Here is a 72,089-nt window from a genome sequence, read left to right as displayed (position 1 = left end):
AGCCAAAATTTTTGAATCGGTGTAGCAAAAAAACTGGCGTGCAGAGTGTCATCAGACACGGTCCCTTATTCAGCACTGTGTACGATATGTGAACATCACAAACGATTCATATAGCTTAACCCTTGTGTGATGAGTTTGAACATGCAAATTTTGGTTCGAATTTCCCTGGTTACAATGGTCATCGACGTCATTGCATAATTTGGGTACACAAAGGAGACTACAACACACCCACACTTCTTAAGCGAGCAAGTTCAGCAATTAAACAGAGCTAGCTGACCTAAACATTTCTCTAACAAATTAAAGATCGGTGCTCTTAATTAAACAAAACAAAGAGTACTACTACGACTGGTGCTCGTCGATCTCCGCTGCCTCCTCCATGTCCAGCTCGCGCCCGATGATCTCATGGGGAAGGGGCTCCATGGCATCCATCACACCATACTCGGCAAGCATCTCGCCATCCGCGTCCGCCATCTCTTTGGAAAAGGCCGTCACGAGCTGGGCGTGGGCGGCCGTGATCTGGGCTTGGACGGGCTCCGTCGTGGCAAGGTATGCCGGGGAGGAACGGACGGCTGCTTGAACGCTCTCGACGATTGCCAACTCTTCGGCCGTGGGTTGTCGACCGTTGTCAGAGAAGCTTCGTTTAATTTGTGCGGTCACCTCCTCAAGCTGGACGTGGGTGGCCTCGACATGGTCGCGGGCGGCATCCATCAGGGCTGAGGTCGCCACTACGGAATGGACAACTGTTGTGCCGCTCTCTCCAGTTGCTATCCCCGAGCCAGATGTTGCTGCTGCCACCTGAGAAGCAACAGTGGCCGTTTGGGTTGTCTTGGCCGCCCGGTTGCAGACTGCGGCCACGCTCACGAACCTTGTTAGCACGCGCCTGGCGGTTGCGGCCGCGCTCTCGCCGGAGTGGGCCACCGAAGCTGCCCTCACGAAGCGGGTCCACGTCCCCATCTTTCACCCGCAACGATTGAACAGTGAAATGATATTTGAGGAGCGAGCTAGTGTGCTTAACACACCGGCTGTGGACTGTAGCCGACGCACCTTCTCGCGTAAGCCATATGCGTACTATACTCCGACGGTGCTCCAAGACATTTTGTGCTGCATCTCACACGTTTGGTGATAATTAAATGTGTGCGATCTACTTGATTTTTTGTCTTGATTTGAATTACATAATGGGGTCACAGCGGCAAAGGAGGGTGTTTGAATTGCTAGAACTTTTATCTGCAACGAACATGCAACTATAGGTGTGTCGTCAAAAAATCAGAATTATTCAAGGTTCGTTTGGACATTTTTATACATTAACTTGGTTTTCTAGGCATTTCAGGTGCACAATTCAAAATTAAACTACATGCACATACTCCAGTGCACCAAAATGGGTTGTAAAATCATATATGTGCCCATGGGTTGATGCTTATGTCCCATGCAAGAAATGAGGATGAATTTCAAACACCACGGCACCATGGCTCTCGGGCAAACGTTGAGATACTTGCTTTTGTAATTCTCGTAAATCCAAAACTCGTCTGAAATTCATGAACCGTGGCATGCTATCATGGAATGGCATCAACATGATGGGGTAAAAAATATTGTCCCATTTGGGGTAGGTTATGGTATAAGCTTCTCACAAGAAGCCCCATGGTTCCGGTAGGGAAACCTGTCACCTTTGTGGATGAAACGATATCCGTTGCCTCTTGCTTTCAAAAAATTTCTAGTGTCAACGTAAAACAACAAGAGTGTTGTGTCATTTTTGGGATTTTTCGTGGTTCACTAGGACATTTTGATACATTAACTGAGTTTTCTATGCATTTATGTGCATAATTCAAATTTGAACTACATGCACATGCTCCAGTGCATATAAACGGTTGAAAAATCAAATGTGTGTCCTTGGTTGCAAGCTTAGGTCTCATGCAAGAAATGGGAATGAATGTCAAACACCTTTCCACCGTCGCTCGGCCGCTAACATTGAGATACATGGTTTTAAAATTCTAGTAAATCGAAAACTCGTCTGAAATTCATGAAACTTGACATGATATCATGGAACGGCATCAACATGTCATGGTAAAAATATTGTCCCATTTGGGGCAGGATTGGGTATAAGCTTCTCATAAACCATAGCTTCTCACAACCAGCCTCATGGTTGCATTAGGGAACGTTTCACCTTTCTGGACGAAACGATATCCATTGGCTCTTCTTGATTTCAATTTTTTCTACTGTCAACATAGAACAACAGGAGTGTTGTGTTAAATTTTGGAATTTTTCGGGGTTCGTTTGGACATTTTTATACATTAACTGAGGTTTCTATGCATTTATGTGCATAATTCAAATTTGAATTATAGGCACATGCTCAAGTGCATATAAATTGGTTGAAATATCAAATATGTGTCCTTGGTTGCATGCTTAAGTCTCATGCAAGAAATGGGAATGAATATCGAACACCTTGCCATCGTCGCTCGGCTGCAAACATTGAGATACATGGTTTTTAAATTCTAGTAAATCCAAAACTCATCTGAAATTCATGAAACTTGGCATGCTATCATGGAGTGGCATCAACATGCCGTGGTAAAAAAATTGTCCCATTTAGGGCAGGTTTGGGTATAAGCTTCTCACAAACAAGCCTGGTGGTTTCGGTAGGGAACGTGCCACCTTTGGGGACGAAACGATATCCGTTGCCTCTTCTTGCTTTCCAATTTTTTCTAGTGTCAACATAGAACAACAGGAGTGTTGTGTGAAATTTTGGAATTTTTTGGGGTTTTTTTGGGCATTTGTATACATTAACTGGGTTTTCTAGGCATTTTATGTGCATAATTAAAATTTGAACTACATGCACATGCTCTAGTGCATATAAATTGGTTGAAAAATCAAATATGTGTCCTTGGGTGCATGCTTAGGTCCCATGCAAGAAATGGGAATGAATGTCAAGCACCTTGCCACCGTCGCTCAGCCGCAAACGTTGAGATACTTTGCTTTTAAATTCTAATAAATCCAAAACTCGTCTGGAATTCATGAAACTTAGCATGCTATCATTGAGCGGCATCAACATGTTGTGGTAAATTTTTTGTCCCACTTGGGGCAGGTTTGGGTATAAGCTTCTCGCAAACCAGAGCTTCTCACAACAAGTCTGATGGTTTTGGTAGGGAATGTGTCACCTTTGGGGACGAAACGATATTCGTTGCCTCTCTTGCTTTCAATTTGTTTCTAGTGTCAATATAGAACAACAGGAATATTGCGTCAATTTTTAGGATTTTTCGGGGTTCGCTATGACATTTTTATACATTAACTGGGTTTTCTAGGCATTTTATGTGCATAATCCAAATTTCAACTACATGCAGATGCTCCACCGAAGAAAAATGGGTTGAAAAATCAAATGTGTGTCCTTGGGTGCATGCTTAGATCCCATGCAAGAAATGGAAATGAATTTCAAACACCAGGGCACCGTTGATCGGCGGCAAAACATTGAGATACTTTGTTTTTAAATTCTAGTAAATCCAAAACTCATCTGAAATTCATGAAACTTGACATGCTATCATGGAATGGCACCCTACATGTTGTGGTATTTTTCGTGTCCATTTTGAGAGAAGACGCACTCGAATAACATCCAACAAAGGCATTTTCAAACAAAATAGCTGCCACTTTAACATCCCAAACGTTTTGTATAATTTAAATTGTGTGTGTTCTATTAACCATTCACGTGACGCAACGCCTCATTCTTTTAATGGCTAGGAGGTGCCGTGCGGACAGGTGCTTTGACTGAACGGGAGGCGTGCGAGCTGTACTCCAATGCGCAGGCTCACCGGAAAGCATGCAAGCTGTACACCGCGAGGCTCACTGGGAAGTGAGCCCTTTGACTTCCATGGCCGCCCGCCTTGCCTGCATCCTCTCCATTAATGGCGCCCAAGCCGCAGTTTAATATTGCATCCCGCAGACCTCCACCAATGCCATGGCGCAGAAGAATCATCTGCCACTAGTCTTCCAGTTGGGTTTAATACTGTATCTCGATCATATGAATATAAATTTGCAGCGTGCCTAAATTATAGATATGGTTTGAACAAACTTGTGTTTTTCTCTCTGAATGTACAGACTTATCAAATGATTTTCTTTAAATCAATGGTTTTTAAATATAAAACCTTCATCGCAAACATTTTAGATAGAACACCCATATGCAAACCGACAGCTTCCCCAGGAAGCTAAGGGAAAATGTGTCGAGCAGGATTTGTGCATCCCTTGATCGCAAACGTTTTTGATAAAACACCCGTATGTAAACCGACAGCTTCCCCAGTAAGCCAAGGGAAAATGTGCCAAGCAGGATTTGTGCAGCTCTTGATCACAAATGTTTTAGATAGAACACCCGTATGCAAAGTGAGAGATATGGTCTTCCCCAGTAAGGCAAGGGAAAATTCACCGCACGGGATTTGTGCATCTCTTCAATGCAAACGGTCCAGATTGAATACGGGATGCAAAGCAAGACTTTGGTGCTAAGCCAAGAGAAAATCTGGCAAGCAGGATTTGTACCTCCCTTCAATGCAAACGGTTTTTTCGGATGACCCGTGTGCAACCACGTACACACAATTTGGTAAGATTTGCATTTGTCAAGCTGGAAATATTGACATTTGTTGATCTGGTAATATTGCCATTTGTCAACCTTGTAACACTGCCATTTTTCAAAATATGCAGCTAAAAATCACTAGCACTATCTAATTTTTGCAACTAAAATTCGGTAATTAAGCATAGATTTCATTCATAGATTAAGCAGTCGTTCTTTATACAACAGTTCAACTCGACGGCTGAACCGACCAAACTTTTCCCCAATTATTGCCAACCACGTACTGAAGTAGCTAGTTCAAATATATATAGTAGCTAATTTTAAGTACGTTGTACTGTTCCACCACATCTAGCTTTGTACTACTTCCGGCAGCCTCTCCTCTGCCGAGCGCGCTCAGTAAGAGGCAGAGGAGGAGGAGCCTACCAACGAGCTGGACAACTGCAATACGGTGCCTGCCGCTGCTGCACCTTCATCGACGCTCACCTCGAACACCCTCTGCCGCTCTAGACGACCCCTCTCGAAGCGGTGGTTCTCCTCGTAGATCTCTTAATTCCTCACCTCTGTGGCGGCGTGTGCTGCGGCCATGGCGGCGGTAAGGCTCTTTGCATGCTCGACGAGGCGCTCCTCCTCCTCCCGCAAGAACTCGATGTAGCGTGCAAGGCCGCTGACGCATGTGCGGGCCTCCACCTTCGCCTCCCGCCTTTGGGCGGCGATGGCGGAGCGGGTGATGACCCCGGCGGTTGAAGGTGGGCTGGCGGCCACGGCGGCCGATGATGGGGTGGCGGCCGCGACTACCACCTCCCGCCTTTGAGCCGCAGTGGCGGAGCGGGTGATGGCCATGGTTGCCGGCAGTGGGGTGGCGGCCATGACGGCCACCTCCCGTGTTCGGGCCATGGCGGAGGAGAGGGCGATGACCCTGGCTTTCGACGGGGGTGTGGTGGCCACGACGGCAGATGGTGGGGTGGCGGCAATGGCGGCTGGCAACAACTGCTGACGGGCAGCGGCGACGGAGCGTGTGGTGGGTGTTCCGCGCACACCCAACAGGGACGCCACGCGCACTACACTACGTCGGGGACTGTGGCACCGCGGCGGTGTAGCCTCCCAGTTGAAGTTGTCCTCTGATAACGGCGGAGTGGCTGAGCGACTACGACGGACATGCGCCATTGGCGATTGTGGGAGAAGCAGACGGGATAAGCTACAGGGAGGGAGGGGAAAATGAGATGCAGGACTCGCCAGTCATGAAGGTTTATATAGTAGGCTGGTAAGCATTGGGATTTTGGGGGATTTCACCGAGTCGGGCAGGAAGCTTGCGCGGGAACCTGCGCGGTTGCGCGGGAACGGGCTCAGCACCGTTTGGCCAAAAGAACACCCTCACACGCTGATACGTCTTCAACGTATCTATAATTTGTGATTGTTCCATGCTATTATATTATCTGTTTTGGATGTTTAATGGACTTTAATATACCTTTTTATATTATTTTTGGGACTAACCTATTAACCGAAGGCCCAGTGCAAATTGCTATTTTTTGACTATTTCAGTGTTTCGTAGAAAAGCAATATCAAATGGAATCCAAACGGAATGAAACCTTTGCGAGGATCGGTTTTGGAACAAACGCAATCTAGGAGACTTGGAGTGGACGTCAAGGAAGCAGCGATGCGGCCAGGAGGCAGGGAGGCGCGCCCCAGGGGGGTGGGCGCGCCCCCCACACTCGTGGGCCCCTTGCAGCTCCACCGACCTACTTCTTTCGCCTATATATACTCTTATACCCTGAAACCTTCGGGGAGAGCCACGAAACCTATTTTCCACCGCCGCAACCTTCTATACCCGTGAGATCCCATCTTGGGGCCTTTTCCGGTGATCTGCCGGAGGGGGATTCGATCACGGAGGGCTTCTACATCAACACCATAGCCTCTCCGATGATGTGTGAGTAGTTTACCACAGACCTTCGGGTCCATAGTTATTAGCTAGATGGCTTCTTCTCTCTCTTTGGATCTCAATACAAAGTTCTCCTCGATCTTCTTGGAGATCTATTCGATGTAACTCTTTTTGCGGTGTGTTTGTCGAGATCCGATGAATTGTGGGTTTATGAACTTGACTATCTATGAATATTATTTGATTCTTCTCTGAATTCTTATATGCATGATTTGATATCTTTGCAAGTCTTTTCGAATTATCGGTTTAGTTTGGCCTACTAGATTGATCTTTCTTGCAATGTGAGAAGTGCTTAGCTTTGGGTTCAATCTTGCGGTGTCCTTTCCCAGTGACAGCAGGGGTAGCAAGGCACGTATTGTATTGTTGCCATCGAGGATAAAAAGATGGGGTTTATATCATATTGCTTGAGTTTATCCCTCTACATCATGTCATCTTGCCTAATGCGTTATTCCGTTCTTATGAACTTAATACTCTAGATGCATGCTGGATAGCGGTCGATATGTGGAGTAATAGTAGTAGATGCATAATCGTTTCGGTCTACTTGTCACGGACGTGATGCCTATATTCATGATCATTACCTTAGATATCATCATAATTATGCGCTTTTCTATCAATTGCTCGGCAGTAATTTGTTCACCCACCGTAATACATGCTATCTTGAGAGAAGCCACTAGTGAAACCTATGGCCCCCGGGTCTATTTTACATCATATTATTTTCCTATCAACTTGCTATTTCTGTCGCCATTTATTTTGCAATCTTTACTTTCCAATCTATACAACAAAAATACCAAAAATATTTATCTTATTATCTTTATCAGATCTCACTTTTGCAAGTGGCCATGAAGGGATTAACAACCCCCTTATCACGTTGGTTGCAAGGTTCTTGATTGTTTGTGCAGGTATGAGGGCTTTGCGTGTAGTCTCCTACTAGATTGATACCTTGGTTCTCAAAAACTGGGGGAAATACTTACGCTACTTTGTTGCATCACCCTTTCCTCTTCAAGGGAAAACCAATTCATGCTCAAGAGGTAGCAAGAAGGATTTCTGGCGCCGTTGCCGAGGAGATCTACGCACAAGTCAAGACATACCAAATACCCATCACAAACTCTTCTCCCTCGCATTACATTATTTGCCATTTGCCTCTCGTTTTCCTCTCCCCCACTTCACCTTTGCCGTTTTATTCGCCCTTTTTCGTTCGTCTCTTTTTGCTTGCTTCTTGTGTGCCCGTTCTTAGTGAGGTTTGTTGCCATTATGTCTAAAACTGGGGGGGTTATCATTGAAAGGATAATAGTAACAATGGGGGAAACCTTGATGCTTTTGATAATCCTCATGAAGAACCTACTATTCTACACACTAAAAAGTTTCGGATTGGTAGTGGTAATATTATTGGAAAATGAGTTATTCAAGATTTCTTTACTTGTGCCGGTGCTTTGCCCACTATGGGAGGGTCTATTCTTCATAGAACTAGTGGTCTTGCGGATGCTATATCTTTGCTCATAGTTGAACTTGAAAGACAATTTATGCATATGCATCCTTGCATACAAAGGATTTTCCTAGAATTTTCCAATATTGAGCATTCTTCTGTTAAACATGCAGCTACTATCTTTTTGGCACATGAGTTCAGATTTATTATGAAAGAGGCCAAGGAAATTTTTGCGCATTATAGGGTGGATGCTGGCCGTCCACCCATAGAAGCTATCCTTTTTAACCAGGAAGATATAATGCGTTTACAATCTTTTGATCATGTTGCTTATAATGAAAATCTTAGAAAGAAGGTTCCTACTGATGTTCTAGTGGATAGAATCTCTGAATTTAATGATAATTTTGCTATTCAGAATAATGGGTTAGGATTTCCTCTTGAACAAAGTCTCATGACTTTTTTCCAAAAGAATGCTTATAATGATGAATTGGTTGTGCAATATGAGGGGCCAAAGGAGGAACCAATACCTCCCGAGCTTGATCTTGGGGACTTTTGTCCCATTAAATTTAGCCCTTTTGATTACTTTTTCCTGCCGCAAAGAAAGCTTGCTGCTGAACGTAGGGAGTATGAGATGAGTTTTCGTGATTTGCCTTACCATTATGGTAATGCCTAGATCTATTCTTGTTTTTATGCCTAGCTAGGGGCGTTAAACGATAGCGCTTGTTGGGAGGCAACCCAATTTATTTTTGTTTATTCCTTTTTGTTTCTGTTTAGTAATAAATAATTCATCTAGCCTCTGTTTAAATGTGTATTTATGTTTTAATTAGTGTTTGTGCCAAGTAGAACCTTTGGGAAGACTTGGGTGAAGTCTTTATGATCTTGCTGTACAAAACAGAAACTTTAGCGCTCACGAGATTAGCTGCCATTTTTTACTGGAGAGTGCTTTTAGGTTGATTCTTTTTGCAGATGATTAATAGATAAATTCCTCACGCACACCAATTTATTTCAGAATTTTTGGAGTTACATAAGTATACGTTTGATAAAGATTACTACAGACTGTTTTGTTTTTGACCGATTCTGTTTTTCGTGTGTTGTTTGCTTATTTTAATGGATCTATGGCTAGTATTGGGGGATATGAACTATAGAGAAGTTGGAATACAGTAGGTTTAACACTAATATAAATAAATAAATAATGAGTTAATTACAGTACCTTAAAGTGGTGATTTGTTTTCTTATACTAACGGAGCTCATGAGATTTTCTGCTGAGTTTTGTGTTGTGAAGTTTTCAAGTTTTGGGTAAAGATTTGATGGATTATGCAATAAGGAGTGGCAACAGCCTAAGCTTGGGGATGCCCAAGTCACCCCAAGGTAAATTCAAGGACAACCAAAAGCCTAAGCTTGGGGATGCCCCGGAAGTCATACCCTCTTTCGTCTTCATCTATCGGTAACTTTACTTGAGGCTATATTTGTATTCACCACATGATATGTATTTTACTTGGAGCGTCTTGTATGATTTGAGTCTTTGCTTTTTAGTTTACCACAATCATCCTTGATGTACACATCTTTTGGAGAGAGACACATGAATCGAAATTTATTAGAATACTCTATGTATTTCACTTATATCTTTTGAGCTAGATAATTTTTCTATAGTGCTTCACTTATATCTTTTAGAGCACGGTGGTGGTTTTATTTTATAGAAATTATTGATCTCTCATGCTTCACTTATATTATTTTGGGAGTTATTTAGAACAACATGGTAATTTGCTTTGGCTATAAAATTAGTCCTAATATGATAGGCATCCAAGATGGGTATAATAAAAACTTTCATATAGAGTGTATTGAATACTATGAGAAGTTTGATACTTGATTATTGTTTTGAGATATGAAGATGGTAATATTAGAGTCATGCTAGTTGAGTAATTGTGAATTTGAGAAATACTTGTGTTAAAGTTTGCAAGTCCCGTAGCATGCACGTATGGTAACCGTTGTGTAACAAATTTGAAACATGAGTTGTTCTTTGATTGTCATCCTTATGAGTGGCGGTCGGGGACGAGCGATGGTCTTTTCCTACCAATCTGTCCCCCTAGGAGCATGCGCGTAGTGCTTAGTTTTTGATGACTTGTAGATTTTTGCAATAAGTATGTGAGTTCTTTATGACTAATGTTGAGTCCATGGATTATACGCACTCTCACCTTTCCATCATTGCTAGCCTCTTCGGTACCGTGCATTGTCCTTTCTCACCTTAAGAGTTGGTGCAAACTTCGCTGGTGCATCCAAACCCCGTGATATGATACGCTCTATCACACATAAACCCCTTTATATCTTCCTCAAAACAGCCACCATACCTACCTATTATGGCATTTCCATAGCCATTCCGAGATATATTGCCATGCAACTTTCCACTGTTCCGTTTATTATGACACGCTTCATCATTGTCATATTACCTTGCATGATCATGTAGTTGACATCGTATTTGTGGTAAAGCCACCATGCATAATTTTTCATACATGTCACTCTTGATTCATTGCCCATCTCGGTACACCGCCGGAGGCACTCATATAGAGTCATATTTTGTTCTAGTATCGAGTTGTAATCATTGACTTGTAAATAAATAGAAGTGTGATGATCATCATTAATAGAGCATTGTCCCGAAAAAAAAGGCCAAATAAAAAAAAGAGAAAGGCGAAAAAAGAGAGAAAGGCCAAAAAAAGAGAAAGGCCATATATATATATAAAGAAGGGACAATGCTACTATCTTTTTTCCACACTTGTGCTTCAAAGGAGCACCATGATCTTTATGATAGAGAGTCTCTTATTATGTCACTTTCATATACTAGTGAGAATTTTTCATTATAGAACTTGGCTTGTATATTTCAACAATGGGCTTCCTCAAATGCCCTAGGTCTTCGTGAGCAAGCAAGTTGGATGCACACCCACTTAGTTTTTTTTGTTGAGCTTTCATACATTTATAGCTCTAGTGCATCCGTTGCATGGCAATCCCTACTCCTTACATTGACATCAATTGATGGGCATCTCCATAGCCCGTTGATTAGCTGCGTCAATGTGAGACTTTCTCCTTTTTTGTCTTCTCCACACAACCCCCATCATTATATTCTATTCCACCCATAGTGCTATGTCCATGGCTCACGCTCATGTATTGCGTGAAAGTTGAAAAGGTTTGAGAAATACTAAAGTATGAAATAATTGTTTGGCTTGTCATCAGGGTTGTGCATGATGAGAGCATTTTGTGTGACGAAAATGAAGCATAGCCAAACTATATGATTTTATAGGGATAAACTTTCTTTGTCCATGTTATTTTGAGAAGACATAATTGCTTAGTTAGTATGCTTGAAGTATTATTATTTTTATGTCAATATTAAACTTTTGTCTTGAATCTTTCGGATCTGAACATTCATGCCACAATAAAGAGAATTACATTGAAAATTATGGTGGGTAGCATTCCACATCAAAAATTCTATTTTTATCATTTACCTACTCGAGGACGAGCAGAAATTAAGCTTGGGGATGCTTCATACGTCTTCAACGTATCTATAATTTGTGATTGTTCCATGCTATTATATTATCTGTTTTGGATGTTTAATGGACTTTAATATACCTTTTTATATTATTTTTGGGACTAACCTATTAACCGAAGGCCCAGTGCAAATTGCTTTTTTTGACTATTTCAGTGTTTCGTAGAAAAGCAATATCAAATGGAATCCAAACGGAATGAAACCTTTGCGAGGATCGGTTTTGGAACAAACGCAATCCAGGAGACTTGGAGTGGACGTCAAGGAAGCAGCGATGCGGCCAGGAGGCAGGGAGGCGCGCCCCAGGGGGGTGGGCGCGCCCCCCACACTCGTGGGCCCCTTGCAGCTCCACCGACCTACTTCTTTCGCCTATATATACTCTTATACCCTGAAACCTTCGGGGAGAGCCACGAAACCTATTTTCCACCGCCGCAACCTTCTATACCCGTGAGATCCCATCTTGGGGCCTTTTCCGGTGATCTGCCGGAGGGGGATTCGATCACGGAGGGCTTCTACATCAACACCATAGCCTCTCCGATGATGTGTGAGTAGTTTACCACAGACCTTCGGGTCCATAGTTATTAGCTAGATGGCTTCTTCTCTCTCTTTGGATCTCAATACAAAGTTCTCCTCGATCTTCTTGGAGATCTATTCGATGTAACTCTTTTTGCGGTGTGTTTGTCGAGATCCGATGAATTGTGGGTTTATGAACTTGACTATCTATGAATATTATTTGATTCTTCTCTGAATTCTTATATGCATGATTTGATATCTTTGCAAGTCTTTTCGAATTATCGGTTTAGTTTGGCCTACTAGATTGATCTTTCTTGCAATGTGAGAAGTGCTTAGCTTTGGGTTCAATCTTGCGGTGTCCTTTCCCAGTGACAGCAGGGGCAGCAAGGCACGTATTGTATTGTTGCCATCGAGGATAAAAAGATGGGGTTTATATCATATTGCTTGAGTTTATCCCTCTACATCATGTCATCTTGCCTAATGCGTTATTCCGTTCTTATGAACTTAATACTCTAGATGCATGCTGGATAGCGGTCGATGTGTGGAGTAATAGTAGTAGATGCAGAATCGTTTCGGTCTACTTGTCACAGACGTGATGCCTATATTCATGATCATTGCCTTAGCTATCATCATAATTATGCGCTTTTCTATCAATTGCTCGGCAGTAATTTGTTCACCCACCGTAATACATGCTATCTTGAGAGAAGCCACTAGTGAAACCTATGGCCCCCGGGTCTATTTTACATCATATTATTTTCCTATCAACTTGCTATTTCTGTCGCCATTTATTTTGCAATCTTTACTTTCCAATCTATACAACAAAAATACCAAAAATATTTATCTTATTATCTTTATCAGATCTCACTTTTGCAAGTGGCCGTGAAGGGATTGACAAACCCTTTATCGCGTTGGTTGCAAAGTTCTTGATTGTTTGTGCATGTACGAGGGATTTGTGTGTAGTCTCCTACTGGATTGATACCTTGGTTCTCAAAAACTGAGGGAAATACTTACGCTACTTTGCTGCATCACCCTTTCCTCTTCAAGGAAAAACCAACGCATGCTCAAGACGTAGCAAGAAGGATTTCTCACGCTGCTCAAGCTTGCGCTTGAAGCCGTCTGCGGAAGCGGGGTGACAAGACGTGCGAGAGGAGGACGAAAGGACACGTACACGTACGTCTAATAAAAAAGTTTGCAATTTAATTACCTACTACCCCATCCTGATTTATAAGTAGGATTTAACTAATAGAATACGAATGCATGTCGCCAAAGATTATATCATTGGATTCGTATTTGAACATAGTTTTCAATTCTATAATTTTAATAACATGCATTAACATTTTGTTGGTTAAATTTAAGGTCAAAATATGACACAGAATATAAAGGGGACTAATAGACCAAGACGGAGGCAGTAGCACACGGCCACTCTCTACGCAGCGACGCAACTGCCGGCCGGCTTGTAGACAACCATTCCCTGCATGTTCAACTGCTCTATGTGTGTGGTTGCTCACAGTTGAGGCGGGTGCGACGCGCTCTGCTCGCGTCCCGCCCAACTCGTGTTAGCAACAATCATAGACAGAGCAAATCACACGGCTCATTAGCAGCAATCACCTGTATTATTATTGGTGTTCGCACACATTTTTTTATTACGGACCTGTTTGCCACGTATCACACACATCTTGTTCGGTTGAACTGTTTCTGTTGTCTTGGCTCATCGCACACAGTTCATCTGAGTGAATTGTATGCCCTCCATCGCACACACGTTGATCTGGCTGACCATTTCTATTGTGTTGCCTAGCTGCACACAGTTCATCCTAGTGAACTGTATGCCGTATATCACACACACCCTCATCTGGCTGCCCGTTTCTATTGTTCTGTCTCATCGCAAACAGTTCTTCTGGATTAACCGTTTGCCACGCATCGCACATGCAACTCTAATCTGAACCGTGTTTGATGTCACCGCCATTGCAAACGTTTTGCATCTTTTTTGACGGTTTTATTACATCACCGTTTGTGATTAATGCACACAGTTTCGTCGAAGGGTCTCTGATTGGACTGTCGCGTTTGTACCAACCTGCAGTAGTGACCGCCTTGCCCGCCTCGTTGCCCTTCCTTGTAGGCGGCCGCCACCTCCGCCACCCGCTGGCGGTACCGCCAGCAGGCAAGACGGGTCTCACGGGCGAAGTGGTAGGACTCGAGCACTGCCTCCTACTCCGTCAAGTCCGTGTCAGGCGCGACCGCCCTACCGGCGGCGAGCCGCTCTTTCGCCTGCAGGTGCTCGTGGAGGAGGTGGTGGTTGTAGGCGGCATTGGCCTACGCCTCCCGAAGCTGCTGCTCCCGCACCATGTCCATGTAATGGGCACGGGCCTCGCCGATGTTCATGGTGCAGTGCATCAGCGAGGGTGGCACGGAGGACGAGGAGGGTGGCGCCAGCTCATCGTCGGTCGCATCCTCCATTGGGATGTCACGTCCTCCGGCTGCCTACCTGCCGGCCAGCTAGCCGGTAGCAATGGCGGCCACCTCCTTCTTCTGGTCCGGCGGCAGCCCGTCCTAGAGAGCTTTGGCCGGGGAGGAATCCATGGTGAGAGTGGTGCAGAGAGGGGTCGGATGCGGATGACTGCGGTTATGGTCGGGGCAGCGGTTTATATAGCAATGGCGAGCGGCGAAGGGACGGACGGGTGGCCATCGGAGGAGACGCCTCGGCAACCGCGTGCCATCAATGTGGGTGGCAGATGGACGGACAGGCGGCCATCGTATCGTTTGAACGCGCAACAGTCGTCTATACCGGGAACGGCGCGGGCGGCGGTCTCTCGACCGGCGCGCCGCTTCAATGTCGGCGCCCGTGAGCGGTCGTGCACTAAAGCGGTGCTGACCGTTTCGAACGGGAAGCGCACGCTGGAGGGAGGGGGTTTTGGTGGACCAGAACCGTCAGAAACGGGCGTGGTAGCGATCCGGACTCCCGCAAATCCCCCATGTTTGTCTCCGGTTTACGGGAGAAAGTACGTCCGGACCGTGACGCGGACCGATACAGAACTCCGTTGGATGGCTTTCGTGGTCCGGAGAGCACAATCCCAACGGATGTGGGAGATTTGAGGGTCGGTGTTAGAGAATGAAGATGCCTTGAGAACCACACGGTTTAAGTCCGATATGAAATTGGCGCAGAGAGAGAGAGTTTTGGATGGATCCGCACTGTCAAAGTCGGCCTTCTTATTTGGGGCCGGACAGTGGGATTTTGGACGTGTGACTCGGCCCGGTTCAATTTGAACAACCACTTTGGAGGCCTAAAAATGTTTGGACCATTTGATTCAAATATACATACAATATTTGGGGCCATCAAAAGTATATGGGGCGTCCACGTCGGAGATGCTCAAATACACTTGGCTGACTGAAGTGCACGGCATCTGAGCAGTAAGTTTGTTTCTAAAAACTGAGCAGGTGAGTTCGTGGTAGGCTGACCAGAAACCTTGCCACTTTTCACGCGGCAAACAGTGCATTTGATGCTCTCGTCTCATGTCTCGTATAGTTCATCCGCCGTAGCCAAGAACGACAAAATCAGCTAACCAAGAACGCACATGACCCTGGAATTCTGCTCCTACTTTACTTCAGCAACCACCCTCTCACCATCTCTGCAAGAGAGCGTCGATTGCGACCTTATTTTATATGAACGACGGGTTGTCATGCATTTTTACTACTAATCGAAAGAGGGAGCGCAGAATAATATATAAATAGTTCAAGCGATGGTATGTATGGTTTATTTATGGCCAGGTTTCAACATACATGCTTAGTAAACCGGCGGCGGGGGAAGTTTCAACAGACCAAATTATAATGCAAGTAAAAAAAATCTTCAATTGGCAGAATAATATATAAAAAGTACATTTAAAGCCAGCTTTCAACAGACCAAACGACATTCATGCAAACCAGATGATTTCATATAAACCGAAGCAGATTCATTATATTTCAGACTTTTTTAAACTAAACCGTACTCTGACCTAGTCTAAATAATCGCCGGCGCCCGTTCCCCATGTTCGGCCGGATATGAGCCCCCAAAACTGAAGCTCTAGCTTCGCCTCCGCATCATGCAAGCAGCTAATTGGGCGACGAGGATGAAGAGTGGTGGCCTTCCTGGACCCGAGTGTCGGCGTCCTTCCATGCTCTACTCTGCTTCGTTGTCGGCGATGCCCGCGGATGTGTTGGCGTCGTGCCGTGGCCGTCGTGAAGCTGCCAACCTCGTCGTCGTGGGGACAGTAAATTTCATCCGCCGCCTTGTCGATCTCCTTGTAGGCGGGCTCTAAATCCTCCTGATACTAGCGGTACCGCCGATTGTCATGGCGGATGTTGCGGGCGGAGCGGTAGGATTGGAGCAACGCCTCCTACTCGTCCACTTCCACGTCTGCCATGATGCCCGTGTGCATTGCCCTAGCATGGACATCACCATGCATATAAATCCATGTCTGCGAACGCTAACTACAATACCATGCGAAGAGCCGAGCATCATCATGGATTCTTCAAAATCTTGCATGCACGCGCTCCAAGCCAAAAGCGGTAGAGGCGGACGATGCCAAGATGCGGCAAGCCGTTGCTGAACCAACCCCACTCCACCACCTCACCACTTCATGTCGTTTAGTTGTTGTCGCATCACCGCAACCACCACCAAGCAGGCCCAAAGTAGTCGCCAAAATCGCAAACGCCCAACTTAGGGGGGACACGACCCACCGGCCAGAATAGGGGAGGCCCCGATCAGCCGCCTAACATCAATGGTAGTAGGCTGCAAACCTTCCATGAAACGAAGGGGAAAGGGCCGCACCGCCACACCCCAAGAGCCAAGAGCCCATCCACCACCTACGCGGAGTGGAACATCGCTGCTGGCATATAGGAGGTCGTGACCCATGGCCACCATTGAGGGAAGAGCCTCTCTGTTGGACGCCAAGGCACGCGCCTATAGCTATGCACCGTCGTCGGTAGAAGGATCCGCCGTCGTTTTCATCGGCATACTGCATAAGCTTTGCTAGGAAATAGCCTCAGGTGGCGGCAAGGGGTAGGAGAAAGAGAAGGTCGGTGGCGAAGTCGCGTGGGTCATCGCCCAAGTTGCGTTTAGGCAATGCGGGGACATGAAAGGAAAAAGGTGACATGAGTAACGAGATTGTAACTTGACTAGCTCCATAGCTTGGGCCAAACATTAATAAATTGAATCGACAACTTGTTTAACATTCTCATGCACAAACTTCATTATAAAAATCTAAGTATTATACCAAAATGATCTATCTTTACTATATAGGTAACAAGAGTATACCATATCAAATAAATAGAAACACACTCATTTTTTTTGAAGTGGTCATCTCTGGATCCTCCTTTTGCATCTTAACATTCCTCCAAGACTCCGGTGAAAGATGCCAAAGATAAAATCTGCAACTAGATTGGCCTACAAAGATTTTGAAGAGCTGCTTGGGTCCTCCTCTCCAATAGGTGAGAACTTCAGACTTCTAAACATTCGGTGCTCGATAACACACCCCTCGCGAAGTTAATCGTTGTATTTTTTTTAGAAAAGTTCACGAGCACAGAAAAATGAGAGCGACTTGTTGAACTTGACATCATACAGTTGTGGCCACATCGCCAATGTTGGTTGAAGCACTCAAAGACAAGTTGACATGTATCCAAGCGATGATCTACGAGAATAGAACAACACAAGCTTCTTGTGTTGGCTGTATCGGCCATGACGACCACATCATGACGGGGATAGCTTATTATGTGTGACACCACATCCATCGTTGAAATGTTATCACCGCCAATCCAAAAAGAACTACTACTGGAGAAAATTAATCTACAATGCCGACGTAGATCAAGGGCCCCCACCTCACGGCGCCATATTAGTGGTTGAAGACGAGGGGAACAAATTGCAACGATGATGGAAAGAGCCGACTTCTCTAGCGATTGTTAAGTTTTTTCTGAGGTATATATTTGTGCATTTCAAATTGAAATGAGAACATCATCAACAAGGCCTTGCAAAGTTCATATTCATATAGAGTTTAAAATTTATCATGGTAGTTCTGTAATATTCAAAATAAGCAGAGTGCACATCGATATCTTATTTCGATCCGATGACATGGACATCAAAACTTGACAAATGATGGCCTTTGATGTTGTTTATATTTCCGCTTTTGGAAATTTTGTTTTCTCTGTCGTGAGTAAACAAATAAATTGAATTTTTGCATACATATGGAGAGCCTTGGTAATAAAAACCGAGCTCTTAATAAAAATCTTGATATAAGTACGAGAGCTTTTTTTTTGCTTATTTACGCTAAACTAATTTTCATATTGATAAACTGTCCTAAGCATGTGTTTACGCAAGGTGTATTGACAAAATGGGAGGTCCATGACCAGTTAGTCAACAAACAACTAGAAAAGCACTATAAAATTAGAAGAAAACAATGCAAATTTCCTAGCGTTAAGTAAAGTGTGTGCTCGTAGGAGAGGGCATGTGTGAATGGAAGAGCATGGACCCGTCAAAGATGGGAATGGATTTATTTAGAATAAAAAAGAGCCCAAAATTGCCGTGTTGTCAGAAATGATGGAAAGCTAGATGGAAAAAATAACAAGAGAGAGAATGCGAAAGCGACGCGCCCGCACGCCTGTCTAGACCGCACCCATGGACCAAAACCCAGAAACCCCGTCCAGATCTCACAACTTTGGCCGTAAACAGGTCATATGATATTGAATTTTAGTTACACAATGTTAGCACTGTACACGTTATGCACAGGAGTGGATTTTTTGCCGAAAAAATGATTAAATTTCCAGTCTAAACAATATATGGTTTTGCAGGAGACACGCATAGTATACATTATGTACATGAGTGGATTTTTTGGTTTAGAAATGATTAAATTTTCAGTCTAAACAACATATGGTTCTGCAGGAGACACAAATGGTGAGAGAGTGATGTTGACTTCTGGTCTATTAAAGCGAAACGGTAAGAGGGACGCAATCTAGAATTAGCAATGCCATTTTTCTTTAAAAAAAACCCGGCCTCTGCATCTAGGCAATGCATGCAGCCACTTTATTAATTATTCACAAAGACCTTACAAAGTACTTCCTCCGTTTCATACTATAAAAACGTTTTTGACACTAATGTAGTGTTAAAAACGTTCTTATTTTGGGACAGAGGGAGTAGTACATTAGTAAGTCTGAAGCCACCATCTTGACAACATCCGTCGCTTCTACTCACTTGATGAAGGGGTGCCGATAGTCTGAACCTAATACCAAACAGACTTCGCACGTAAGCCTTAACATCTAAAACCGGAGGCCCCCGCCAAGCCATATACCTGGTTTGGGGCACACACCGGTCCGGCCCACTCTCAGAGTCCGCCGCCGTTGTCTTCCACTGGTCCATCTTCAGAGCAGGTACTGACGCCACAACCTTGCCAGGTCTGCCATCGACGCCACCATGACGCCAGACAGCGCTATCCTCCTGCGCGAGTCCGTCTACACACATCGAAAGCCGAAACTCCACTGCGCCACGCCACCGAGATCCACAGTCATCGATGCGTAAGATGAAACACCGCTCCACCAAAGATGTTGTCCGCTGGTCCCTCGAGCCCATGCACACCTCCAAGACTGACGCCCCCAAGGGGGAAACGACACAAGAGCGCCCCCGTCATCTGATCTACCGATCTAGGGTTTCCCCCGGAGGTAATCTAGAACTTCTCCACGACAATGTCTTCAAGAAGAGAACGACATAAAAGAGCGCCGCCATCGCCGGCCTTGGCATCCAGCTGAGCGCAAGGTTTTTCACTCAGATATGTTCGAAGAACCTCCAGCATGTCTTGTGTACGGAACGCCGCCATCTCTACCGGGGACTGGGAGTAGGATCCAGGCCGCCGCCGCCTGACCAGCAGTCGCGCCGCGCGAGCAGCAGGCTTGCGGGCAGCCGCGCCACTGCAGAGACCTACACCAGACCCCCGCCGCCGGCCCAGGAGAGGACGATGTTGGGGAACGTAGTAATTTCAAAAAAATTCCTACGCACACGCAAGATCATGGTGATGCATAGCAACGAGAGGGGAGAGTGTTGTCTACGTACCCTCGTAGACTGTAAGCGGAAGCGTTTTATCAACGCGGTTGATGTAGTCGTACGTCTTCACGATCCGAGCGATCCAAGTACTGAACGCACGGCACCTCCGAGTTCTGCACACGTTCAGCTCGATGACGTCCTCGCCTTTCTCGATCCAGCAAGAGGGGCGAAGTAGTAGATGAGTTCCGGCAGCACGACGGTGTGGTGACGGTGTTGGTGAAGAACAATCTCCGCAGGGCTTCGCCTAAGCACTACGAAAACTATGACGGAGGATAAACTAGAGGGGACGGGGTTGCCGGCACACGGCTTGGTGTTTCTTGATATGTCCTGAGTGCTAGCCCTACCCCTCTATTTATATGTTGAGCCTTGGGGTCGAAACTTGGAGTAAAAGCCTCCACAAAGTCGGTTTCACCCGAAAGGCAAGAGTCCTTCTCGGACTCCAGGGCCAGACGCCAGGGTTCCCGGCGTCTAGACCGAGACGCCAGGGACCCTGGCGTCTGGCCCCTGGACTCCGCAAAACTTCCTTTTGCACTTTCCAAAAACCTCATGGGCTTTCCCCTTTGGCCCAGATAAAGTGTTCTCGTGCCCAAACATTTCGGGAAACATCCGGAACCCCTTCCGATGGATTCCGGAACCTTTCCGGAGATCAAACACTACTATCCACATATCAATCTTTACTTCCGGACCATTCCGGAGTTCCTCGTCATATCTGTGATCTCATCCAAAACTCCGAACAACATTCGGTCACCAACATACATAACTCATAGTACTATATTGTCAACGAACGTTAAGCGTGCGGACCCTACGGGTTCAAGAACTATGTAGACATGACCGAGACACCTCTCTGGTCAATAACCAATAGCGGGACCTGGATGCCCATATTGGCTCCTACATATTCTACGAAGATCTTTATCGGTCAGACCGCATAACAACATACGTTGTTCCCTTTGTCATCGGTATGTTACTTGCCCGAGATTCGATCGTCGGTATCTCAATACCTAGTTCAATCTCGTTACCGGCAAGTCTCTTTACTCGTTCCGTAATACATCATCTCGCAACTAACTCATTAGTTGCAATGCTTGCAAGGCTTATAGTGATGTGCATTACCGAGAGGGCCCAGAGATACCTCTCCGACAATCGGAGTGACAAATCCTAATCTCGAAATACGCCAACCCAACAAGTACCTTTGGAGACACCTGTAGAGCACCTTTATAATCACCCAGTTACGTTGTGACGTTTGGTAGCACACAAAGTGTTCCTCCGGTAAACGGGAGTTGCATAATCTCATAGTCATAGGAACATGTATAAGTCATGAAGAAAGCAATAGCAGAATACTAAACGATCGAGTGCTAAGCTAACGGAATGGGTCAAGTCAATCACATCATTCTCCTAATGATGTGATCCAGTTAATCAAATGACAACTCATGTCTATGGCTAGGAAACATAACCATCTTTGATCAACGAGCTAGTCAAGTAGAGGAATACTAGTGACACTCTGTTTGTCTATGTACTCACACATGTATTATGTTTCCGGTTAATACAATTCTAGCATGAATAATAAACATTTATCATGAAATAAGGAAATAAATAATAACTTTATTATTGCCTCTAGGGCATATTTCCTTCAGTCTCCCACTTGCACTAGAGTCAATAATCTAGATCACATCGCCATGTGATTTAACATCAATAGTTCACATCACCATGTGATTAACACCCATAGTTCACATCGTCATGTGACCAACACCCAAAGGGTTTACTAGAGTCAATAATCTAGTTCACATCGCTATGTGATTAACACCCAAAGAGTACTAAGGTGTGATCATGTTTTGCTTGTGAGAGAAGTTTAGTCAACGGGTCTGCCATATTCAGATCTGTATGTATTTTGCAAATTTCTATGTCTACAATGCTCTGCATGGAGCTACTTTAGCTAATTGCTCCCACTTTCAATATGTATCCAGATTAAGACTTAGAGTCATCTGGGTCAGTGCCAAAACTTGTATCGACGTAACCCTTTACGACGAACCTTTTGTCACCTCCATAATCGAGAAACATATCCTTATTCCACTAAGGATAATTTTGACCGCTGTTCAGTGATCTACTCCTTGATCACTATTGTACTCCCTTGCTAAAATCAGTGCAGGTATACAATAGATCTGGTACACAGCATGACATACTTTATAGAACCTATGGCTGAGGCATAGGGAATGGCTTTCATTCTCTTTCTATCTTCTGCTGTGGTCGGGCTTTGAGTCTTACTCAATTTCACACCTTGTAACACAGGCAAGAACTCTTTCTTTGACTGTTCTATTTTGAACTACTTCAAAATCTTGTCAAGGTATGTACTCATTGAAAAAACTTATCAAGTGTCTTCATCTATCTCTATAGATCTTGATGCTCAATATGTAAGCAGCTTCACCGAGCTCCTTCATTGAAAAACTCTTATTCAAGTATCCCTTTATGCTATCCAGAAATTCTATATCATTTCCAATCAGCAATATGTCATCCACATATAATATCAGAAATGCTACAGAGCTCCCACTCACTTTCTTGTAAATACAGACTTCTCCAAAAGTTTGTATAAAACCAAATGCTTTGATCACACCATCAAAGCGTTTATTCCAACTCCGAGAGGCTTGCGCCAGTCCATAAATGGATCGCTGGAGCTTGCACACTTTGTTAGCTCCCTTTGGATCGACAAAACCTTCTGGTTGCATCATATACAATTCTTCTTCCAGAAATCCATTCAGGAATGCAGTTTTGACATCCATTTGCCAAATTTCATAATCATAAAATGTGGCAATTGCTAACATCATTCGGACTGACTTAAGCATCGCTACGGGTGAGAAGGTCTCATCGTAGTCAATCCCTTGAACTTGTCGAAAACCTTTCACGACAAGTCGAGATTTATAGACAGTAACATTACCGTCAGCGTCAGTCTTCTTCTTGAAGATCCATTTATTCTCGATGGCTTGCCGATCATCGGGCAAGTCAACCAAAGTCCACACTTTGTTCTCATACATGGATCCCATCTCAGATTTCATGGCCTCAAGCCATTTTGCGGAATCTGGGCTCACCATCGCTTCTTCATAGTTTGTAGGTTCGTCATGGTCTAGTAACATAACCTCCAGAACAGGGTTACCGTACCACTCTGGTGCGGATCTTACTCTGGTTGACCTACGAGGTTCAGTAACAACTTGATCTGAAGTTTCATGATCATCATCATTAACTTCCTCACTAATTGGTGTAGACGTCACAGGAACCGGTTTCTGTGATGAACTATTTTCCAATAAGGGAGCAGGTACTATTACCTCATCAAGTTCTACTTTCCTCCCACTCATTTCTTTCGAAAGAAACTCCTTCTCTAGAAAGGATCCAAATTTAGCAACAAAAGTCTTGCCTTCAGATCTGTGATAGAAGGTGTACCCAACAGTTTCTTTTGGGTATCCTATGAAGACACATTTCTCCGATTTGGGTTCGAGCTTATCAGGTTGAAGCTTTTTCACATAAGCATCGCAGCCCCAAACTTTAAGAAACGACAACTTTGGTTTCTTGCCAAACCACAGTTCATAAGGCGTCATCTCAACAGATTTCGATGGTGCCCTATTTAACGTGAATGCAACCGTCTCTAAAGCATAACCCCAAAATGATTGCGGTAAATCAGTAAGAGACATCATAGATCGCACCATATCTAGTAAAGTACGATTACGACGTTCGGACACACCATTACGCTGTGGTGTTTCGGGTGGCGTGAGTTGCGAAACTATTCCGCATTGTTTCAAATGAAGACCAAACTCGTAACTCAAATATTCTCCTCCACGATCAGATCGTAGAAACTTTATTTTCTTGTTACGATGATTTTCAACTTCACTCTGAAATTCTTTGAACTTTTCAAATGTTTCAGACTTATGTTTCATTAAGTAGATATACCCATATCTGCTCAAATCATCTGTGAAGGTGAGAAAATAACGATACCCGCCGCGAGCCTCAACATTCATCAGACCACATACATCTGTATGTATGATTTCCAATAAATCTGTTGCTCGCTCCATAGTTCCAGAGAACGACGTTTTAGTCATCTTGCCCATGAGGCACGGTTCGCAAGTACCAAGTGATTCATAATCAAGTGGTTCCAAAAGGCCATCAGCATGGAGTTTCTTCATGCGCTTTACACCAATATGACCTAAACGGCAGTGCCACAGATAAGTTGCACTATCATTATTAACTTTGCATCTTTTGGCTTAAATATTATAAATATGTGTATCACTACGATCGAGATCCAACAAACCATTTTCATTCGGTGGGTAACCATATAAGGTTTTATTCATGTAAACAGAACAATAGTTATTCTCTAACTTAAATGAATAACCATATTGCAATAAACATGATCAAATCATTTTCATGCTCAACGCAAACACCAAATAACACTTATTTAGGTTCAACACTAATCCCGAAAGTATAGCGAGTGTGCGATGATGATCATATCAATCTTGGAACCACTTCCAATACACATCGTCACTTCATCCTTAACTAGTTTCTGTTCATTATGCAACTCCCGTTTCGAGTTACTACTCTTTAGCAACTGAACCAGTATCAAGTACCGAGGGGTTGCTATAAACACTAGTAAAGTACACATCAATAACATGTATATCAAATATACTTTTGTTCACTTTGCCATCCTTCTTATCCGCCAATTGTTTGGGGTAGTACCGCTTCCCGTGACCAGTCCTTTTTGCAGTAGAAGCACTCAGTATCAAGCTTAGGTCCAAACTTGGGCTTCTTCACTTGAGCAGCAACTTGCTTGCCGTTCTTCTTGAAGTTCCCCTTCTTTCCCTTTGCCCTTTTCTTGAAACTAGTGATCTTGTTAACCATCAACACTTGATGCTATTTTCTTGATTTCTACCTTCGCCGATCTCAGCATCGCGAAGAGCTCGGGAATTACTTTTGTCATCCCTTGCATATTATAGTTCATCACGAAGTTCTACTAACTTGGTGATGGTGACTAGAGAATTCTGTCAATCACTATTTTATCTGGAAGATTAACTCCCACTTGATTCAAGCAATTGTAGTACCCAGACAATCTGAGCATATGCTCACTACTTGAGCTATTCTCCTCCATCTTTTAGCTATAGAACTTGTTGGAGACTTCATATCTCTCAACTCGGGTATTTGCTTGAAATATTAACTTCAACTCCTGGAACATCTCATATGGTCCATGACGTTCAAAACGTCTTTGAAGTCCCGATTCTAAGCCATTAAGCATGGTGCACTAAACTATCATGTAGTCATCATATTGAGCTAGGCAAACGTTCATAACGTCTGCATTTGCTCCTGCAATAGGTCTGTCACCTAGCGGTGCATCAAGGACATAATTCTTCTGTGCAACAATGAGGATAATCCTCAGATCACGGATACAATCCGCATCATTGCTACTAACATCTTTGAACATAGTTTTTCTCTAGGAACATATCAAAATAAACATAGGGAAGCAACAACGCGAGCTATTGATCTACAACATAGATATGCTAATACTACCAGGACTAAGTTCATGATAAATTTAAGTTCAATTTAATCATATTACTTAAGAACTCCCACTTAGATAGATATCTCTCTAATCATCTAAGTGATCACGTGATCCAAATCAACTAAACCATGTCCGATCATCACGTGAGATGGAGTAGTTTTCAATGGTGAACATCGTTATGTTGATCATATCTACTATATGATTCACACTTGACCTTTCGGTCTCAGTGTTCCGATGCCATATCTTCATATGCTAGGCTCGTCAAGTTTAACCTGAGTATTTCGCGTGCGCAACTGTTTTGCACCCGTTGTATTTGAACGTAGAGCCTATCACACCCGATCATCACGTGGTGTCTCAGCACGAAGAACTTTCGCAACGGTGCATACTCAGGGAGAACACTTATACCTTGATAATTTAGTGAGAGATCATCTTATAATGCTACCGTCAATCAAAGCAAGATAAGATGCATAAAAGATAAACATCACATGCAATCAATATAAGTGATATGATATGGCCATCATCATCTTGTGCTTGTGATCTCCATCTTCGAAGCACCGTCATGATCACCATCGTACCGACGCGACACCTTGATCTCCATCGTAGCATCGTTGTCGTCTCGCCAACTTATGCTTCTACGACTATCGCTACTGCTTAGTGATAAAGTAAAGCATTACAGGGCGATTGCATTGCATACAATAAAGCGACAGCCATATGGCTCCTGCCAGTTGCCGATAACTCGGTTACAAAACATGATCATCTCATACAATAAAATTTAGCATCATGCCTTGACCATATCACATCACAACATACCCTGCAAAAACAAGTTAGACGTCCTCTACTTTGTTGTTGCAAGTTTTACGTGGCTGCTACGGGCTGAGCAAGAACCATACTTACCTACACATCAAAACCACAACGATAGTTCGTCAAGTTAGTGCTGTTTTAACCTTCTCAAGGACCATGCGTAGCCACACTCGGTTCAACTAAAGTTGGAGAAACTGACACACGCCAGCCACCTGTGTGCAAAGCACGTCGGTAGAACCAGTCTCGCGTAAGCGTACGCGTAATGTCGGTCCGGGCCGCTTCATCCAACAATACCGCCGAACCAAAGTATGACATGCTAGTAAGCAGTATGACTTGTATCGCCCACAACTCACTTGTGTTCTACTCGTGCATATAACATCAACGCATAAAACCTGACTCGGATGCTACTGTTGGGGAACGTAGTAATTTCAAAAAAAATCCTACGCACACGCAAGATCATGGTGATGCATAGCAACGAGAGGGGAGAGTGTTGTCTACGTTCCCTCGTAGACCGTAAGCGGAAGCGTTTTATCAACGCGGTTGATGTAGTCGTACGTCTTCACGATCCGACCGATCCAAGTACCGAACGCACGGCACCTCCGAGTTTGGCACGCATTCAGCTCGATGACGTCCTCGCCTTTCTCGATCCAGCAAGAGGAGCGAAGTAGTAGATGAGTTCCGGCAGCACGACGGTGTGGTGACGGTGTTGGTGAAGAACAATCTCCGCAGGGCTTCGCCTAAGCACTACAAAAACTATGACGGAGGATAAACTAGAGGGGACAGGGTTGCCGGCACACGGCTTGGTGTTTCTTGATATGTCTTGGGTGCTAGCCCTACCCCTCTATTTATATGTTGAGCCTTGAGGTCGAAACTTGGAGTAAAAGCCTCCACAAAGTCGGTTTCACCCGAAAGGCAAGAGTCCTTCTTGGACTCCAGGGCCAGATGCCAGGGTTCCCGGCGTCTGGACCGAGACGCCAGGGACCCTGGCGTCTGGCCCCTGGACTCCGCAAAACTTCCTTTTGCACATTCCAAAAACCTCGTGGGCTTTGCCCTTTGGCCCAGATAAAGTGTTCTCGTGCCCAAACATTTCGGGAAACATCCAGAACCCCTTCCGATGGATTCCGGAACCTTTCCGGAGATCAAACACTACTATCCACATATCCATCTTTACTTCCGGACCATTCCGGAGTTCCTCGTCATATCTGTGATCTCATCCAAAACTCCGAACAACATTCGGTCACCAACATACATAACTCATAGTACTATATCGTCAACGAACGTTAAGCGTGCGGACCCTACGGGTTCGAGAACTATGTAGACATGACCGAGACACCTCTCTGGTCAGTAACCAATAGTGGGACCTGGATGCCCATATTGGCTCCTACATATTCTACGAAGATCTTTTTCGGTCAGACTGCATAACAACATACGTTGTTCCCTTTGTCATCGGTATGTTACTTGCCCGAGATTCGATCGTCGGTATCTCAATACCTAGTTCAATCTCGTTACCGGCAAGTCTCTTTACTCGTTCCGTAATACATCATCTCACAACTAACTCATTAGTTGCAATGCTTGCAAGGCTTATAGTGATGTGCATTACCGAGAGGGCCCAGAGATACCTCTCCGACAATTGGAGTGACAAATCCTAATCTCGAAATACGCCAACCCAACAAGTACCTTTGGAGACACCTGTAGAGCACCTTTATAATCACCCAGTTACGTTGTGACGTTTGGTAGCACACAAAGTGTTCCTCCGGTAAACGGGAGTTGCATAATCTCATAGTCATAGGAACACGTATAAGTCATGAAGAAAGCAATAGCAGAATACTAAACGATCGAGTGCTAAGCTAACGGAATGGGTCAAGTCAATCACATCATTCTCCTAATGATGTGATCCAGTTAATCAAATGACAACTCATGTCTATGGCTAGGAAACATAACCATCTTTGATCAACGAGCTAGTCAAGTAGAGGCATACTAGTGACACTCTGTTTGTCTATGTACTCACACATGTATTATGTTTCCGGTTAATACAATTCTAGCATGAATAATAAACATTTATCATGAAATAAGGAAATAAATAATAACTTTATTATTGCCTCTAGGGCGTATTTCCTTCAGACAACGCCACGTACGCCCAGCAGCCACCGTCGCCAGCCTGTGCCGTCGTGCCACCGCGCCCCACGCCCACGCGGCGCCGCCACCAGGAAAAAGCGTCCCGCGCCGCCATCCTCGGCAGAGGAGAAGAAGGCCCCACCGCCGCCTAGGCCGAGCGGGCTTTGCCCGGCGACCTTCACCGACGGCGGCGAGGAGGGGCGTAGAAGGGAGGAGGGCGAGGGCGGCAGATCTGGGCTCCCCACGGCCGCCCGCGGGGACGGCGCTAGGAAGGAGGGAGGAGGGCCGGTGGAGATCTAGGGCAAGTTTTGCAAGATTCTAAATCATTTTTTTTCGTTACATAGGTCGGAACTATAGCTTGTCAGCTATCATGAAAGTTATTTACAATAGTGTTTTAAAGTGAAGAATTAACGCAAAAAGCCTGGTAAGGACCAAAGGGAATCTCGTTGAACTTGTTAGATATGATAGATGATTTCTTTCTTTCCTGATTGCGACAACGTGAGTGTCTGTGGGAGTCGTCTTCAAGCACTCGCCAGCAATGTCGAAGCTCCAAGGTAAAATTGTCTTCAATGAAAGATTGGACACTGCATTGTTAGGGTTTTATGTTTTTTCACGTTATTTAGTTATACTAGCAAAAATATCCGTGCGTTGCAACGGGAGAAGAAAAAATATCACAGCCGATACCGATGTCGCCCCGTGACTTGCTCCCCTTTGATGTTGTAACATCACAAACATATTACTTGCCACAAAGGACCTATTTGTAATTTTTAATAAAGTTATGATTGTGTGAGTTGGTTTTGGAATTACTTTCATGTTTCCAATTATTTCTTTCACACCAATTTCTATTCTTGTCCATTTTCACAAAGCCACCTAGCTTTCTACAAATCATATAACTTTGCCTATAATTATTTTTGCCATATAACGAAGGTCCACTTTCATAATTTTGGATATTTCTATCTCAAACCTTCCAAACATTAGTGGAACCAATTTTATGGGATAAATCTTGGAGTCTCATGAATAAATTCCATCTCTAACCCCCTCCCTTTTAACTTTTCGCATTTTCTATTTTTCTAAATGGTGGGCCGGCGCACACCAAGCCTTCTCCGTCTCTCCCTAGCCTTCGAACCGGCCCACCAGCGGCCCAGCTAGCCCCCTCTAGAAACCTAGCCCGATCCCCGCTTCTCTTCCTCACCCCTCTCCTCCCTCTCGTCTCTTTCCTCACGTGCCGCCAGGCATCCAGCAGAGCAGTGCAGGAGCGACCGAGTGCCTTGCGCCTCCTCAGCCTCGCGCAGCCCTGCTGCCGGCCGTCCCAAGCGCCGCCACTCTGCCCGCCTCCATGAGGAATCCGACTGTCCCTAGCGCTAGCTTCGCCTCCTGTAGGCCGTGACGTCGATGACCCGCGCCCTCCGTCAGCCTCCTCTTGCTTGCTCCCACGCCTCGCGTCGCCGCCAGCTCCGTGCCGTCGCGTTTGACCACAGCCGGATCCCGCGCCTTCTAATTTGTCCCCTCCGTCGCTACCTTCGTCATCTTCTGACCAGCTCCGTCGGCCTCGGATGCTCACCTTCGCGCCGTCGCGTTCAACAACCTCCGTCGATGCCGTCGTCATCTCCTGACTTGTCCCCTCTCCCGCGCCTTCCTCCTCTGGCCCCGAGCCAACCAGTCGGCCAACCAAGACTCTGCCCGTGCTTGTTCATGGTCTCTCCTCAGTTCTTAGGTTGGTTGATACTATAGATAAACTGGAACGTATATATGAATTAGTTTGAGTCGATTCAATGGAGCAAGGTGGGGCTATTATGTATACCGTGACCGGTGTATATTGATAATTGCTATAGCTCAATTACCAGCAGCCTACGATATATGTGACGGAGGCATCGATGCAGCCCAGCCAGAGGCCCAACTAAGTGAAGAAAGCAGCCATGCGGAGGCCCAATCGAGCAACGTACAGGAAAATCAAACGCACCGTTGAATAAATAGATAGTACCACCTCGGATATTAAGAAAAACATCAAAATCAAGAAAAGACGGACAGGAAGAAGCGTATTATGACATGAGAAGAAAACGTATTATGACGATGAACCCACGGAGTCAATCCGTGCTTTATTATTAGGGATAGATACATGGTCATCATGGATTGAATTTATGATACAAATGATTACGTGCTATTTTGGCTCCCCTACACTAACAAGATAATAGCTTTAGCTACATCTGATAGTGAGCTATACCAAATATCCCAATTATGGGGCACTATAGCGGTGGTAGCTAGGGTAAGCATTACAAAGTGTCATAGCTTGGCTTAGCAATTTAAATCATTGATCTCATGCGCTAATTATGAGTGAGTGAAATATTGAGCAAATAATTACTTCAATTTTATCTACTGGCGTGTCCATGGGTGCGGAATATACTAGTGCACCATGTACTACTCCATAGCATTGTTTATTTCAAAAAATGTTGCACAACCACTTCAATATTTAAGAAGTCATCATTTTTAGTGTACATCCAATACTTTTAAATTTTCTTGCGACAAGTTCTTAGGTCAAATTTGCCCTAAACTTTAAATTTCAGGAAAAATAATACTCCCTCCTTTCCGGTTTATAGGGCTCAATTCAAAAATCTCACCAACCAAGGTAGATGGTGAGTGGTGGAATATTTTTTGTAGTTTGCAAAAGCACCCAATTAATGCTCTTGTTTTCCTCAAAAAATGATGTTTATCAATGTATTAATTGCAATGCATGTATGCATAAAGTGCATGCTTTGGTCAATTTTCTCTTAATACTTGCATGCAATGATTTAATGCATCTTGGAATCTGAACATTTATGAGGAACAACCAAATTGAGCCTTATAAAATAAAAAAACTAAAATTTTAAGATAAGCCTTATAAACTAAAAAAGAGTGAGAGTTCACCGTCATAATACGCAAGTAGTTGCTACTTTAGGATAATGCCCATATCCAAGTGTTTTTTCCCCGATGCATAGTGTTTAAATTTGGAGCACTGTGTCAACAGTGTCTGCAGTCGGTCAGCCCCACCAATTCATTCAATGGGCAATAATTCCGGCTTTCCATGGACCAAGCCCACACACGCCCATCATCTCTTCTCGTCGGAGGAGAGAGAGAGCGGCTGCGGCAAAAGTTAGACTAATGGCCGTAGTGGTTGGTGCAAGTCGCTCGCTAGAGGAGAGAGAGAAGATAGGGATAGATAGAGAGAGAGAGTGCGTGTGAGTGTGTGTGCGTGGGGAAGAGAGAGAAAGGGAGAGAGAGGGAGGAGAGAGAAGGACACAGGCAGACGCAAGCGATAGAATTAAACAAACAAAAGCAGCCGTAGAAAAAAAGCGTAGCCAGACCAGAACCAAACCCCAAGGAGGCGAAGAAGAGGACGGCAGCAGCAGCAGCAGCAACCATGCCGCGGTCGCCGTCGCCGGAGCCGGAGAGGAGCTACCCCGCGCGCCGGAGGGGAGGCGGAGGCGGGAACCACGTCCTGTCGTCGCGCTGCCGCTCGCCGTCGCCGCCGCCGCGCCGCTCGCTCCGCCCGCGCCGCGCCGCCGCCGCGTCCTCTCGCCCGCTCGTCGACGATTTCTTCCCTTTCCCCTCGTCGCCATCGTCGTCGCCGCCCCGCCCCCAGCACCGGAGGGCGCCGTCGCCGGAGCCGTCCAGCTCCGACTCCGACGGAGGCGGCGTGGCTGGCTCCTCCGCCTCCGACCGCCGCCGCCGCAAGCTCAAGCTTGTCGTCAAGCTCTCCCAGCTTCCTCCGGACCAGCACCACCGCCGGGCCCCACCTCCCCCTCCCTACTCGGACTCATCGGAGGGGGAGGAGCGGCCGGCTGGCGGAGGCGAGGAGCAGGTCAAGCCGCCCAAGAAGCGCCGGATCGAGTCGCGCGACGACAGATCTCGCAGTCGCGAGGTGAAACGTGCTGCCCGATTCGTCTTCGGCTTCGTCTTTACTTCACTCTGCAGCTGGTTGTGACGCGAGATCTGCTCTTATTTTAGGTTGCTGGGAGGAGCGACGCTGCCAGCGCGCCGCGGACGAAGCGGCTCCCGGTGCCAGGTTAGATTTCTCTGTTTTTTGCTGATCTCTTCATCTTTGTTGACGGGATTATGACTTCTGTGCGCCCTTTCCCCAAGAAATGAAATTGTTTCTTTTTTCTTTTGGTTTTTGCCGGTGGATTTAGGGATGGCAAGGACAACGCCGCTGCCGGACCGGCAGGCGCTGGATATGATTCTTGACAAGCTGCAGAAGTGCGTGCTTTACAACTTGCACGGTTATGAAAAGTGTTCTTTTTTCATGATTTGATTTGAAGAGCTCGATTTCTTATGCTACTGTTTGATTCTGCAGGAAGGATACGTACGGTGTGTTTGCTGAGCCGGTGGATCTGGAGGAGGTGAGGGCGTTTGTTCGTGCGTCATGCTTGTTGGAGATGCTAATCTGACATACGGGTGGTATTGAGTGTTGATGATGCCATGGTTGTTTTGATTGGCGCAGTTGCCTGACTACAATGATGTGATTGAGCACCCAATGGACTTCGGCACTGTCAAGAGGAAGCTTGCTAGGAATGCATATCGCTCGTTCGAGCAATTCGAGGTTAGAATTAATATTTTGTCGTATGTGTAGCTAGTGCTGCCAATGGGGATTCACCATTCGTTGATTTGTTGCAAAAGTGGATGTTGTAGTTGGGGATGCATATTGCTGGTTCGAGCAATTTGACGTTATAATTAATATCTTGTCGTATATGTAGCTAGTGCTGCCAATTGGGATTCGCCATTCGTTGATTTGTTGCAAAAGTGGATGTTGTAGTTGGGGATGCATATTGCTGGTTCGAGCAATTTGAGGTTATAATTAATATCTTGTCGTATATGTAGATAGTGTTGCCAATGGGGAGTTGCCATTTGTTGATTTCTTGCTAAAGTGGATCTTGTAGTTGGGGATGCATATTGCTGGTTCGAGCAATTTGAGGTTGGAATTAATATTTTGTCGGATATGTAGCTAGTGCTGCCAATGGGGACTTGGGAGTCGCTATTCGTTGATGTTGTTGCTAAAGTGGATGTTGTAGGTTAGAATTAATATTTTGTCGTATATGTAGCTAGCGCTGCTAGGAGTGCATATCGCTCCTTCGAGCAATTCTAGGTTTGAATTAATGTTTTGTCGTATATGTAGCCAGTGCCGCCAATGGGGAGTCGCCATTCGTTTATTTGTCGCTAAAGTGGATGTTGTAGTTGGGGATGGTGGGTCATTTCAGTTCATATACTATATTTATCTGAGAGTGAATTTCACCTACAAGGACCAGTCCAATGCTAGAAGCAACCTTTGAACGCGTTCTCCATACCTTGAATTGTCAACTTCTTTCCTCTCTCGAAACGATAGCATGAACTTTTTCTGTTTTTCATGAGGCCCAACAAATGCAGCAACATAGCGTGCACCAATTAGTTTATCACATGCTTGTACTTACATTCCTATGATTAATTTTTTGTTTGCCTGTAATTTGTGCACATAATGAAGATGGTTAGATCTTGCATGTAACTCTTGCATTAGAGATCCGCGCTAAAGTTTGTGCTAGTGATTATACTATCCTACCCTAAGCAGAAGTTGACGTTTTTTCTAATATAATTTATATTTTAACATTCATTGGTCGTATTTGAGTATTGTAGGTTTGTCACAATTACTGTGTGCCTTGCCGATAATAATAGTTGAGCAGTTGATGATATTTTTCTTTAAATCGCAGGATGATGTTTTCTTAATTTGCAGCAATGCAATGGTGTACAATGCGCCTGATACGGTTTACTTCAGACAGGTACATTAGCAGCAGCCTTTCTGAAAAAAACGATGCACTTACAGCACCATCATTTATCACTTCTGATTCAATGTTTCGTGCTATGCTTATTCATGCAGGCCCATTCCATACAAGAGCTGGCAAGAAAGAAGTTTCAAGAACTTAGGGACGAGGGCATACCTACAGAAAACCAAGTAAGGAGTGAACAGAAAGTTGGACCTATTCCGTGCAACAGAGGACCAATTAAGAAGCCTGTTTTGAGGTATTCAGATGATGATCTAGACTTCTTGACCCGTAAAGAGCAAATTAAGAGACCAAATGCAAAAATTTCTGGAGCTGACATAAGCTTCAGAGATCAAGTGAAGAAACCCGTCTCTAGGAATTCAGAGAACAACTTAAGTTCTTCATTCCACAAAGAGCGAGTTAAGAAACCGATTTTCAGAAATTCAGAGAACAATTTGAGTTCCTCATTTCATGGAGAGCAAGTTAAGAAATCCATATCCAGAAATTCGGAGGATGATCGAAGTTCCTCAATCCACCAAGTGAAAGTTAAAAAAGCCATTTCAAGAAATTCGGAGGATGATCGAAGCCCCTCATTCCAACAAGGGCAAGTTAGGAAAGCCATTTCAAGAAGTTCCGAAAATGATCGAAGTTCCTCTTTGCCCCAACAGCAAGTCAAGAAACCTACTTCCCGGAGTTCGAAAGATGGTTTGTCATCCCAGAAGACACACGTTGGGAAGCCAGTTTGCAGAAATGGAGAAGATCCAGAGTGCTCATTAGAGAAAGAGCCATCTGAAAATCCTGGCAGTGCGAATGGAGAAGATTTAGGCTTATCCCCAGAAAAACTTGTTGAGGAGCCCAGTTGCAGATACAGAGATGACATGGACCACTCCCGCCAAACAGAGTCAGCTAGGGAGCCTTTTTGCAGAGATGGACAAGATGATCTAGGCGACTCCTGCAACGAAGAGATTGCTAAGCCATTTTGTTTGAATGGCCAAGACACATTGGGTTCAAATGTCTCTCCTGCCACCATTGTTTCTGCAGGAGATGGCTCTGATGTCTTAAGCGTGTCACAGGCTAATGGTGCTGAGCCCCCTGAATCTACTGCAGCCGATGGGTGTTCCGACAAAGACATCAGTTCTCCAGTGGATGAGGTCGGGTCTGAGAAGACTGACGATACTTCAGGTATCATCTTCCTCTCTCTGAATCAGCTCATCTACTTAAATTGTTCCGTTAGTTAAATACCTACTAGCCACACTATTTTATGTAATAGGGAGGTTATGCCTTACAGTTCTGAAGACGAAAGGTCTGAACTTTGTAAAGTCACTAGAATGCATTGATCAGCAAACAAAGGATGCCCACTGAAAGGAAATTATAATATGCCCAATGCTTCTTTCTTCAGTTCTGTATATGTGGGGTTTCTCTGAGTCATTCTGGTGATGAATTAGTAGTTTGGTACTCAAAATGCTTAATGATGACCTATGTATCTTGCTAATTTGGTTGAGATGAATATCTCGCAGTTCCATTTCAGGTGGAGGAATTTCATTTGATTACTACTCGTATAACCAAGTGCTCATATAACCCTGCTGACACGCTTATTCTTTTCTTCGCTTTTCAGCACGAGATTATTCAGCAAAGCCCAGCCACAAGTCATTTGTGGTAGACGAGACTAGACGAAAAACTTACCATGAACATGAAGACCAGCCTTCATCAGATTCTGACCTAATATTTGATGTCTTCTGTGCGGAGCCAAAAGAGCTGATAAGTGTATGTGAACACCTCTGGTTAAATCCAATCTGCTTTTATACTTCACAGTTTCTTTTGCTGGTTAGTTCACATGGCTAGATTTTTCGTCCTTACAGGTTGGACTTCATGCTGAGCACTCTTATGCAAGAAGTTTGGCTCGTTTTGCTGGTTCACTTGGTGCCCAAGGTTGGAGAATTGCTTCTGAGCGTATTCAGCAGACATTACCCGCTGAAGTGAGGTTTGGACGTGGCTGGGTTGGAGAATATGAGCCACCATTGCCACCTATTCTAGTTATGCAAGACCAGTTACGAAGTCAGGTTAGCTCTGATACGAATATGCAAAGGAATGCTTCGGTGCCCAGAGATAATGAAAGACTCAGACCAACAGAAAGCATTAATTCAAAGGATATGAGTTTGAGTCTACTTAATCGGATAACCACTGGTAATAATGTAGTTGGTGTGACTGGTTCACTTGAGAGTCCAGAACTTAAGCCAAGATTATTTGGTGTTTCTGCTGAACCCCAGCACAGGAACACTGATGCCTTACCACTGCACGATAAACACAGAGCATCTAGAAATACTGTGAAGACGAAAAGAGCAACCAATGATCAAGTTAGGAAAGGCAGACACTCTTCCAATGCCTGCCCTCCTGAAGTGCAACCACAGAGGTCTGAATGTTCAAAAGGAGCTTCTTCTAGTGTGCTTGATGTGCCTGCCGTGAACAAAATGGCTGGCCACCGACCTTTTTTCCAACCGCCAGAAGCAGTCAGAGCTCATCAAATGAAAAAAAGCGACTCGTCTCAAAGTGCTCAGAGCACGAAAGGTCCTGGTGTTCATGATATGCTTTCCCCAAACAATGGTATTGGGCATCCTAAACCCTTCTTCCAGTCTCAGGAACCAGTTGCACCACAGCCCAAAAATGAAGCTACATGGGTGTACCATGGAAGACCTGGTGATGCAAAGTTTGGAACTTCTGAGAAAAGCAGACAAACGAGCAACATTGGATTCATTACTAAAAATGAACCGGTAAATGCCAATGGCTTTGCCATGAATCCGAGTGCACAGAATAATTTTAGTGACCATGCAAAGTCAATGGTACCAACCGCAGTACCTGGCCAAGTAAACGTATCAAACCGAGGGTTTGATGCTTCCAGGAACATTTTCTCAGCATTTCCAACAGCTGTTAGGGAGAACCAGGGCATTCCGCCTGCTCCAGTAGCCCAATCTTGGATCTCATTTGGTGCTTCATCAGAGAGCAAACCAACCATAGTGAGTCCGAATTTTAATGACGGCAACTCTGGCTGGAAGATGCCATTTGCAAATGTCCGAACTTGTGATGAAACGAAGATAAGTGCTGTTCCTCAGTTCTTTAGACAACCTGTTCAGGTTCCTAGAGAAAGTCCAGGTCAAAACAAGGGCTTGGTGATATTTCCACAGTTGGTCCAGACAGATTTCTCAAGATCACAGGGCCAATCACAATGGCAAGGGTTGGTTCCTCACATGCAACAGAAGCCAAACATGGATATGCTCCGTCCAGACTTGAACATTGGGTTTCCCTCTCCAGGTTCACCACCAGCTCGACAGTCTTCGGGCATCAATTTGGAAGCACAACAGCCAGATCTCGCCTTGCAGTTATAAGCAGGGAGTGTGGATAATGAACACGTGTGACTACAAGATCAGATGTCAGGCAGGCCCGGGCCACAAAATTGAGCATCTAAGGACTTGTGGACCCGGGCCACAAAATTGAGCAACAGCAGAAATGGGACGTCCATGAAGTGGATATGCAAAATATTAGGGATCACAGGTCATGTCGTAGATCGATCCTCCCCTGTGCAAGATATCAGAATATGGATGGATGAACACTGCTCGAAATCATATCATATCTACCGGCCCATTTTGTTTGGTACGGGAGTTCAGTAATCCGGCATTTGGAGAAAGGCTGTGGTGGGATATATGTTGATAGCATGCCCTATGATCCGAAAGCCCGCCCGGGCTCTTCTGACCACACAATAGCATTCTGCGGTGGAAATTTTTGCACCAGAATTTAGGAGACGTCCTCAGTAGTTAGACTGCGTGGTCATCCCTATGTTAATGCCCATGTCACATTGTATGTTTGTTGTAAATGGTTCAGCATTGAATAGATTGTTAGACTAGATCAGCACCTTTACTCCCTTAACTGAATGAAATTGCTTCCCCTTCATGTTCTGCGCCAGGAATTGAGTTCCATGGTCCATTCGGTTAGTGGTATGCTGAATGAAAGATGTTAGTGCTTGGGTCAAGCAAGATCCACTATACTCCAAACTCTTGCATTTGCCTTGGTGCAAATATTGTCATACCAATGAGCAAGGGCGAGCTTACATGTATTTTGTTCTTGGAAGGATTTGGCAGCCATCCTGGAGGAGTTGTGACGTTTGTGAAAAGTGTGATGTCCTCAGGTATTTACGTGGTTCACTGCTTGTTTTGAGTAGTGTTGAGCAGCTAAAAGGGTATGCACGTCTGAAGATTGAATACACGGTTGGTAACCTGACTTCGATCTGAGTCGGTAGTGCATTTACATTTTCGTGCAATAGCATAATTTTACTGAAACACTCTTAATTGAAAAAAAAATGTGTGCTTACAGTACAAAAAAAATCTGAAGTTCTGTCATCTCGTAGGATGATAGAAAAGGGTACCCTTTCCGAAAAAGAGGATAGGAACAGTGGGTAGCTGAACTAGAGTCACAAAACTGTCAATTAGCATTGTTTTTTTTTGTGAATACGCAATTGCATATTATTCTGTTTTTTTCAAGAGTACGCCTAGGCGTACCATAACTTTATAGAAGGCAGAATTTCAGTTACAAGAAACTACACTCACTGCAAACAACGAAAGTAGCACAACACCACACCAAAGACGAACAACACCGCAAGCAAACTACAATACAAAGAGCCTATCCAAACTGAAACACAACACCGTGTCTCGACCGACGCCGGACACCTCCAAAGACCACCAACTTCTGCAGAGCTTCACTTGTCGACGCATCATCCACTCTTATCGCCTAAGAGGAAGTGGCAAGTGGGTGACAGGACTCGATCCGATCCGAGAAAGACGCCGTCTTGGACACACCGGCGATGGGCGTGCATAGCGCTGTCGTGAAACAGAGAGGACATCGACGAACACCGGAGGAGAGCGTCAAGGAACTAGCCATGTCTCCAACACAAAGCTCCCAACAGAGAAACGACGTCGATGCCGCCGCCCTTGTGCCGACCCAAAACCGAATTGAGGCTTTCGCCCGGAGACAGCTACAACTCCGAGTGAGCGAGGGACATGACGAACACGCCTCGACGAACGCCTCCAATGAGGGGGATGACATCCACGGGTGCCATCGCCGCCGGTCCAACGGAAGCCGAGCAAGATTTTCATCCGCGCGTCGCACCTCACCACACCACCAGGAATTGGGCAACACCGTCCGAGGAGCTTCACACCGCCGCCGCCGCAACACTTCGCCAACGCAGCTGCAAGCCGAGGTGGTCACAGGGCAACAACATCCATCACCGGTCTTCGATCGCTAGCCAATTAAAGAATCTGACGTAAAGCGGGGCCATGCCCTTATATAAGCCCGTCTGGAGAGAGATCCAGTGACATGCTCATAACATGTCACGTCGTAACACGGCCGTTGAATCAAAAATCAACAATCCAGATTATGTATTGTAGCAGAAAACACTGTAGATGTAGATGCATACTGCTCGCCATTGTAGCACGGGCACTGTGGGTACTGTTTGCATTGATTCATCCAATCAATTGGGGGGGGGGGATAAAGTCCCTAAATATTTGATTTAACCAAGAAAGATGATCCCTAAATGTATGTTTACATTGAAAAAATTGGTGTGCCCCTTTGAAGAAATTGAAGTGATGAATTGGAACGTGAAGATTTTGTTTTCGTAGTTTCTTTTCGTTTATATTGACTCATACGGAACACCATACTATTAAAAAGGATCTAGGTGATACATAGGCGTATTTCTGAAGTGATGCTCAAACTTACCTATTTCTTTGAGTAAGACTTTGGAAATCTCTTGTAGTGGAGTTGAGTTCTTCAGCAACAGAGACGCGGTTCTTCTGGTCGTTGACGAAATTGGTGTGACTAAAGAGTTAGGATTTTGCTAGTGTGTTTTTTCTACCGCGAGGAAATTGTGAGTTTTGATCGTTGTTGTGCTAGCGCGAGTTGTCATGTGGATCTTACCTGACAACGGTCATGTCCGAAGGGCATGACTCATTTCATGTCAAGTTGCCCCCAGGCTATAAATAGCCGCCCCCACAACCATTTGTTGGTTGGCTGCTCTAAGTGATTGATTGACAAGTGCCAACTAGAGTAACCCATCCTCCGAAGAACCTGAGAGAATCCTAAGTGTGGAAAAACTCAAACACCCAAAGCCAAAGTGATTGAGCATCAATGAAGAGATCGTCCTGTGTGATCCAGCGTTTGTTACCTTTGAAGACTGTGATATTTTAGACGGTTAGGCGTCATCTTCAGAGCATCCAAGAAGAATTTGTGGAGTGCCATAGAACGAGTCTGTGAAGGTTTTGGAAGTCTACCTTGAAGAATTAGCACGAGTGATTGGGCAGGTCTAGTGATCTTAGTTCAAGGGGAATAATGCGAAGACTAAATTTCTTCTGAGTTAAATCTCAAGCCTCACTAACCAGATGTACAGTTGTCACGACAACTGAACTGGTCATACAAATCCATTGTCTTCATCGAGTAATCCGGTTCTATTTCTTCAACTCAATAATTTCCGCCATCTACGTGTTTCACAATTTCATCAGTTTTTGCTATGTTCTGTTTGTCTTCAGTTTCGTTGTACTTAGGTTAAATACCTTTGTATCTGCATGCTTTGTATGACCGGTTACTTCCTATGCATGTTCTATTTCACCGTGATGAATTTGTCGCTACTCTGATTTGCATGCGTAGTGTAGTTACGCTTCCGTTTAGTTATTCATCGTGTTGTTATTCTTTGAAGAACTCGCTTCTTTGAAGAATTTGAGAAAAATCTCCCATTCACCCCCCTTTGGTTGATATCACGCACTTTCACGCCTTGGATCCACGCACGCTCGTGTAGCGCCTCGGCTATAGAACGCACCTTGCGGCATTGGCGTGGCACAAGGGATAACAAGGATGGCACGATGATTGACCATCAAACCAATAGTTGGTCCAGAAACAACAAGACTGCCCGTCGCCAAGTACCCATGTGGTGGAGGAATTGAAGATGTCACTGAAGTCATGGTCACAAGGGGTGTGCAGGGGTGGCAAGGTGGCCCGGAACCACATCCCTTAGACGCGAAGAGCAATGTCAATTCCTTGCATATCACGGATGCTGAGGCCACCATGCTCGAGGGGGCGACATACCTTGGGCCAACGGACGAGGCATCGACCGACCGACTCTAACCTCGCTTCCACCGTGCCATAGGAACTCGTGAATAATGTGGTTCACTTTCTTCAACATTGGAGGGCCAAGACCCATCACAAGGAGGAGGTGAGTGAGCATGGCGAAGAGAATGTAGGGAACGAGCGAGAGTCTTTCACCTCAAGAGCGAGCATGGACACCCTCCAAGTGGACAACTTCTTGGCCGTCCACTCGACAAGCAACATGAGCGCCGAAGAGATCTTCCTCACCAAGAGAGGAAGAGCAAGGTAGGTGATCAGGAAGCTTGTGACGGGGCAGGTCAACTCAATGTCGATGGCCTTCAGTCGAATTATTTTCATTCAATAGGATTGTCAGTGAGGTAAATATAAGTGCCTACTCAAATGAATTCACATAGTTATGGTTCTTTCCTGCAAAATCTCCTATATCCAATAGTTCCATAAGAAATTTTATGTTTAGAGATCGTGGATCTACTTAGGAATAAGTGAATGACGTTACGAGGATGAAGCTTTTTTTCTAGATATGTTTAGGTTTAGGAGAGTATATTTCTATGCACTTGGTAAATTTCATTCTAAGAGTATACATTTAAGTGAGTAGGCAAGCGGAACAAATAAAGCTGGACAATAAATATACCGGGGTTGGCCCATCGACCGGGAAGCCTGGTGTCGGGACGACCTCAGGGCCCAATGGACCTGGTGGCGGCTCAACTCTGGGAGCCAGTCCAGGGGCCCGTCTCGGAGCGGGAAGACCATCTTGATGTGAAAGCCAAGAAGCCCTTGCGCATGAGATCAACTAGGAGGCCTGTAAACTGTAGCCCTCCTTGTTGGGAAACGTTGTACGGATTTTTTTCTACGCACATGCAAGATCTATCAAGGAGATGCATCGCAACAAGAGGGGAGAGTGTGTCTACGTATCCTCGTAGACCGTAAGTGGAAGCGTTTCACAACACGGTTGATGTAGTCGAACTTTCTTCGCGATCCAACCGATCTAGTACCGAACGTATGTCACCTCCGCGTTCAGCACACTTCAGCTCGGTGACGTCCTTTGCCTTCTTGATCCAGCAAGACGGCGAGGTAGTAGATGAGTTCTGCCAGCACGACGGTGTTGTGACGGTGATGGTGAAGTGATCTCCGCAGGGCTTCGCCTAAGCACTACGAAAATATGACCGGGGTGTAAATGGTGGAGGGGGGCACCGCACATGGCTAACAATTGATCACGTGTGTGCTAGGCACCCCCTCCCACATATATATAGGTGGGAGGGAGGGAGGAGCAGCCATAGGAGGCGCCCAAGTAGGAGGAATCCTACTTGGAGTCCCTCCCAAGCCGCGCCCCCTGCCATATATAACTGAGGGGGAAGGAAAGAGGGGGGGGGGGAGGGAAGGAAGTGGGAATCCTAATCCACACTTTCCTTTCCCTCCCCCCTTTCCTACTCCTCCTAGGCCGGCCAGCTATGGGGGGCGGACCAGCCCCTTGTGGCTGGTGCGTTCCCTCTCTTGGCCCATAAGGCCCATATCTTTTGCCGGGGGTGCCTGGAACCCCTTCCGGTGACCCGATAAGTACCCAATACCCCCCGAAACACTTCCGGTGTCCGAATACTATCGTCCTATATATCAATCTTTACCTCTCGACCATTTATAGACTCCTCGTCATGTCCGTGATCTCATCCGGGACTTCGAACAACATTCGGTCACCAAATCACATAACTCATATAACACTATATCGTCAACGAACGTTAAGCGTGTGGACCCTACGAGTTCGAGAACTATGTAGACATGACCGAGACACCTCTCCGGTCAATAACCAATAGCGGAACCTGGATGGCCATATTGGCTCCTACATATTCTAGAAGATCTTTATCGGTCGAACCGCTATGACAACATACGTAATTCCCTTTGTCCATCGATATGTTACTTGCCCGAGATTCGATCGTCGGTATCTTCATACCTAGTTCAATCTCGTTACCGGCAAGTCTCTTTACTCGTTCCGTAATACTTCACCTTGTGACTAACTCCTTAGTTGTTTGATTGCAAGCTTATGATGTGTATTACCGAGAGGGCCAAGAGATACCTTCTGATACTTGGAGTGACAAATCATAATCTCGACCTATGCCAACTCAACAAACACCTTCACAGATACCTGTAGAGCATCTTTATGATCACCCAGTTACATTGTGACGTTTGATAGCACAGAAGGTATTCCTCCGGTATTGGGGAGTTGCATAATCTAATAGTCGAAGGAATATGTATTTGACATGAAGAAAGCTATAGCAATAAAACTGAATGATCAATATGCTAAGCTAACGGGTGGGTCTAGTCAATCACATCATTCTCCTAATGATGTGATCCTGTTATCAAATGATAACACATGTCTATGGTTAGGAAACCATAACCATCTTTGATCAACGAGCTAGTCTAGTAGAGGCTTACTAGGGACACGGTATTTGTTTATGTATTCACATATGTATTTAAGTTTCTGACCAATACAATTCTAGCATGAATAATAAACCTTTATCATGAATAAGGAAATATAAAATAACAACTTTATTATTGCCTCTAGGGCATATTTCCTTCACTCCCCCCCTTTACAAGGTGAGGACGGGGGTAGCTTATGACATCTATTCAATTAGATAGAACTCTCGGTAGTCATCATCATCATCATCATCTTGTAATCCCCTCGCATGAGGTGCTCCCACATCAATAAAAAGCAAAGCGGGACGTAGAATATTACTTCATCATGAGGGTCTGAACCTGCGTAAACCCCCCATGTCAACTCCCCCTGGCACTTCCGACTACGCTCACTGGGGGCGCACCAGCCCCTTGTGGATGGTTGAAAGGATCAATATAGTTGACTAGAGGGGGGGGGGTGAATAGGCAACTAACAATTTTTAGCTTTTCTTTACCAATTTAAACTTTGCACCAAAGTAGGTTGTCTAGATATGCAACTAGGTGAGCAACCTATATGATGCAACAACAACAAGTACACAAGCAAGCAAGGGATATAACACAAATAAGCTTGCACAAGTAAAGGCACGAGATAACCAAGAGTGGAGCCGGTGAAGACGAGGATGTGTTACCGAAGTTCCTTCCTTTGAAGGGAAGTACATCTCCGTTGGAGCGGTGTGGAGGCACAATGCTCCCCAAGAAGCCACTAGGGCCACCGTAATCTTCTCACGCCCTCACACAATGCGAGATGCCATGATTCCACTATTGGTGCCCTTGGAGGTGGCGACCGGACCTTTACAAACAAGGTTGGGGCAATCTCCACAACTTAATTGGAGGCTCCCAATGACACCACAAAGCTTCACCACAATGGAATATGGCTCCGCGGTGACCTCAACCGTCTAGGGTGCTCATGTTCGAAATATGCCCTAGAGGCAATAATAAATAGGTTATTATTATATTTCCTTGTTCATGATAATCGTTTATTACCCATGCTAGAATTGTATTGATAGGAAACTCAGATACATGTGTGGATACATAGACAACACCATGTCCCTAGTAAGCCTCTAGTTGACTAGCTCGTTGATCAATAGATGGTTACGGTTTCCTGACCATGGACATTGGATGTCGTTGATAACGGGATCACATCATTAGGAGAATGATGTGATGGACAAGACCCAATCCTAAGCCTAGCACAAGATCGTGTAATTCGTTTGCTCAGAGCTTTTCTAATGTCAAGTATCATTTCCTTAGACCATGAGATTGTGCAACTCCCGGATACCGTAGGAATGCTTTGGGTGTACCAAACGTCACAACGTAACTGGGTGGCTATAAAGGTGCACTACAGGTATCTCCGAAAGTGCCTGTTGGGTTGGCACGAATCGAGAGTGGGATTTGTCACTCCGTGTAAACGGAGAGGTATCTCTGGGCCCACTCGGTAGGACATCATCATAATGTGCACAATGTGACCAAGGAGTTGATCACGGGATGATGTGAGTTACGGAACGAGTAAAGAGACTTGCCGGTAACGAGATTGAACAAGGTATCGGGATACCGACGATTGAATCTCGGGCAAGTAGCATACCGATAGACAAAGGGAATTGAATACGGGATTGATTGAATCCCCTACATCGTGGTTCATCCGATGAGATCATCGTGGAACATGTGGGAGCCAACATGGGTATCCAGATCCCGCTGTTGGTTATTGACCGGAGAACGTCTCGGTCATGTCTGCATGGTTCCCGAACCCGTAGGGTCTACACACTTAAGGTTCGATGACGCTAGGGTTATAGGGAAAGTATGTACGTGGTTACCGAATGTCGTTCGGAGTCCCGGATGAGATCCCGGACGTCACGAGGAGTTCCGGAATGGTCCGGAGGTAAAGATTTATATATGGGAAGTCCTGTTTTGGTCACCGGAAAAGTTTCGGGTGCTATCGGTAATGTACCGGGACCACCAGGAGGGTCCCGGGGGTCCACCAGGTGGGGCCACCAGCCCCAGAGGGCTGCGTGGGCCAAGTGTGGGAGGGGACCAGCCCCAGGTGGGCTGGTGCGCCCCCCACAAGAGGCCCAGGGCGCAGGAAGGGGGAGAAGGGGGAAACCCTAGGCTCAGATGGGCCTAAGGCCCATCTAGTGGGGCGCCCCCCTCTCTCCCCCCCTTGGCCGCCCCCCCAAGCCCCATCTAGGGCTGGCCGCACCCCTTGGGGGGGGGGGAACCCTAGATGGGGGCGCAGCCCTCCCCCTCTCCTATATATATTGGGGTTTTGGGGCTGCCATACACATGAGAACACATCTCCCTCATGGCGCAGCCCTACCCCTCTTCCTCCTCCTCTCCCGCGGTGCTTGGCGAAGCCCTGCGGGATTGCCACGCTCCTCCACCACCACCACGCCGTCATGCTGCTGCTGGACGGAGTCTTCCCCAACCTCTCCCTCTCTCCTTGCTGGACCAAGGCGTGGGAGACGTCACCGGGCTGCACGTGTGTTGAACGCGGAGGCGTCGTGGTTCGGCGCTTAGATCGGAATCAACCGCGATCTGAATCGCTACGAGTACGACTCCCTCATCCGCGTTCTTGCAACGCTTCCGCATCGCGATCTACAATGGTATGTAGATGCACTCCCCTTCTCCTCGTTGCTAGATTACTCCATAGATTGATCTTGGTGATGCGTAGAAAATTTTGAATTTCTGCTACGTTCCCCAACAGTGGCATCATGAGCTAGGTCTATGCGTAGTTTCTATGCACGAGTAGAACACAAAGTAGTTGTGGGCGTAGATGTTGCCAATTCTTCTTGCCGCTACTAGTCTTATCTAGTTTCGGCGGCATTGTGGGATGAAGCGGCCCGGACCGACCTTACACGTACGCTTACGTGAGACAGGTTCCACCGACTGACATGCACTAGTTGCATAAGGTGGCTAGCGGGTGTCTGTCTCTCCCACTTTAGTCGGAACGGATTCGATGAAAAGGGTCCTTATGAAGGGTAAATAGAAATTGGCATATCACGTTGTGGTTTTACGTAGGTAAGAAACGTTCTTGCTAGAAACCTATACAAGCCACGTAAAAACTTGCAACAACAATTAGAGGACGTCTAACTTGTTTTTGCAGCATGTGCTATGTGATGTGATATGGCCAGAAGATGTGATGAAAGATATATGTGATGTATGAGATTGATCATATTCTTGTAATAGGAATCACGACTTGCATGTCGATGAGTATGACAACCGGCAGGAGCCATAGGAGTTGTCTTTATTTTTGTATGACCTGCGTGTCATTGAATAACGCCATGTAAATTACTTTACTTTATTGCTAAGCACGTTAGCCATAGAAGTAGAAGTAATCGTTGGCGTGACAACTTCATGAAGACACAATGATGGAGATCATGGTGTCATGCCGGTGACAAAGATGATCATGGTGCCCCGTAGATGGAGATCAAAGGAGCAAAATGATATTGGCCATATCATGTCACTATTTGATTGCATGTGATGTTTATCATGTTATGCATCTTATTTGCTTAGAACGACGGTAGTAAGTAAGATGATCCCTTATAATAATTTCAAGAAAGTGTTCCCCCTAACTGTGCACCGTTGCGAAGGTTCGTTGTTTCGAAGCACCACGTGATGATCGGGTGTGATAGATTCTAACGTTCGAATACAACGGGCGTTGACGAGCCTAGCATGTACAGACATGGCCTCGGAACACATGCAAAACACTTAGGTTGACTTGACGAGCCTAGCATGTACAGACATGGCCTCGGAGCACAAGAGACCGAAAGGTCGAACATGAGTCGTATAGTAGATGCGATCAACATGGAGATGTTCACCGATGATGACTAGTCCGTCTCACGTGATGATCGGACACGGCCTAGTTTGACTCGGATCATGTATCACTTAGATGACTAGAGGGATGTCTATCTGAGTGGGAGTTCATTAATCAGATGAACTTAATTATCATGAACATAGTCAGAAGGTCTTTGCAAATTATGTCATAGCTTGTGCTTTAGTTCTACTGGTTAAGATATGTTCCTAGAGAAAATTTAGTTGACAGTTGGTAGTAGCAATTATGCGGACTGGGTCCGTAAACTGAGGATTGTCCTCATTGCTGCACAGAAGGCTTATGTACTTAATGCACCGCTCGGTATGCTGAAACTCAGCGTCGTCTGTAGATGTTGCGAAACATCTGACATACACGTTTTGATGACTACGTGATAGTTCAGTGCGTAATGCTAACGGTTTAGAATTGTGGCACCAAAGACGGTTTTTGAAACGTCGCAGAACATATGAGATGTTCCGAAGACTGAAATTGGGATTTCGGACTAGTGCCCACGTCAAGAGGTATGAGACCTCTGACAAGTTTCTTAAGCCTGCAAACTAAGGGAGAAAAGCTCAATCGTTGAGCATGTGCTCAGATTGTCTGAGTACTACAATCACTTGAATCGAGTGGGAGTTAATCTTCCAGATGAGATAGTGATGGTTCTCCATAATCACTGCCACCAAGCTATTAGAGCTTCGTGATGAACTATAAATATCAAGGATAGATGATGATCCTTGAGCAACTCGCGATGTTTGACACCGCGAAAGTAGAAATCAAGAAGGAGCATCAATTGTTGATGGTTAGTAAAACCACTAGTTTCTAGAAGGGCAAGGGCAAAAGGGATACTTCATGAAACAGCAAATCATTTGCTGCTCTAGTGAAGAATCCCAAGGTTGAACCCAAACCCGAGACTAAGTGCTTCTGTAATGAGGGGAACGGTCACTGAAGCGGAACTACCCTAGATACTTGGTAGATGAGAAGGCAGGCAAGGTCGACAGAAGTATATTGGATATACATTATATGAATGTGTACTTTACTAGTACTCCTAGCAGCACCAGGGTATTAGATACCGGTTCGGTTGCTAAGTGTTAGTAACTCGAAATAAAAGCTGCGGAATAAATGGAGACTGGCTAAAGGTGAGATGACGATGTGTGTTGGAAGTGTTTCCAAGGTTGATGTGATCAAGCATCGCATGCTCCCTCTACCATCGAGATTTGGTGTTTGCGTTGAGCATGATTGGATTATGTTTATCGCAATACGGTTATTCATTTAAGGAGAATAATGGTTACTCTGTTTATTTGAATAATACCTTCAATGATCTTGCACCTAAAATGAATCTCGATTGCAGTGATACACATGTTCGTAACAAAAGATATAAAATACTAATGATAGTACCACATACTTGTAGCACTGCCATTTGAGTCATATTGGTATAGAACGCATGAAGAAGCTCCATGTAGATGGATTTTTGGACTCAGTCGTTTTTGAAAAGATTGAGACATGCGAACCATGTCTATTGGTATATATGCATGAAGAAACTCCATGCAGATGGATCGTTTGGACTCACTTGATTTTGAATCACTTGAGACATGCAAATCATACCACATGGGCAAAATGACTGAAAAGCCTCGTTTTCAGTAAGATGGAACAAGAGAGCAACTTGTTGGATGTAATACATTTTGATGTGTGCAGTCCAATGAGTGCTGAGGCATGCAGTGGATATCGTTAAGTTCTAACTTCACAGATGATTTGAGTAGATGCTGAGTGCATTTACTTGATGATACACAAGTCTGAATTATTGAAAGGTTCAAGTAATTTCAGAGTGAAGTTGAAGATCGTCGTGACAAGAGGATAAAATGTCTGTGATATGATCATAGAGATGAGTATCTGAGTTACGAGTTTGGCACACAATTAAGACATTGTGGAAAGTGTTTCACAATTAATACCGCCTGGAACACCATAGTGTGATGGTGTGTCCGAACATCATAACTGCACCCTATTGGATATGGTGCATACCATGATGTTTCTTATCAAATTACCACTATCGTTTATGAGTTAGGCATTAGAGACAACCGCATTCACTTTAAATAGGGCACCACGCAATTCCGTTGAGACGACACCGTTTAGAGAAACCTAAGTTGTCGTTTCTTAAAAGTTTGGGGCTGCGATGCTTATGTGAAAAAGTTTCAGGCTGATAAGCTCGAACCCAAAGTGGATAAATGCGTCTTCATAGAATACCAAAAACAGTTGGGTATACCTCCTATTTCAGATCTGGAAGCAAAAGTAATTTCTTCTAGAAACAGGTCCTTTCTCGAGGAAAAGTTTCTCTCGAAAGAATTGAGTGGGAGGATGGTGGAGACTTGATAAGGTTATTGAACCGTCACTTCAACTAGTGTGTAGCAGGGCACAGGAAGTTGTTCCCGTGGCACCTACACCAATTGAAGTGGAAGCTTATGATAGTGATCATGAAACTTCGGATCAAGTCACTACCAAACCTCGTAGGACGACGAGGATGCGTGCTACTTCAGAGTGGTACGTGATCCTGTCTGAGATATCATGTTGTTGGACAATACTGAACCTACGAGCTATGGAGAAGCGATGGTGGGCCCATATTCCGACAAATGGTTAGAAGCCATGAAATCCGAGATAAATGGATCTTTGAGAAGAAGACGGACGTGGACGGTAATGGTACCGTCTATGAAGCTCGACTTGTGGCAAAGAGTATTTCCACAAGTTCAAGGAGTTGACTACGATGAGATTTTCTCATCCGTAGCGATGCTTAAGTCCGTCGGAATCATGTTAGCATTAGCTGCATTTATGAAATCTGGCAGATGGATGTCAACACAAGTTTCCTTACTAGTTTTCGTAAGGAAAGGTTGTATGTGATACAATCAGAAAGGTTTTGTCGATCCTAAGGGTGCTAAAAGGTATGCTAGCTCCAGATCCTTCCATGGACTAGAGCAAGCATCTCGGAGTCAGAATATACGCTTTGATGGAGTGATCAAAGTTTTTGGGTTTATACAAAGTTTGTTAGAAACTTGTATTTACAATAAAGTGACTGGGAGCGCTACAACATTTCTGATAAGTATATGTGAATGACATATTGTTGATCCGAAATGATGTAAAATTTCTGGAAAGCATAAAGGGTTGTTTGAAAGGAGTTTTTCAAAGGAAGACCTGGATAAAAGCTGCTTACATATTGGGCATCAAGATCTATAGAGATAGATCAAGACGCCCGATGATACTTTCAAAGAACGCACACCTTGACATGATTTTGAAAGAGTTCAAAATAGATCAGCAAAGAAGGAGTTCTTGGCTGTGTTACAAGGTGTGAGTATTGAGTAAGACTCAAGACCTGACCACAGCAGAAGAGAGAGAAAGGACGAAGGTCGTCCCCTATGCTTCAGACGTAGGCTCTACAGTATGCTATGCTGCGTACCGCACATGTAGTGTGCCTTGCCATGAGTTGGTCAAGAGGGTACAATAGTGATCCGGGAAAGGATCACATGACAGCGGTCGAACTTATCCTTAGTACCTAGTGGACTAAGGATTTTTCTCGAATATGGAGGTGAAAGGGAGTTCGTCGTAAAGGGTTACGTCGATGCGAACTTTGACACTAATCCGGATGACTCTGAGTAGTAAACCGGATTCGCATAGTAGAGCAATTATTTGAAATGGCTCCAAATAGCGCGTGGTAGCATCCACAAGATGACATAGATATTCGTAAAGCACACACGGATCTGAAAGGTTCAGACCCGTTGACTAATAACCTCTCTCACAAGCATAACATGATCAAACCAGAACACATTGAGTGTTAATCACATAGTGATGTGAACTAGATTGTTGACTCTAGTGAACTCTTGGATGTTGGTCACATGGTGATGTGACCTATGAGTGTTAATCACATGGCGATGTGAACTAGATTATTGACTCTAGTGCAAGTGGGAGACTGTTGGAAATATGCCCTAGAGGCAATAATAAATAGGTTATTATTATATTTCCTTGTTCATGATAATCGTTTATTATCCATGCTAGAATTGTATTGATAGGAAACTCAGATACATGTGTGGATACATAGACAACACCATGTCCCTAGTAAGCCTCTAGTTGACTAGCTCGTTGATCAATAGATGGTTACGGTTTCCTGACCATGGACATTAGATGTCGTTGATAACGGGATCACATCATTAGGAGAATGATGTGATGGACAAGACCCAATCCTAAGCCTAGCACAAGATCGTGTAGTTCGTTTGCTCAGAGCTTTTCTAATGTCAAGTATCATTTCCTTAGACCATGAGATTGTGCAACTCCCGGATACCGTAGGAATGCTTTGGGTGTACCAAACGTCACAACGTAACTGGGTGGCTATAAAGGTGCACTACAGGGATCTCCGAAAGTGTCTGTTGGGTTGGCACGAATCGAGACTGGGATTTGTCACTCCGTGTAAACGGAGAGGTATCTCTGGGCCCACTCGGTAGGACATCATCATAATGTGCACAATGTGACCAAGGAGTTGATCACGGGATGATGTGAGTTACGGAACGAGTAAAGAGACTTGCCGGTAACGAGATTGAACAAGGTATCGGGATACCGGCGATCGAATCTCGGGCAAGTAGCATACCGATAGACAAAGGGAATTGAATACGGGATTGATTGAATCCCCGACATCGTGGTTCATCCGATGAGATCATCGTGGAACATGTGGGAGCCAACATGGGTATCCAGATCCCGCTGTTGGTTATTGACCGGAGAACGTCTCGGTCATGTCTACATGGTTCCCGAACCCGTAGGGTCTACACACTTAAGGTTCGATGACGCTAGGGTTATAGGGAAAGTATGTACGTGGTTACCGAATGTCGTTCGGAGTCCCGGATGAGATCCCGGACGTCACGAGGAGTTCCGGAATGGTCCGGAGGTAAAGATTTATATATGGGAAGTCCTGTTTTGGTCACCGGAAAAGTTTCGGGTGCTATCGGTAATGTACCGGGACCACCGGGAGGGTCCCGGGGGTCCACCAGGTGGGGCCACCAGCCCCAGAGGGCTGCGTGGGCCAAGTGTGGGAGGGGACCAGCCCCAGGTGGGCTGGTGCGCCCCCACAAGAGGCCCAGGGCGCAGGAAGGGGGGGAAGGGGAAAACCCTAGGCTCAGATGGGCCTAAGGCCCATCTAGTGGGGCGCCCCCCTCTCTCCCCCCCTTGGCCGCCCCCAAGCCCCATCTAGGGCTGGCCGCACCCCTTGGGGGGGGGGGGAACCCTAGATGGGGGCGCAGCCCTCCCCCTCTCCTATATATATTGGGGTTTTGGGGCTGCCATACACATGAGAACACATCTCCCTCATGGCGCAGCCCTACCCCTCTTCCTCCTCCTCTCCCGCGGTGCTTGGCGAAGCCCTGCGGGATTGCCACGCTCCTCCACCACCACCACGCCGTCATGCTGCTGCTGGACGGAGTCTTCCCCAACCTCTCCCTCTCTCCTTGCTGGATCAAGGCGTGGGAGACGTCACCGGGCTGCACGTGTGTTGAACGCGGAGGCGTCGTGGTTCGGCGCTTAGATCGGAATCAACCGCGATCTGAATCGATACGAGTACGACTCCCTCATCCGCGTTCTTGCAACGCTTCCGCATCTCGATCTACAATGGTATGTAGATGCACTCCCCTTCCCCTCGTTGCTAGATTACTCCATAGATTGATCTTGGTGATGCGTAGAAAATTTTGAATTTCTGCTACGTTCCCCAACAGCTCAAACACCCAAGAGTAACCAGATCCGCAAGGGATTAGAAGGGGGAATCAAATTTCTCTTGGTGGAAGTGTAGATCGGGGCCTTCTCAACCAATCCCTAAAGAATCAACAAGTTTGATTGGCTAGGGAGAAAGATCGGGCGAAAATGGAGCTTAGAGCAACAATGGAGCTTGGGGATGGAAGAGGTGGTCAACTCGGAGAAGAAGACTCCCCTTATATAGTGCAAGAACAAATCCAACCGTTATCCACTAACTCAGCACGCGACGAGCGGTACTACCGCACGGGACCACGGTACTACCGCAGGGTACTGCAGTACTACCGCCGGCGCACCAGGAGCTAGACCAGCGTGTGGCAAGGGCGGTAGAACCGCTGGAGCGGTACTACCGCAACCCCTTGCGGTACTACCGCAAGGCAGGGTTGGTCTAGACTAAGAAGGCACAGACATATAAAAATACATCCGTAGCAACTTCCGCTGAGTTCCGATCCATGCAGAAATCCGACACGGTACTACCGCACCTGCCAAGCGGTACTACCGCGTAGAGCGTGTATGTAAAAAATTACATCCGCCCCCTACTTCCGCTCATTTTGCTGTGCCAGGCCAGGGCTTACGGTACTACCGCACCCATGGGGCGGTACTACCGCATAGGGTGCGGATGCAGAAAATTACATCCGCCCCTACAGCCGCTCGAGCAGTTGAGCCTGGCCAGAGGCCACGGTACTACCGCTCCCAAGGAGCGGTACTACCGTGAGTACCTACGGTACTACCGCGCCTACTGCCGGTACTACCGTGCCTACGGCCGGTACTACTGCAAGGCACTGCGGTACTACCGCTCGGAAGAGCAGTACTACCGCATGTCCCAGAACAGCAACACTAGGAGTCCTTCATTTTGCAAAGACACGGAGAAACAGAGGATTCCCCAAAGAGCCAAAGGAAAGGTGGTGCAAAAAGGAACAAACATGAACGTGTTGATTCCACCCAAACCTTTCCAACGCGGACCCCCTCTTAATAGTACGGCTTTCTTACGACTCAAATCCACCGAAAAGAAACGTAGAGAAACACCATCTTCAATAGTCTTCGAGGGGCACCAAATCGTCTTGTGCCTAGTCATGATATGTCTAAAAAGCTCAATGCACACGATTAGTCCGCAAATGCATTGTCATCAATCACCAAAACAACTAAGGGATAAATATGCCTTTACAATCTCCCCCTTTTTGGTGGATTGATGACAATACGGGATTTGCACATAGGGATAAGAATAAAACATAGGCAAACCCCACATCTATAAAATATAGACGGGCTCCCCCTAGATGTGTGCTTTCTAGAGAAATGCTTTGGACTGCACGGCACACATACTAGGATCAACACTCCCCCTATATTTTATAGACAAGGCATATCTTGCAACAATATAGCTAACATTAAGCAAGGAGGCAAGATAATGACTATGAGCATAAAGTAAAGGGCACAAGATAGCATAGGCTCACGGGCTACGAAAGACAATAAGGTACGCTAGAGTGCATATGTCTTACACCATATGAAGGAGAACCTGGTCTCACAAGCACAAAACAAACCAAAGCAAACGAGGTCCAACGAAACGAAAGCGAAGCGACAAAGCGAAACAACACGACACTCGAGACGCAAATCCTACACTCTCTCCCCCTTTGGCATCGAGACACCAAAAAGGGCAGAGAGGACACCTACGACACAGGTGGTAGCTCAAGCTGAAGCGATCACTCGTCACGCCCCTCGTAGGACTCGGCAGCGGGGATGGGCTCCTCCTCAGATTCAGTCCACTGGTAGCCCTGTTTCGTCATCCATTCTGCCTCTGGCATGATGTGCTTCTCGGACCCGCTGGATATCTCCTCGCCAAACATCCTCAAGATCCTCTTGTCACGGCGGCGACTCTCCTTGGAAGCAATATGGGTCCGGTACTGGCCCTTGGCCTGCATACAGAACAGAGCCTTCATCTTGTTCTTCAGCTTCTTAGCCCAAGAAGGCTCAATAGAGGGAGGAGCATACCCAGCAGAGCTGTCCTCATCCGCTTCCTCCTCCTCAATCTCATCCTCATCAACATCCATTCTAGCAGCTTCTGCCTCAGCACGAGTAGTGGTGTTAGCCCACTGAGGCTTGATGTGGAGCTTGATGGGGTCGTGACGGATCCATTCAGGTGCAACAAACTCCTCATCGGGATAGAGCTTCTCCCAAGTCCTCGTTATCAAGAGAAACAGGTAAGGTCCATAGATGGGTACCTTACGGTTGAACACCGCAAACCGAAGCTCGCACCACATGATGTGTGAGACGTCAAGTGGTTGTGTCTGAGCGTGACGCACCTCCTCACAAATGAGCATCATATCCACGAGATAGGCATACACCTTGTCCTTGTCACCAATGCGGGGAAACAGGGAGTTGTGGAAGATCTGGTGCATGATGTCAAGGAATGGGTTTAGCACCCACGCCTTCTTGCCACTGGGAAGAGTCTTCTCAACATGGAATTGCTGAAGCTTGTTCTTGCTAGCAGACTCGGGGTTGGCATGAGGGCGGACACCAACGGGCGTGTTGAGCCCCTCATCAGGCACCTGCAACAAAGCCATGAAGTCCTTCCATTTAGCAGTCATCTGTTGTCCATTGGTCATCCAAGTCATGGATCGTTCCTCATCAGTATGGAAGTGGACCGAAGCAAAGAACTGGGCCACAATCTCAGGGTCAAAGTCCAGGTGGAAAGATATCACGTCCTCAATGCCAAACTGCTCCACCAGGTCCAAAGCCTCACCAAAATAGTCACGATGCTTATCCTGCCTCATGTGATTCATGTCAATCCAGTGCACGTCCATGTAGATGTTCTGCTTGGCCTTGATCACATCCAGATAGATAAGATTCTGCTGCTTGGTCCAGAACAAATCATTCCCTCTGAAGTTGGCACGAGGATTCACATAGGGGTTGATCCTCCTTCGAGTGACTATCCATGCCCATGGAGGGCTCCTTGTTCTTGGTGGAGGTGGTCTTGGTTCTGCATTGGGGGGCATTGGAGCCCTCTGAAGCTTCATCTTGGTCGCGCAGACGCTTGGAGCCCGTGTCACGGCTGGGATTAGAACGGAGGACATTGGAACCAGAGCCACCACCTATGACACAAAACACAAGAACACGCAAGAGAAGCGAGAAGGATCAATGCAAAGACCACAGTAACACAAGTGAAACAAGTAGAAATAGGATTGGGTAATTGCCACGTGGAAGATTTGACATCAGCGGTAGTACTGCATGGATGCGCGGAACTAAAATTTTAGTGCCGCTCCAGCCACGGTAGTACCGCACCAGGATGACACGGTAGTACCACGCCTGGAGTGGAAGTAAAATTTTACTTCCGCGCCTCGCGCGGTAGTACCACTCCTGAGGAGCGGTAGTACCGTATGAGTGGTAGTACCGCACGGGGTTGGATCTGAAACACAAAAGGATCTGAGCACAGCCGCGACAATGGAGCGGTACTACGGGTGATCAAATCTATCAAGGGGCAACATACCAATACCAACTCTACGCATTACTACTCTCCTACATCCTACTCTTGCAAAGATTTGGCCTAAAATCTCAAGAACAACATGCATCTCCCCAAAAACCTAGAGACAAAAGAACAAACCAAAGAGAGAGGGATTTGGGGAGAAACCTTGTTCCATGGCAAGAGGGTGAGGTGGGGATCGATCCCACTGGTCGGAATGCGAGGAGAGCGGCCGGAGACGGAGATCCGGCGAGGTCCTCTGGCGCCGTTCTTGGGCAGGAGAGAGAGAGACTTCGTGGGGAAAAAGAGTTGAATGGGTATGGGGGAGTTGGAACTCCCCCTGCCCGCTCTTAACCCCCACGCGCTCGCGTCTGCGCGGTAGTACCGCGGGTCACCGCGGTAGTACCGCCCGGGTGAAAGTATCGCAAACTGGGCGGTAGTACCGCTCGTCCAGCGGCAGTAAAAAATTACCGCTGTGCTGGGTGTGGTAGTACCGTGCGCAGCTCCTGCGATAGTACCGTGGCATGCCACGGTAGTACCGCAGACCCAAGAAGATGCACGTTTCGCAAAAGAGAAAAACAACCTTTGCAATACAACCTTCAAACGAACGGACACACCAAGAACACACACACACACATGAGGCAACTCAAACACAAGCTAGGCTCGAAGAAAGAAAGACAAAGGACCACAAGGACCAAACAAGCGACACAACCTCTCCAAAGAGAGGGCAGTGGCCGAAGCCACCTATGTTTGAGTCAATTGGTATGGCACCACGAAGAATTATCCTTGGGCCCATGACCAAAACTCGTCTTTGAAGCACAAGTACCATAAAAGTGGCTAATGTGAAAGAGTTGATCAATTTATGCATAATGGGGGGAGGGAGAGTTCATTGTGAGAACAACACTCCCCCTATGTCCATGCCTACACCTAAACAAGATAACAAGTTGAGTATGGTGGGGTGTGCAAGGATTCAAGCCACATTGCTCGAATCAATGATATTTAGCTCATGCCTTAACTCGCGAAATCTTGCTTCATCCAAGGGATTCATGAAGATATCTGCAAGGTTATCATGAGTGTTGACATTGTTGAGCTCGATCTCCCCTCGCCAAATGTGATCCCGGATGAAGTGATACAGAATCTCAATGTGCTTCGTCTTGAAGTGTTGCACCGGGTTGAGAGAAATCTTGATGGCACTTTCATTGTCACACCAAAGAGGCACTTTGTCACAAATGACACGTACTTTAAAGTTTGCCTCATCCATAGAAGTTGTGCACAACAACTACCGGCAGCCACATACTCCGCTTCGGTGGACGAGAGAGACACACAACTTTGCTTCTTGGAAGACTAACTCACCAAAGAGCAACCAAGGAATTTTCACCCTCCGGAAGTTGACTTCCTATCCACCTTGTCTCCCGCCAATCGGAGTCCGATAGCCTACAAGGTTGAAGCTTGCTCCTCTTGGGTACCATAAGCCAAAGTTTGGGGTATGAGCCAAATATCGGAAGATCCGCTTGACCGCCACAAAGTGGCTTTCCTTAGGTGCAGCTTGAAACCGTGCAAAAATTCCCACACTCAACATGATATCCGGTCTAGATGCACAAAGGTAAAGCAAGGAGCCAATCATGGAGCGATATACCTTTTGATCCACCGCTTTACCATTGGGATCTATGTCAAGTTGGCATTTGACGGGCATTGGAGTGGAAGTCGGCTTGACATCACTTAGCTTGAATCTCTTGAGCATGTCTTGAGTGTATTTGGCTTGGTTGATGAAGGTCCCTTCTCTTCTTTGCTTGACTTCGAACCCGAGAAAGAACTTCAACTCTCCCATCATGGACATCTTGAACTTTGAGGTCATGAGAGCGGCAAATTCCTCATTGAAAGCTTTGTTAGGGGAACCAAAGATAATATCATCAACATATAGTTGGCACACAAACAACTCCCCTTTGACCTTCTTAGTAAAAAGAGTGGGGTCGATTTTCCCAATTTCAAACCCACGATCTTGCAACAACTCGGTAAGGTGGTCATACCACGCACGTGGGGCTTGTTTAAGGCCATAGAGTGCCTTATCGAGTTGGTACACATGATCGGGGAAATAGGGATCCTCGAACCTGGGGGGTTGTTTGACATACACCAACTCATTAATAGGACCATTAAGGAAAGCACTTTTCACATCCATTTGTTGCAACTTGAAATTATGATGAGAAGCATAAGCAATCAACAAACGAATAGATTCAAGGTGAGCAACGGGAGCAAAGGTTTCACCGTAGTCGATACCCTCGACTTGGGAGTAGCCTTGTGCTACCAAATGAGCCTTGTTGCGGACTATAATTCCATGAGCATCTTGCTTGTTCTTGAATATCCACTTGGTTCCAATGACATTATGGTTCCCCGTTGGCCTTGGCACCAATCTCCACACCTTGTTATGCTCGAAGTTGTTGAGTTCTTCATGCATGTCATTAAGCCAATCCGGATCTTCGAGCGCCTCATAGACCTTTTGGGGTTCAACACAAGAGACAAACGCGTGATGTTCACAATAGTTTGCCAATTTTCTACGAGTGCTTACCCCTTTCGTATGCTTCCAAGCACATTTGTCATGATATGACCCTTGGTAGAGAGCTTGGATGCAATCTTGGCGGCACGACGCTCCAATTCCTCCTCAGGAGTGAGTTGAGGAGCGGTTACTTGATCATCTTGAGCGTTGTCTTGAGTTAGTTCTTGATCTTGAGCTTGCTCTTGATCTTGAACTTGCTCGGAGGAGAGAACTTGACCTTGGGCAGCACTTGGTGGTTCAACACCGTCTTGAGGTTGATCTTGCCCTTGGTTTTGTTCATGAGGTTGAGGGCCTTCACTTTGTTCTTCGGAAGTGTGTGGGCCTTGGGTTGGTGATGGTTCCACTTGAGTGGAACATTGTCCTTCTCCTTCGGCCACAAGGGGTTCCTCAATGGGTAGGATAAAACCACCCATTCTTCTTATGGCTTGGGGAGGAATTTCATCACCTACATCACAAGTGCCACTTTGCTCCACTTTGGAGCCGTTATTCTCATCAAACTCCATGTTACACGTCTCTTCAATAAGTCCTGTGGACTTATTGAGGACACGGTAAGCATGAGAGTTTGTAGCATAACCAACAAATATTCCCTCTTGAGCTCTAGCCTCAAATTTGGACAAACAAACACCTTTCTTGAGAATGAAACACTTACACCCGAACACCCAAAAGTACTTGAGGTTGGGCTTGTTACCGGTGAGTATCTCATATGGAGTCTTGTTCAAGCCTTTGCGGAGATAGAGCCGATTGGATGCATGACACGCGGTGTTGATGGCTTCGGCCCAAAAGTTGTATGGCGACTTGAACTCCTCCATCATGGTCCTTGCCGCATCCATCAACGTCCGGTTCTTCCTCTCCGCTACACCATTTTGTTGAGGGGTGTAAGGTGCGGAATATTGATGCTTGATCCCCTCATCACTAAGAAACTCATCCAAGGTGTAGTTCTCGAACTCGGTGCCGGTGTCACTTCTTATTGTCAAGATCTTTGCATTGTGTTGGCGTTGAGCTTCATTTGCAAAGTCAATGACGGTTTGTTGAGTCTCACTCTTCCTCTTGAAGAAGTATACCCAAGTGTATCTTGAATAGTCATCCACAATCACCAAGCAATACTTCCTACCCCCAAGACTATCAAAGGATGGAGGCCCAAAGAGATCCAAGTGAAGGAGCTCCAAAGGCCTCTTTGAGTAGATGATAGTCGTGGGAGGGTGAGCCTTCTCATGTAGCTTTCCTTCGATGCAAGCACTGCAAGCACGATCTTTGGCAAAACTAACATTTGTTAGTCCATGAACATGGTCCCCCTTGATAAGACTTTGCAAAGATCTCATATTGACATGGGCTAAACGGCGATGCCAAAGCCACCCCACGTCAACTTTAGCCATTAGGCATGTCGCGGTCTTAGTGGGTCGCTCCAAAAAGTTAATCACATAGAGACCGTTCTCGACATGCCCAACAAAGGCTACTTTAAGAGTCTTGCTCCACAAGAGGGCCATGGTATCAATATCAAATAAAGTGGCAAAGCCCATGATTGCAAGTTGACGAACAGAAAGTAAATTGTATGCAAGGGACTCAACAAGCATGACCTTCTCGATCTTGAGATCATGAGAAATGACAACCTTGCCAAGTCCCAATACCTTAGAGGACGCGGCATCACCCCACTCGACATTGGTGGGCATAGATGGAATCTTGTGCACGTCCACCACCAAGTCCTTGCTTCCGGTCATATGATTAGTGGCTCCACTATCAATGTTGGGGATATCGCTTCGGGAACTTATCGGTCGACCCATGATAAGGGGTAAATCGGTTAGTTTATCGACATATCGGCCAATTTATCGCCATATCAGTTGATTTATCAGTCGATTTATCTTATCGGTCAGACACAGGTAAGTGATAAATCAGCCGATTTATTGGAATATCGGAAGATATCTTGAACAATGTCCACTATCGAGCAACCATGATCCCCCACCGGAAGCAAACACCTACAAGAGATCAATGCTTGGTTTTAGGTACCCATTTTGTAATGGGTCCTTTGATGTTAGTGACATGGTTCTTAGGAACCCAAATAGACCATTCAATGTACTCATAAGGAGAACCAACAAATTTAGCATAAACATGCCCATCACTAGCATGGCATAACACATAGGAAGGGTTAAAGTCGCCGGCTTTGTTGGAAGGGGTGGCATTGCCCTTCTTGACACCACCACCCTTCACATTGTTATTCTTCTCCTTAGGAGCGCCCCCTCCCTCTTTCACAAAGGTTTGATTGAGAGGAGGAGGTCGTTTGGCCTTGACATTCTTCTTCTTGTTCTTGGGTTTGGGGGTGAACCCAATCCCTTCCTTGGCCACAACTTCCTTTTGGTTGCTCAAAAGGTCGTTGAGGTTCTTCTCACCTTGTATACATGACACAAGGCCTTTCTCAAGTTGCTCCTTCAACTTTGCATTCTCCTCAACAAGATGCACATGCTCACAACACGGGTTAGTAGCATTTGCATTATCAATTAAGACCATATGAGGAAAAGTGGCTTTCTCCTTAGTTAGCTTTACTTGGAGTTGATCATGAGACTCTTTGAGGCTAGCATGTGTACCCTTCAAGACCTTGTGAGCCTTGTCAAGTACATCAAACTCCTCTTTGAGTCTAGCAAGATCAACCCCAAGCTTGGATTTCTCGGAGTTTAGCACACAAGATACAACAAGAGCATGATCAAGATCTTTCTTCAATTTATCATGGTCCTCGTTGTATGACTCCTCAAGAGCCAAACGATGACCGCGCTCTTCCTCAAGAGCATTGGAGAGATCCGAAATCTCATCGGCATAGTCACGACTATGCCCCTCCATCTTAGAGATGGTATCTTCGTGAGCCTCGATCATGTCATTGGCTTCACCAAGTTGTTCCAAGAGAGCAACGAAGTGCTTCTTGGATTTACCCTTGAGCTTACTCATAAAAGACTCAAATTCATTTTCCTCCACATTGGACCCCTCACTTTCATCAATGCAATCCGTCAACGAAGGATTAGTAATGATGGTAGTTTTGATGTTGGGGGTTACCTTGTTGGTGGCTTTAGCCATGAGGCACTTGGTGGTGATGTTCTCATTGGGTGAGTCGAAGAGAGACACCCGTGGAGTCGTCGCAATGGCAACGGAGGCCATGGCAACCGTCTCACCATCTTCATCATCATCATCATCCTCATTGTACTCTTCTTGTGCCATCAACCCCTTGGGAGGAGTCTTCTTGGTGAAGTTGCTCTTGTTGGGGAAGGTGAAGGAAATATGCCCTAGAGGCAATAATAAAGTTATTATTTATTTCCCTATATCATGATAAATGTTTATTATTCATGCTAGAATTTTATTAACCGGAAACATAATACTTGTGTGAATACATAGACAAACAGAGTGTCACTAGTATGCCTCTACTTGACTAGCTCGTTGATGAAAGATGGTTATGTTTCCTAGCCATAGACATGAGTTGTCATTTGATTAACGGGATAACATCATTAGGAGAATGATGTGATTGACTTGACCCATTCCGTTAGCTTAGCACTTGATCGTTTAGTATTCTGCTATTGCTTTCTTCATGACTTATACATGTTCCTATGACTATAAGATTATGCAACTCCCGTTTACTGGAGGAACACTTTGTGTGCTACCAAACGTCACAACGTAACTGGGTGATTATAAAGGTGCTCTATAGGTGTCTCCAAAGGAACTTGTTGATTTGGCGTATTTCGATATTAGGATTTGTCACTCCGATTGTCGGAGAGGTATCTCTGGGCCCACTCGGTAATGCACATCACTATAAGCCTTGCAAGCATTGTAACTAATGAGTTAGTTGTGGGATGATGTATTACAGAACGAGTAAAGAGACTTGCCGGTAACGAGATTGAACTAGGTATTAAGATACCGACGATCGAATCTCGGGCAAGTAACATACTGATGACAAAGGGAACAACGTATGTTGTTATGCGGTTTGACTGATAAAGATCTTCGTAGAATATGTAGGAGCCAATATGAGCATCCAGGTTCCGCTATTGTTTATTGACCGGAGACGTGTCTCGGTCATGTCTACATAGTTCTCGAACCCGTAGGGTCCGCACGCTTAAAGTTAGATGACGATCGGTATTATGAGTTGTATGTTTTGATGTACCGAAGTTAGTTCGGAGTCCCGGATATGATCACGGACATGACGAGGAGTCTCGAAATGGTCGAGACATAAAGATCGATATATTGGACAACTATGTTCGGACACCGGAATGGTTTTGGAGAGTTTCAGACATATACCAGAGTACCGGGGGGTTACCGGAACCCCCTGGGGAGTTTAATGGGCCAAGATGGGCCTTAGTGGAGAAGAGGAGGGGCGGCTAGGGCTGGCCGCACCCCCTCCCCCTCTAGTCCGAATTGGACAAGGAGGGGGGGGGGGGGGCGGCGCCCCCTTTCCTCCCCCCTTTCTCCTTCCCTTCCTTTCCCCCTCCTACTCCAACTAGGAAAGGAGGGAGTCCTACTCCCGATGGGAGTAGGACTCCTCCCTGGCGCGCCCTCCTCCTGGCCGCCGGCCTCCTCCCCCTGATCCTTTATATATGGGGGCAGGGGGGCACCTCTACACACACAAGTTGATCTGTTGATCTATTCCAGCCGTGTGCAGTGCCCCCCTCCACCATATTCCACCTCGGTCATATCGTAGCGGTGCTTAGGCAAAGCCCTGCGTCGGTAGCAACATCATCACCGTCACCATGCCGTCGTGCTGAAGGAACTCTCCCATGAATCTCTGCTGGATCGGAGTTCGCGGGACATCATCGAGCTGAACGTGTGCTGAACTCGGAGGTGCCGTACGTTCGGTACTTGGATCGGTCGGAACGTGAAGACGTACGACTACATCAACCGCGTTGTGCTAACGCTTCCGCTTTCGGTCTACGAGGGTACGTGGACACACTCTCCCCTCTCGTTTGCATCACCATGATCCTGTGTGTGCGTAGGAATTTTTTTGAAATTACCACGTTCCCCAACAGTGGCATCCGAGCCTGGTTTTATGCGTAGATGTTATATGCACGAGTAGAACACAAGTGAGTTGTGGGCGATACAAGTCATACTGCTTACCAGCATGTCATACTTTGGTTCGGCGGTATTGTTGCATGAAGCGGCCCGGACCGACATTACGCGTACGCTTACGCGAGACTGGTTCTACCGACGTGCTTTGCACATAGGTGGCTGGCGGGTGTCAGTTTCTCCAACTTTAGTTGAACCGAGTGTGGCTACGCCCGGTCCTTGAGAAGGTTAAAACAACACTAACTTGACGAACTATCGTTGTGGTTTTTGATGCGTAGGTAAGAACAGTTCTTGCTCAGCCCGTAGCAGCCACGTAAAACTTGCAACAACAAAGTAGAGGACGTCTAACTTGTTTTTGCAGGGCATGTTGTGATGTGATATGGTCAAGGCATGATGCTATATTTTATTGTATGAGATGATCATGTTTTGTAACCAAGTTATCGGCAACTGGCAGGAGCCATATGGTTGTCGCTTTATTGTATGCAATGCAAACGTCCTGTAATTGCTTTACTTTATCACTAAGCGGTAGCGATAGTCGTAGAAGCAATAGTTGGCGAGACGACAACGATGCTACGATGGAGATCAAGGTGTCGCGCCGGTGACGATGGTGATCATGACAGTGCTTCGGAGATGGAGATCACAAGCACAAGATGATGATGGCCATATCATATCACTTATATTGATTGCATGTGATGTGTATCTTTTATGCATCTTATCTTGCTTTGTTTGACGGTAGCACTATAAGATGATCTCTCACTAAAATTTCAAGATAAAAGTGTTCTCCCTGAGTATGCACTGTTGCAAAAGTTCGTCGTGCCGAGACACCACGTGATGATCGGGTGTGATAAGCTCTACGTTCATCTACAACGGGTGCAAGCCAGTTTTTGCACACGCAGAATACTCGGGTTAAACTTGACGAGCCCAGCATATGCAGATATGGCCTCGGAACACTGAGACCAAAAGGTCGAACGTGAATCATATAGTAGATATGATCAACATAGTGATGTTCACCATTGAAAACTACTCCATTTCACGTGATGATCGGTTATGGTTTAGTTGATTTGGATCACGTGATCACTTAGATGATTAGAGGGATGTCTATCTAAGTGGGAGTTCTTAAGTAATATGATTAATTGAACTTAAATTTATCATGAACCTAGTACCTGATAGCATCTTGCTTGTCTATGTTGTTGTAGATAGATGGCCCGTGTTGTTGTCCCGTTGAATTTTAATGCGTTCCTTGAGAAAGCAAATTGAAATATGATGGTAGCAATTACACGCACTGGGTCCGTAACTTGAGGATTATCCTCATTGCTGCACAGAAGAATTACGTCCTGGAAGCACCGCTAGGTGCCAGACCTGCTGCAGGAGCAACACCAAATGTTATGAACGTCTGGCTGAGCAAAGCTGATGACTACTCGATAGTTCATTGTGCCATGCCTTACGGCTTAGAACCGGGACTTCAACGACGTTTTAAACGTCATGGAGCATATGAGATGTTCCAGGAGTTGAAGTTAATATTTCAAGCAAATGCCCGGATTGAGAGATATGAAGTCTCCAATAAGTTCTACAGCTGCAAGATGGAGGAGAATAGTTCTATCAGTGAGCATATACTCAGAATGTCTGGGTATAACAATCACTTGATTCAACTGGGAGTTAATCTTCCGGATGATAGTGTTATTGACAGAATTCTTCAGTCACTGCTACCAAGCTACAAGAGCTTCGTGATGAACTATAATATGCAAGGGATGGATAAGACTATTCTCGAGCTCTTCGCAATGCTGAAGGATGCGGAGGTAGAAATCAAGAAGGAGCATCAAGTGTTGATGGTCAACAAGACCACCAGTTTCAAGAAAAAGGGCAAAGGGAAAAAGAAGGGGAACTTCAAGAAGAACGGAAAACAAGTTGCTGCTCAAGAGAAGAAACCCAAGTCTGGACCTAAGCCTGAGACTGAGTGCTTCTACTGCAAGCAGACTGGTCACTGGAAGCGGAACTGCCCCAAGTATTTGGCGGATAAGAAGGATGGCAAGGTGAACAATGGTATATGTGATATACATGTTATTGATGTGTACCTTACTTGAGCTCGCAGTAGCACCTGGGTATTTGATACTGGTTCTGTTGCTAATATTTGCAACTCGAAACAGGGACTACAGATTAAGCGAAGACTGGCTAAGGACGAGGTGACGATGCGCGTGGGAAATGGTTCCAAAGTCGATGTGATCGCCGTCGGCACGCTACCTCTACCTCTACCTTCGGGATTAGTTTTAGACCTAAATAATTGTTATTTGGTGCCAGCGTTGAGCATGAACATTATATCTGGATCTTGTTTGATGCGAGACGGATATTCATTTAAATCTGAGAATAATGGTTGTTCTATTTATATGAGTAATATCTTTTATGGTCATGCACCCTTGAAGAGTGGTCTATTTTTGTTGAATCTCGATAGTAGTGATACACATATTCATAATGTTGAAGCCAAAAGATGCAGAGTTGATAATGATAGTGCAACTTATTTGTGGCACTGCCGTTTGGGTCATATTGGTGTAAAGCGCATGAAGAAACTCCATACTGATGGACTTTTGGAATCACTTGATTATGAATCACTTGGTAGTTGCGAACCATGCCTCATGGGCAAGATGACTAAAACGCCGTTCTCCGGAACTATGGAGCGAGCAACTGATTTATTGGAGATCATACATACTGATGTATGTGGTCCAATGAATGTTGAGGCTCGCGGCGGGTATCGTTATTTTCTCACCTTCACAAATGATTTAAGCAGATATGGGTATATCTACTTAATGAAACATAAGTCTGAAACATTTGAAAAGTTCAAAGAATTTCAGAGTGAAGTGGAAAATCATCGTAACAAGAAAATAAAGTTTCTACGATCTGATCATGGAGGAGAATATTTGAGTTACGAGTTTGGCCTACATTTGAAACAATGCGGAATAGTTTCGCAACTCACGCCACCCGGAACACCATAGCGTAATGGTGTGTCCGAGCGTCGTAATCGTACTTTACTAGATATGGTGCGATCTATGATGTCTCTTACTGATTTACCGCTATCGTTTTGGGGTTATGCTTTAGAGACGGCTGCATTCACGTTAAATAGGTCACCATCAAAATCCGTTGAGACGACGCCTTATGAACTGTGGTTTGGCAAGAAACCAAAGTTGTCGTTTCTTAAAGTTTGGGGCTGCGATGCTTATGTGAAAAAGCTTCAACCTGATAAGCTCGAACCCAAATCGGAGAAATGTGTCTTCATAGGATACCCAAAGGAAACTGTTGGGTACATCTTCTATCACAGATCCGAAGGCAAGACATTCGTTGCTAAGAATGGATCCTTTCTAGAGAAGGAGTTTCTCTCGAAAGAAGTGAGTGGGAGGAAAGTAGAACTTGATGAGGTAACTGTACCTGCTCCCTTATTGGAAAGTAGTTCATCACAGAAATCGGTTCCTGTGACGTCTATACCAATTAGTGAGGAAGCTAATGATGATGATCACGAAACTTCAGATCAAGTTGCTACTGAACCTCGTAGGTCAACCAGAGTAAGATCCACACCAAAGTGGTACGATAATCCTATTCTGGAGGTTATGTTACTAGACCATGACGAACCTACGAACTATGAAGAAGCGATGGTGAGCCCAGATTCTGCAAAATGGCTTGAGGCCATGAAATTTGAGATGGGATCCATGTATGAGAACAAAGTGTGGACTTTGGTTGACTTGCCCGATGATCGGCAAGCAATTGAGAATAAATGGATCTTCAAGAAGAAGACAGACGCTGACGGTAATGTTACTGTCTATAAAGCTCGACTTGTTGCGAAAGGTTTTCGACAAGTTCAAGGAATTAACTACGATGAGACCTTCTCCGCATTTTATGATTATGAAATTTGGCAAATGGATGTAAAGACTGCATTCCTGAATGGATTTCTGGAGTGGATCACTGGACAGCGGTCAAGAACATCCCGAAATACCTGAAAAGGACTAAGGATATGTTTCTCGTTTATGGAGGTGACAAAGAGCTAGTCGTAAATGGTTACGTCGATGCAAGCTTTGACACTGATCCAGACAATTCTAAATCGCAAACCGGATACGTGTTTACATTGAACGGTGGAGCTATCAGTTGGTGCAGTTCTAAACAAAGCAATGTGGTGGGATCTACGTGTGAAGCGGAGTACATAGCTCCTTCGAAAGCAGCAAATGAAGGAGTCTGGATGAAGGAGTTCATATCCGATCTAGGTGTCATACCTAGTGCATCGGGTCCAATGGAAATCTTTTGTGACAATACTGGTGCAATTGCCTTGGCAAAGGAATCCAGATTTCACAAGAGAACCAAGCACATCAATAGATGCTTCAACTCCATCCGGAATCAAGTCCAGGTGGGAGACATAGAAATTTGCAAGATACATACGGATCTGAATGTTGCAGACCCGTTGACTAAGCCTCTTCCACGAGCAAAACATGATCAGCACCAAGGCTCCATGGGTGTTAGAATCATTACTGTGTAATCTAGATTATTGACTCTAGTGCAAGTGGGAGACTGAAGGAAATATGTCCTAGAGGCAATAATAAAGTTATTATTTATTTCCTTCTATCATGATAAATGTTTATTATTCATGCTAGAATTGTATTAACCGGAAACATAATACTTGTGTGAATACATAGACAAACAGAGTGTCACTAGTATGCCTCTAGTTGACTAGCTCGTTGATCAAAGATGGTTATGTTTCCTAGCCATAGACATGAGTTGTCATTTGATTAATGGGATCACATCATTAGGAGAATGATGTGATTGACTTGACCCATTCCGTTAGCTTCGCACTTGATCGTTTAGTATTCTGCTATTGCTTTCTTCATGACTTATACATGTTCCTATGACTATGAGATTATGCAACTCCAGTTTACCGGAGGAACACTTTCTGTGCTACCAAACGTCACAACGTAACTGGGTGATTATAAAGGTGCTCTACAGGTGTCTCCAAAGGTACTTGTTGAGTTGGCGTATTTCGAGATTAGGATTTGTCACTCCGATTGTCAGAGAGGTATCTCTAGGCCCACTCGTTAATGCACATCACTATAAGCCTTGCAAGCATTGTAACTAATGAGTTAGTTGTGGGATGATGTATTACAGAACGAGTAAAGAGACTTGCCGGTAACGAGATTGAACTAGGTATTAAGATACCGACGATCGAATCTCGGGCAAGTAACATACTGATGACAAAGGGAACAACGTATGTTGTTATGCGGTTTGACTGATAAAGATCTTCGTAGAATATGTAGGAGCCAATATGAGCATCCAGGTTCCGCTATTGTTTATTGACCGGAGACGTGTCTCGGTCATGTCTACATAGTTCTCGAACCCGTAGGGTCCGCACGCTTAAAGTTAGATGACGATCGGTATTATGAGTTGTATGTTTTGATGTACCGAAGTTAGTTCGGAGTCCCGGATATGATCACGGACATGACGAGGAGTCTCGAAATGGTCGAGACATAAAGATCGATATATTGGACGACTATGTTCGGACACCGGAATGGTTTCGCAGAGTTTCGGACATATACCGGAGTACCGGGGGGTTACCAGAACCCCCCGGGGAGTTTAATGGGCCAAGATGGGCCTTAGTGGAGAAGAGGCGGGGCGGCTAGGGCTGGCCGCGTGTCCCCTCCCCCTCTAGTCCGAATTGGACAAGGAGGGGGGGTGCCCCCTTTCCTTTCCCCTCTCTCCTTCCCTTCCTTTCCCCCTCCTACTCCAACTAGGAAAAGAGGGAGTTCTACTCCCGGTGGGAGTAGGACTCCTCCCTGGCCGCCGGCCTCCTCCCCCTAATCCTTTATATACGGGGGCAGGGGGCACCTCTACACACACAAGTTGATCTGTTGATCTATTCCAGCCGTGTGCGGTGCCCCCCTCCACCATATTCCACCTCGGTCATATCGTAGCGGTGCTTAGGCGAAGCCCTGCGTCGGTAGCAACATCATCACCGTCACCACGCCGTCGTGCTGACGGAACTCTCCCGTGAAGCTCTGCTGGATCGGAGTTTGCGGGACGTCATCGAGCTGAACGTGTGCTGAACTCGGAGGTGCCGTACGTTCGGTACTTGGATCGGTCGGATCGTGAAGACGTACGACTACATCAACCGCGTTGTGCTAACGCTTCCGCTTTCGGTCTACGAGGGTACGTGGACACACTCTCCCCTCTCATTGCTATGCATCACCATGATCCTGTGTGTGCGTAGGAATTTTTTTAAATTACTACGTTCCCCAACAGAAGGACTTGGCCTTGTCTTTTCGGATGAGCTTGCCACCATTGTCTTTTCTCTTCTCATAGGGACACTCCGCAACAAAGTGACTCACATTGCCACAATTGTAGCAAGTCCTCACTCGTGGCTTGCTCTTTGTGCTTCTTGAGTTGTTCTTGTTGAAGTTGGGCCTTGAGTTCTTCTTGCTCCAAAATTGCCTTGAAGCGAGAGACATGTGCTCATGATAAGCATATTTTGTATCTTCGGGGTTGCTCTCCTCTTCTTCCTCTTCATCGTCTTCTTCCACACTAACCTTGGCCTTCAAAGGAAGGTTGGGCTTCTTAGCTCTTTGAGAGCACAAGACCACATTGTCGGTGGTCTTGTCCAAGATCCTCATTGCCACAAACTCATCCAAGACTTCACTTGAGGACAAGGTGTGGAAGTCCGGTCTTTGACGGATGACGCAGGACATGGCCTTGTGATAAGGCATCATGGCCTTGAGGAACTTGCGCTTGATCCAATTGTCATCCGTATCCTTGCTCCCATGATCTCGGAGTGAGACCGCGAGAGTGGTTAACCTCCAGTAAAGCTCACGAGGTTCTTCATCTTCATTCATTGCGAACTCATCGGCCTCATCTCGCACCACTTCATAGTTGGAGCATTGAATGCTTGCGCTTCCCTTGTAAAGGGAAACAACATGGTGCCATGCTTCCTTGGCCATGGTGAAAGGTCAGAGATGTGCAAGATCTTCGGATGGAATTGCATCTTGGATGATGAAGAGAGCATTCTCGTTGAATTAATGATCTGCGGCTTCTCTAGGGTGAAGTTGCTTGGGTCATGCGGATAAAAACCTTTCTCAATGATTCTCCAAAGGTTAGTATTAACATGGTTTAAATGACGTTTAAAGCGATATACCCAAGCATCAAAATCCTCATTTTTCACAATCTTAGGAGGAGGGCCGACATGATTTAAATGAGTGGAGGGAATAGGTCCTCCATAAGTAGGAGCTGGTTCCACATGGGCAAAGATGCCACTACCATTTTTACCACTAGACAAAGGAAATTTCTCACTAGTAGCTCCCCCTTGTCGGAGTTAGCATCCGACACCTTGTTAGTGGGATCGACCACTTCCAACGGTGCAGTGGATAATTTGAGACTATCAAGAAAGTTCTTAAACATGCCTTTGACCTCGGCCGTCATGGAGTTTTTCAATGTGTCCAAAGCCACATTGAACTCCTCGCGTGAGACCGAGGTTCCCCAATCGGCCGTAGACGAGGACGGAATCACACCAGGGTGCTCCTCCTCACCGTCTACGGAGTCAACCATACTCTTCGGACGGTAAAGTCCTTAATAAAGAGACGAGGCTCTAATACCAATTGAAAGGATCGATATAGTTGACTAGAGGGGGGGGGTGAATAGGCAACTAACAATTTGTAGCTTTTCTTTACCAATTTAAACTTTGCACCAAAGTAGGTTGTCTAGATATGC

General features: G+C 45.6%; 1 protein-coding gene across 1 annotated transcript; it reads left to right on the top strand.

Annotated features, from left to right (window-relative positions):
- The first annotated feature begins 31,579 nt into the window (after positions 1 to 31,579).
- On the top strand, positions 31,580 to 38,132 carry LOC109759946 (uncharacterized). Its single transcript, XM_020318777.4, has 9 exons — positions 31,580 to 32,323; positions 32,410 to 32,467; positions 32,592 to 32,658; positions 32,756 to 32,801; positions 32,903 to 33,001; positions 34,140 to 34,208; positions 34,307 to 35,372; positions 35,806 to 35,954; positions 36,050 to 38,132. The coding sequence occupies exons 1-9, from the start codon at positions 31,823 to 31,825 to the stop codon at positions 37,568 to 37,570; spliced, it is 3,576 nt and encodes a 1,191-aa protein (XP_020174366.1). The 5' UTR covers positions 31,580 to 31,822; the 3' UTR covers positions 37,571 to 38,132.
- Positions 38,133 to 72,089: the final 33,957 nt, after the last annotated feature.

The sequence above is a fragment of the Aegilops tauschii genome, chromosome 2, assembly GCF_002575655.3.
Source record: "Aegilops tauschii subsp. strangulata cultivar AL8/78 chromosome 2, Aet v6.0, whole genome shotgun sequence".
Classification (NCBI taxonomy): domain Eukaryota; kingdom Viridiplantae; phylum Streptophyta; class Magnoliopsida; order Poales; family Poaceae; genus Aegilops; species Aegilops tauschii.
This window is presented reverse-complemented; position numbering and strand designations above follow the sequence as displayed.

Excerpts from the sequence above, each read along its gene's own strand:
- LOC109759946 (XM_020318777.4), top strand. The coding sequence starts at position 31,823 with ATGCCGCGGTCGCCGTCGCCGGAGCCGGAGAGGAGCTACCCCGCGCGC. Across the intron at positions 32,468-32,591 it reads GAAGCGGCTCCCGGTGCCAG|GGATGGCAAGGACAACGCCG; the intron begins GTTAGATTTCTC and ends CGGTGGATTTAG. Across the intron at positions 34,209-34,306 it reads ATACGGTTTACTTCAGACAG|GCCCATTCCATACAAGAGCT; the intron begins GTACATTAGCAG and ends TTATTCATGCAG.